Source organism: Falco biarmicus, chromosome W (assembly GCF_023638135.1).
Source record: "Falco biarmicus isolate bFalBia1 chromosome W, bFalBia1.pri, whole genome shotgun sequence".
Taxonomy (NCBI): Eukaryota; Metazoa; Chordata; class Aves; order Falconiformes; family Falconidae; genus Falco; species Falco biarmicus.
In genome coordinates, this window is record NC_079310.1 from 359625 (window position 1) to 428918 (window position 69294).

The 69294-nt window shown below is 51.3% G+C and overlaps 4 protein-coding genes across 11 annotated transcripts in view; 1 reads left to right on the forward strand and 3 right to left on the reverse strand.

Moving 5' to 3' along the window:
• Nucleotides 1–377: 377 nt before the first annotated feature.
• Nucleotides 378–16090, reverse strand: LOC130142035 (DNA-directed RNA polymerase I subunit RPA49-like). The gene is made up of 12 exons (XM_056323434.1): nt 15862–16090; nt 15665–15768; nt 13896–13972; nt 11638–11723; nt 10862–10917; nt 10326–10470; nt 8631–8738; nt 8089–8185; nt 6917–7050; nt 5671–5752; nt 4062–4193; nt 378–771 (listed from the first exon to the last, which is right to left on the reverse strand). Exons 1-12 carry the CDS (start codon nt 15920–15922, stop codon nt 612–614), a joined length of 1242 nt encoding a protein of 413 aa, XP_056179409.1. The 5' UTR covers nt 15923–16090; the 3' UTR covers nt 378–611.
• Nucleotides 16091–16211: 121 nt separating this feature from the next.
• LOC130141890 (zinc finger and BTB domain-containing protein 5) lies at nt 16212–33587 on the forward strand. Of its 5 annotated transcripts, XM_056323183.1 has the most exons (4): nt 16212–16371; nt 25750–26796; nt 27378–29143; nt 29276–33587. In XM_056323183.1, the coding sequence occupies exons 3-4, from the start codon at nt 29133–29135 to the stop codon at nt 31302–31304; spliced, it is 2040 nt and encodes a 679-aa protein (XP_056179158.1). In that variant the 5' UTR covers nt 16212–16371; nt 25750–26796; nt 27378–29132; the 3' UTR covers nt 31305–33587. The 5 variants fall into 5 exon arrangements, with proteins under 5 accessions (XP_056179158.1, XP_056179159.1, XP_056179160.1 ...); XM_056323184.1 differs by having other exon boundaries at nt 25750–28488; XM_056323185.1 differs by having other exon boundaries at nt 25750–27653.
• Nucleotides 33588–41930: 8343 nt separating this feature from the next.
• On the reverse strand, nt 41931–49058 carry LOC130141892 (glyoxylate reductase/hydroxypyruvate reductase-like). The gene is made up of 9 exons (XM_056323189.1): nt 48941–49058; nt 48738–48868; nt 48549–48621; nt 48015–48131; nt 47422–47510; nt 46969–47073; nt 45662–45797; nt 44850–44980; nt 41931–42209 (listed from the first exon to the last, which is right to left on the reverse strand). The coding sequence occupies exons 1-9, from the start codon at nt 49003–49005 to the stop codon at nt 42088–42090; spliced, it is 969 nt and encodes a 322-aa protein (XP_056179164.1). The 5' UTR covers nt 49006–49058; the 3' UTR covers nt 41931–42087.
• Nucleotides 49059–64541: 15483 nt separating this feature from the next.
• Nucleotides 64542–69294, reverse strand: part of LOC130142011 (zinc finger CCHC domain-containing protein 7-like) — a 124607-nt gene continuing 119854 nt past the window's right edge. For all 4 annotated transcript variants that reach the window (XM_056323403.1, XM_056323399.1, XM_056323401.1 and 1 more), the window contains exon 11: nt 64542–69294. This exon is cut by the window's right edge and continues 1854 nt beyond it. The gene's annotated coding sequence lies outside the window, so the exon portion shown is untranslated.

The window sequence follows — 69294 nt, forward strand, 5'->3', positions numbered from 1 at the left end:
GACCCTCAGCTTTTCACCCTTTCTGAAGACGACACCAGCTCTAAGTCAGCACAATTCTCCCTCCTCCCTCCAGGACAGGAAAAGTGGTAGAAATATTTTGTTTGTGTTGCACCCTCATACTTTTTGACCACAGAACTACACTGAACCTCCAGTGAAACAGACACACACAGAGCCAAAAAGTTGTAAGTAACTCTTTGCTCAGTGTCTCTTTCTGTGCTTTCTACCCTGCATGTGTGAAAAAGGGGTAGAACAGGCCACGGGCCACGAGGTCACTGCTAGAACCAGACTGTAGTCGGTGGAGGACCTGCAGTTTCAAACCATGATCCTGCACAGCAGCACATCCTACGTATTTCTCTCCACCTGTAGACAGGAGGAAAAAAAAAAAAAAAAGGTTTTATTGTAGCTTTTTTCACACAAATCAAAAAAAGCAGCAGTTTAATGAGTGAACATCTGTTGTAAGCCAGCCTCAAGACAGGGTTTCAACAGGGTCACGTGCTGATGTTAGACAGCCAAATCCAACAGACAGAGAGAAGCATCCCCGTGCTGGTCTGTGTGCAGAGTGGCAGTTGAGAAAGAAACTCCTTTGCCCCTGCTCAGACCTCTGAGCCATTTTAGTTCATTTTCTTGCGCTTCCGTTGGTTCCCTGATGCCTTCTGCACAGGCAAGGGGAGAGAGAGAGTGCCCAGCTTGTGGTTCTGATCGTTCTCAAGTCCTGGCAGCCCCTTTGCCTTGGAGACCTTCAGCCGCATGGCCTTTGCGATATCCATCATCCTTGAAAACAGCAGAGGAACACTATGTCAGTGGGGAGCACAAGCCTTCTGTACCACGATACTGCACAAAGAGATCAACAGCCTTTTGCCTCAGGGGAGAAGGCAGGAGACACCAGCAAGCAGGATGCGTTCTCTGCATCTCAAGGATACCATGGAGACAGAAGCTGTAAGTCTTCAAAGGCTACAGAACGCTACCGAGCTGTGCACCACCACCTCAGAGAGCGTTATGAACCCTTGTTGCCTTACTCGGCGGCCAGCTGCCTTGAGAAATAATAATGCTGCTCTCCACTTCCCTACAAAGGGCAGAACAAGCATTATTTGTGTTCAGCTGCTGCTGCTGGCAGCACGCAATACCAGTTAGGAAGAACAAAATAACGTATGACTGGAGTCACTCAAGCTCCACCTAAATGTACAAGAAAACAGACTAGCCCTGGACCGAAATAAGTCCAAAGGTGGGGGAGGGGGCGGGAATTGTTGTCTAAACTCCTAAATTACCAAACTCTGATTTAGTGTTGAATTATATATAAATCCGTGCATAAGGTTAGGTCAGGATGACCCACCCCTCCATGAATGAAAGGGCTTCTAATCAATGGAGTCAGCCTTGGGAAGGATGAGAAATAAAGAACAGACAGTGAGAAAGAACACCATTACCTAAGTTACGCAGAAAGAAGCCTTCAAGTGAGGAAAGTTCTGTCTACAAGAGGAGACAGGCTGATAAGGTGTTGCAGTCCACTGACATAAAGAGAAAATTAGTTGAAAACAGGCCAAAGGTAACAGCGGTAGTGGGAGAGCATGACCTCGGACTCAAAACAGCCCCCACGAAAAAGGGCAAAACCCTGCTTGGGGAGCATCCAGAGTCGGTAAAGAACTGCAGCAGCGCTGTCTGAGGACGCGTGCTAATTTGCATTCAAAACGAGAAACTTGTAACCGATCCCGTGTATGATAAATGAATATGCAGTGTACTGCAAAGTATAAAACGTGGACGAACGAGGGGAGAAGTTAGGGATGACTTCATTGTAACCTCTGGGATCAGCTGACAGGCCAAACTGCCTTCTCCCCTGTAGGGACACCTACTGGGTAAAAAACTTTGTCCTATGCTTAACTCATGCTAGCTGTTAATACCTGTATTGTTTTAAGTTTGCTTTGCAGTCAGTGTATTAACACCAGCAATCTTTGAACCTCATTCTGTCACAAACTTGTATTTTATGTAACAAAAATCCTCAGCTGAAGTCCCTTTTGTGTAAGTCTCCAGAGATCTGAGTAGTTGATAAAAGGGATTTGACTCAGTGACTCTGTCAACGGGGGTCCCCGAATAGGTTGGTTGAATTAGCAGCAGGCAGGCTGGCTGGATGCAAGGGTCTCGTCTTTCTCGGGAAACCGACGGGCTGATCAAATATAAATGGTTCAAGGAAACTCCCACTTCTTAACACGACAGTGTCCCAGCCTCAGGTGGGGTCCTGAGAACACACAAATCCCAGAATCCTTCCAGCTGACTTTTATTATCTTTGAAATCTAAAAAGATTCAGTTGGGAAGGGTTCTTCAGTCAAACCTCCCATTCCAGGAAAGAATTATTCCATCAAGTGGCCCAGGGCTATGTGTATCTCCTCAATTTTTCTAACAGGTACCAGCCTCCTCCCCCCTTTTCTCAACAGCATCCTACGGCCCACGTTCCTAGCTCCAGTACAGAAGAACAAAACCTGGGAGCAAAAATCAATGTGGATTCCCTAAAAAGCTTAGTTCCGAAAGAAAAAGGAGGAAAAAAAAACCCAAACCCTAAATAAAAATTGGATAGAAACCAATAGCAAACACTGCTGTTAAACCCACTACTACCCATCAAAGAATAAAGAGCATAACTGTGGGCAAAATCAGAAATAATTGCAGCAAGGCTGATAAGGGAGCTTGCAAAACCAAGAGGTGACTAAGGGCTCTGATAACTTCCAGTTACGACCAGACCTTAACATAAAGCTCTCAGAAAGAAACCCTAGGATAGTCCACAACGTTTTTCTCGGTTGCAGCGAAGGGTTTGTGTCCCTCCACGGCTCCCGCTCAGCCGCGTGACTACTAAATAATCCTGTTAAGAAAGACCAAGGTGACTGAGTTATGAAGCACATGTCCTTGGCATCAGCATCGCTCACAGAACAGGACAGGGCAGGAAAGAGATGTTAATAAGCACGGCTGGACAGTCACGAACGGGGCCACCTGATCCCTTCCCAGCCAGGATTAAGAAGCTGCCTGCTGAGTTGATGTCTGCTTGCTGGGAGACTCCCCAGACAGCACAGTGGGCTGCTCGAGCAGTTCTGATCAATTCCTGATTTATTTTACCGTGGGGGGGGGGAGGGGGGGGAGAGGCAGAGAGACAGTACAGCACAAGCTGCAGTGGAAGAAGTGCCAGAGGAGCTGGCAGCAGGATCTAGCTGACACCTGCTGGGAAAGGCATGCCTTGCAGCTAGCAGCAGGTGCACGATGCTTCTGTACATAGTTTTCCAGGGAAAATTAAGAGTCCAGGGAGCAACCGCCCCCAAAAGCTAACGGAGCAAGGGTCGTTTGCCCTGAAGTTTATTTTGCAATCTGTTTTCAATCTGTTTGCAATCTGGGAATTTGCAACCCATTCACCATCACCAACCCGGATGTGACAAATCCTTATTTCAAATCCTGGGGCCAGCAGTTCTGCCTACAACCTCTCCCCATGAAGCTTTGCTGTTAAGTCCCCAAGTTCATCAGTTTTTCAAAAACAAGAACCAAGAAGCCAAGGGCAGAGTAAATAATTTCAGGGGGCTGGGTTTCTTCCATGTAAACACCACCTATATGCCCACAGTGTGACTGTAAGAACAAACCCCTCTTGTTTCTAGTTTGCCTGTTACAGTCGGCTACAAACCTGCACTTACAGCCAGACTGGTACCTAACAGGTACCTTCCAGCTCTGCAGGAAAAAGGGATACAGGGGACAGGAAGGGGAAAAGTGATGTGACTTGTCAGGCAAGAAACACAGCTGGGCGGCAGTGGATAGACCATCCTGCCATCTGCCCCAGCTGGCCATTCCAGTGCTGCCTGCCTCTGCTTCTTTTCCTGCAGAATAGCTGAAGAGCCTCTTGATGCACCTGAGGGTCTTTTGAGATGTGTAACCACCCCTCCTTTATGAACGCCAAGGCTTCAAACTAAAGCTTCGACACACAAAAGGCAAGAGTCCACTTACAACTAGTAGGTATTACTATGCCACCCAGGGGCCGGAGAAGCTCCCCAGCTCTCTCCTCAGGAGGATCACAGCAAGCACGAACACACGCAGCAACTCACCTGCTTTCTTTGAGCTTCACGTCATTCTGCAGAACAGTGAGGTCCGTTTGGAAGTTGTTGATGTGCAGAGCCAATGCAATGACATACGCTGTGATTTTAGCCTTCATGGACGCAGAGATTAAATTCTGGACACTGGATGGCAAGAGGGAGAACATATGAGATCCGGAGCGTCAATGAACGCAGAACACAACCCGCACAAGGTACAGACAGAACCGGAGCCCCAGTTAGACAGGACTTGACTTTTCCTAGCCACCAAAGAAGAGCTCAGAGCAACACAGACCTCCAAGCACTGGGACCTAACAGGTTCCTCTGCCCTCACATGCCCATATCTGTTCAGAGGTGCAACCACCAACTAACGCCACTTCAGTCTCTTCGGCACGCTGCTCCCTTGCGAGAGGAAACAAAGGGAAGCTGTTCCAAGCGCATTTGGCCTAACTAGTAATGGCACCTCAAATACATAATCCAGACAAAGCAGACAGCTAGCTGGTGATCCTCTGGGAGCATTTCACTGTTCGTCACTGGTTTGAGACTCCAGACAAAAGCTGGCCCGTTTGGACTCAAGTTCTCTGCTCCCACCACATCAACAGTGGCGGTGCAGCTGTGCTAGCGCTAGCGGAGCATCAGCATTATACGCTGCTTCTAGGTGGAGAGGCTGATGGCTCCTGGAGTGTGGGGAAGGCACTCTGGCAAGAGTGAGGATACTCTTCACCCTTGCCTGTAATTTGGTGCTTCCACTCATCGGGATGGCTGAATAATGCGTATTTATTCAGATTTCTAGCCACTTAGATGTATGTGGCATCCATCTGAAGGCTGCAGCCAAGGGCCACCCGGTCAAAGGCACCTCCACCAGCTGCCCAAGGCCCTCACTGCAGTAAGACAGCACTCAGCATCCCACAAGTGGCCCTGACACTGCTGGAAAGGACCTGCAGGAACTTCCCAGCCTCCGCTCCAGTCACGGAATGGCAGTTTCTCCTGGTGTGGGTCTCAGCCCAGGGTAAGTTAACTAGTGCAAATCTTTACACAGTTTTGTCTGTGTAGGTTTCACCAGAGAATTCAAATTAAGTCATGCCTAAAAGTTGATGTAAAAGCACCCCTGCTCGGCTAATAAAACTACGCAAGTGTGAAAAAAAGCGCCACTATTCAGCCACTGCACCACCTCCATCCTGACGCATTCTGGGACGGTGAAGAGACGACGCATCCGTGAGCTGCCTCGGTTCACAGTGAAAATATACACGTGGACATTTGCCTGTTCAGCTGCACCATCAAGACCCAGCTGCAAAGCCAGCACCCATTCTGCCATCCTCCATCCAGAAACCATCAGGCAGATGGCTGGGCACCCCATTTCGTCAAGCCAGCTTATATCCATAGGTGCAGGCTTGCATTTGCACACATGATCCTGTCTCTCCAAGTGACATTTTAGACTTGCACTGTCTAAAATGGACCATCACCAGCCACAACTCAGTGTTCTAAAGGGCTGGGGGTGTGAAGCGAGGAAGCTACCTTCCATTCTAGTAGGAAGTTTCCCGATAGATAATGTGTTCACGGCCCTTCAGGCTGAATCGGGCATCTCTCTGCCTCAAGGACATTCAAAACACACATAGTTCCTTACCTGCCATTGTTGTAGGTCAGTGAAGTGAAATTCTTCATGAGTTTCCTGCTAATAATGTGTGGGCATTCAGGACCCATCGGATCTAGGACAGAAAGGGGTTTTGCAGTGGAATGAGAAACACATACTCTTTCTCGTACTGCCCACCTCCAGCCGTCACAATAGCACATCTGCTACCAGGACATTTAGTGCCTCTTTCCAGGAATACTGAGAACCTAGAAGGAGCCTGGGCACTTCATTTCTAGGTCTCATAATTTTTCAGGTCAGAGAGGCTCCTAACAGCTTTTATTTTCTTTACAAATGGGATCTCTCACTTCAACACAACACAACTGGCAACGCATGTGTGTGTCTATGCCTGTTTCTCCTAATAGATACCTGCCTTTCAACCGATGGTCCTGTCACAAAGTAGCATTAGAACCGAAACCACACTAACAAATTCATGCTAGCACCAAGACTGGTCATTTCCACATCCTCCTTGACCAAATCCTGCAGGGCGACTCCTGTGTCTCCAGCAACGCAGGACAATATTTACAGCCAGGCTTGCCATCTCCTCCATCACCCCCCCCCCAGTCACTGAAAATGCTAACAACAACATTTTCATCACTGACAAGACTCAAGGTATGCAAGTTCTATGGGAGACAGCAAATCCTGAAATTCTTCAGGAAAATCTTTTGTGCAGTGCTTTCGAGAACAGCAGTTCCTGCCATTCTAAAAGCAAGATCCTGAACACAGGATTATTGCGATTCACACATTGAGCTAATAAGCAAACGAGGATGAAAACATTCTCAAAAGCACAAAAAGAGACACAAAGGATGTATCACACACTGTATGCCTCTTGCACCTGGAATATGGAGGCTGGATAGAGAGCGCTGACAGTTTCCAGCCTCTTGGCTTAGGCCTAAAGTGAAAATATAAACCATGTTTGTAAGCACAGTACTATCAATAAACTAGAAAGAACCTCAACATTTTCAATCTAAGCTACCTTATCTTCTATCAAGAGGATGTCACTGTGCCATCCTGATGCACAGCAGTTACAAAGAGACTGAAAAGGATGAGGCATACATCTTCCAGCAGACACAGAGCTAACAACCCTCAGCAACGCGGAGATCCTCAACTTCAGCATGGTACAGGCTGAAAGCAACTGCTGCAGCTAGCTGCCTGACCACACAGCTCATTCCGGGCAGCTTTACTCTTTTCCACTGTAGGAATTACAAACCAAGTCTCAGCAGGTAGCTTAAAACTCTCTTACGCTTCTTCTTGATCATTTTCAGGTAGCTGAACTTAATAAGGGTGTCCAGGAACCAGAGGCAGCGGGCTTTGTGATCTCTACTCTTCTCATCAGCAGGCAGGAACTTCAGCTCCTCTAAAACAAAGGAGCAATGGCTAAAAGAAAGGAGACGGAGGGAGAGGATGAGGCTCAAAGAACTAGGAACTAGTTTACATCTTCAGAAGACACACCTTTAACCTCAGTGCTCAGCTGTTTGAGGAGAGTCCCCTGGACACCTAGGAAAGGATAGCCCAGGAGGCTGCTTCGCGAGCACACTTTTCCTGTCAACGTCCCTCACGTTCAGCCAGCCCCGTTTCAGTGTGCGGCTAAGAAGGTCCCCACACCGCAGGCTCTCAACGCGGCACTCAGACACACTTCTGCTTCAGCACAGGCAGCCACGAAGTACGGGGAGTGAGGCACGGTGCTTTTCCTGCTCACTTCAGCCCCCCCAGCACAAAGGCTTGACAGCTCTAAGTGTATGTCCCTGCCAGCTTGCCAGGCTAGAGCAACCTCTGCAGCGAGTCAGTACTTGGCTGGGACATTTAAGGTAGATTTAGATTAGATATTAGGAAGAAATTCTTTACTGTGCAGGTGGTAAAGCCACTGGCCCAGGCTGCCCAGAGCAGCTGTGGGTGCCCCATCCCTGGCAGTGTTCCAGGCCGGGCTGGACAGGGCTTTAAGCAACCTGGGCTGGTGGAAGGTGTCCCTGCTCATGGCCAGGGGGATTGGAACTAGATGGTCTTTAAGGTCCCTTCAAACCCAAACCGTTCTGTCATACGATTCTGTAACACGATTCTGTGACAGTCCCCAGCCATGGGCACACTGTGCTCAGCACAGTTCTGTGGTTTACCTTCTAGGCACGTGACTTCAGAGCCCACTCTGGATTTCTCCACGCTCTTCCTCTGCCAATTGGCTCCCCAAAGGGCAGCCGTGCTGCTGTGCATGCAGCTTCCTCACCTGTACACAACTAAACCCCGTGGTCCACAAGGTAGGTGCGGCTCAGCCACGCTTGGATCAAATAACCTTCCTCTGTACTGAAAAAATCAGCCTGGGTACAGCGGAGCTGGCAGCAGTAGCCAACCTGCCCCACAGAATAAACTACAGTTTCACAGGGCCCACCTTCACTATTACAAGGCTGTTTGCAGCAGCATTACCTTTTGTCTTCCGTTTTCTTGGCGATTTCTTCCGCAGTGATGTTAACAAAGACCGCTGCTGGAACCCGCAACGCTTCATACTCTGCTGGGGACAGAACTGGAAGGATTTTCAAGAAAAGAACAAGTGTGCCTTTGCTCACCCTTCCGGACTGAAGGGCCCACAGTGAGATAAGCCCCATCCACTCTCACTTTAGGAAGCGTGGGGTAGGGAAGTAGGTACGGAAAGAAACTCGAAATAGGTAGGACCTAACACCACAACCTGGAAGCCAGTCAGTAACAAAGGACTGTGGTTTGACCCCAAGTCACTTCTCCCGCATGGCTCTGACCTCATTACTATTACCAGTCAAACTGCAGGCAAAAAAAAACCCCAAAACCACCAAAAAACCACCTCAACAAAGCATCTCCCTGCTCTCAGTTTTTGGCTTGTGAGGGGATGAGGTTCAGCTCATTCACACACCTGCCAGCACTCACTCCCATGTGCCAGACCACTGACACCAAAGGCTTAGAGGTGTGGGAAACCACTCCACCACAGAAAAAGATACTGTCCTCAAACTTGTAAACATCTTCTGGTTTGTCAGCATGTTCATTACACGGTGGGAGGAAGATGGAGATGTTCTGTACATCATCTTGGGCCATATCCTGGATCAAAGCTTTGGAAGGAAGCAAAAAAGACGACAGTATTTGGACCACGCAAACAAAAACACAGAGAACATGACCCCAACCCAAATCCTTCCTTTAAACGCAAGTCTACTTAATGGTGGTTCTTTTGTCAACACCAGTTCAGTCACAGTTGGGAGTTTTAAAGTTTTAGAACTCCAGTTTGTCCCACTTGGGCCAGTAGTAAGGAAAAGGCTACCGCTCTCCCCTGTTTTGTTTATTACTGCCACACGTAGGTGCTGACTACATCGAAAACATTCCAGTATGCACAGAAAGGCCGGGAGCTTCTGATACGCCTGCTACGTACTCAGCGTGCTGGGTTTTAACCTGGTGCCATCAGTTCTACCAAAAACTTTGTGTTCCTTAAGATTTAGAAAAGTCACTCCAGACTAAAGAAAAATCGAGGAAAGAAGCGCACCAAGACAAACTGGTTGCTGCTGCTGCTGCTGCACCTACCTGTTGCTTGCAGGACGGGCAGAAGATGGCTTTGGCAGCCTATGGTACAAAGCAGCTCTGAGAGCAATATCCAACCCGGAAGAGAATGCATGAAAGCCTGATAACAGATACCTCCTCCATTCATAGCCAACAAAGCTCAGAATCCCAGAAATACAGGTGAAAAGAAACTCTGGAGGTCTACTGTCCAACCTCCTGCCCAGAGTAGGACTGTCTCCAGCACCAGATCAGGGCAACCCTGGCTTTGTCCTCCAAAGCTTGGAAACCCCCCAAGAACGGTGACCCTACACCTCTGTGAGCCGTCCCAGGGCCGCACCACCCTCTGAGGCAAGAAGGTTCCCCCAGCCTCCGCCTCCCAAGGCGGGGTGACCACTGCCACTTGTGCTGTTGACCCCTTGCTGGCACTGCTGAGGCGGCTTTGGCTCCGACTGCCCTTTCAGGTAGCGGTGGGGCTGCTGTTAGATCCTCCTCGGCCTCCTCTGTCATTTTTTTACCTCCTTCTTGATCAGGGCAAGGGTGCAGGGGGGGCGGCAGAGGCATGACAACACAGTACAGATGCAGCCTCAAGGGCACTCAGTAGTGGGGTCGCCAACTGTCCTTGAAACATCACTTCACTGTGATGCCTCTGAGAGTGAACGTTCCCTGTAGCCTAAGTCCATCAGCCTGGTTCACAACAGCACCGGGGATGGCACCTGATGGGGCTGTGACCTGGTTTAGGGCACAGACCATTTTCCACAGCCATGCCACTGTGAAGCCAGGGTACAAGTTCACCTTAATGAACATTCAGCATCTCGGTTCAGACCAGGTGAATGTATCACCTTCATCCCAATAAAGTGGTATCTAGAGACCCCCAGAGGAGCTCCTAACAATGGGCAGGGAAGGACAGTGGTGCCACAGGGACCTTCCCTAATTCAGGCAACTCTGACACTAAGTCTAGCAGGATCAGAAGGAAGCAGTTCCCCTTCCACCAGAAAGATCTGCGAGTTCCTCCACCTGCGCCCTTCTCAGCTGTTAGACCAGCTGCTTCCTTGAAGAAAAGCCCTTTCTTCTTCCTACCATACTCGGCAAGTAACAGACAGAAAAAGGTACTTCTGATGACATTAATTAAACTCTGAGACAATACTTACCTGTTACTCCCTTTGCATCTATTATGTTTGCTGCTGCTTCTGTCACAGCTGTATTCAGAATATCATTGCCCACTGCATTCATTCGCCGAGAGTTCAGAGCTCGTTTCTGCTTGCTGGTACCAAAGGTCTCAATGCACAAATCCATCTGTGCAAGGTAGACAGAGATTAAAACACACTGAAGACACTTTGCATCCAAGAGGAAAACTCAGCTGCTAAGCACCACCTGTTCCACATTCACACTCCCTAAGAAAACTTTAAACTTTTCCCTGGGCCCAAGTCAACCACACAACAAGAACTGATCTGCGCAAAGGGGCAGGAGGTAACTGGGATTGTAATCAAGCCTAAAATAATTGTGAAAGTAATGCCAAGTCAGGCACTGAAAATGCACTGTCTCATGGACCTCCAAAGCACAGAGACAGCGCTGAACCTGCACGTACACCCTGCAGTAAACCAACCCTCACAGTCTCAAACAAGTATCATCTGCCACTGTTAGCTGTATAATCACAGAAGAACACGATATGGGCTTTCAACTTTACCTTCTCCCTGTAGGATTTTTTCTGATAATCCTTTGTGTCATCAGGTATTAAGTTATCTATAAAAGAACAAAAGTTAGCACGCTTGGCTTGCAGCAGCCAGGACAGCACACATACTCCGTATTCCTGAAGCTCTAATGCATCACTGAAAGACTTGGCACATCACTTGAGATCTCCTCCACAGGAGCTGGTCGATTAAACAAAACACTGAATACACAAGAGTATGTACCGTAAACAAAAAAGGAACGGCAGGCCAGTTTTTGCTATAAAGCGAACAAGTGTTAATGCGTGGATTGCAGCAATACCTGGCTCCTGCTGCACAGGTTAAAAATAAACTCCCCAAAGACTTCGGATTATCCTCCTGAGGTCAGTAACAAAAAGCAGTTCTGCTGAAGAAAAATGGTTTTGTTTTTCAGTGATCCAGTCCCTCGACCTGACAATTTCCAGGCTTCCCTCAAGTCGAGAGCACCTAGACAAGGCTGCGCTTATTCTGAACAGTGACAGCTTTGTTACTGACTCCAGCACTTCCAGCCTCCCATCCATAACACTCTCTGCTTATCCTCCACCCTAAATTTCACCTTGCTTCCTTCTCCATTTTTCGCATCATGTAGTGCCTTGGAAGATGATGCTGAGGGAATAAAGCAAAAACGAGGAGTAAAGCAGCCAGGGAGACAACAGAGACCACTGCTGTCAGCAACCAAGCAGTCCATAGCTCAACGAGTACGTAGGTCTAGCACACTGTGACTCTGGTGCTGGAGTTACACACAGTATCTTCCTACCTGACAGTAAGGGCTGCAGGCTGAATATTTCAGCATTATAGACTTGCATTTGCCCAGAGTCCTTGTCTAACACGCCGACAAAATACCTGGGAAGAACAGGAGCAAGTGGTTAGTGAGAGACAGATCAGTGGAAGTGATGTTTTAAAATATATGGTGCAGAGCCATGTGTACTCCCCACTCCCTGCCAACCCTCTGCCTTGCGAATACAAGTCTTCCAAGCGCTTTCAGGACGTCAAAATAAAACAAGCTACCTTCAGGGCACGCACACATAGTTCACACACACAAGTGTGTGTATATATATATATATATATTTATCTCTCTAAAGACTTGTTGCTCTAAGTAAACGTAGAAGCCTTAAGACAACCAAATTAACTCCCAAACGCACAGTTGAAGCCTAGGTGCTGGAGTGCTAGCTGCTACTCTGTCTTTTTTGATGCACCAAGACCCTTGGTTTCTCAGTGCTTCTATGCAGTTTCCTGTGTTTTTAAATCTTGGGTTCCCTGCAGCCAGTTCTCTGCTCAGTACAAGTCACCAAGTTCTCAGAGCTTCTCAGAAACATGACTTTGCTGTCTCTAGAACACGGTAATTTCTCTCAGGTAAATTCCTTTTCAGCCCACATTTCAGTGGGGCAAGCCCAAATGGTTTGTACTGCTCCTCACTGTGCCTCATGACCCACCAGAAACAGGAACAGAACACCCTTGTCTGAAGTTGATCAGGGGTATCAACAGCACCAGTTTTTTATCTGGCCAGAAGAGTTCATTCCACATCAACCCTTCTGACTAGCGCCCGAACTTGCTCTCCTCCACAACACATCTTCCTAAAACTCAGGACACGCTCCCTGAAGACAAAATCCACCAGCACAACAGGATGCCTGCTGCAGTGGGAGCAACACACCACGCAACTACTGCCCAAGTACAGTGCAAATGACCATACTTCGCTGGTCAGGAAAGGATCTCTTGGCAGTTCCTGCTGTTCCAGAAAGCCCAGAGGTTTGCTGAACTCATCGACTCAGAAAAAAACTGGACTGTTTGTTCAGAGGTGGCTTCTGCTCCGTGTTATACCAACAATAGCCGTTACGAGTGCACAGTTTTAGGCTGACAGCTGCCACGAGCAACGGGAATGGATCCACTGTAGGAAATCCTCACACATGTAGCTGAAGCACACGTAGGAAGAAAGGGACAGAAGGAAAGGATAGGAAAACTTGAAAGAAAAGCAAGAAATTAATTTATTAATTCTTGCCTGCATCTCTGGAGATCCTGAGGCATATGCACACCTAATGCAAAACTAGTATTTGAAGCTGAATGTATATCAGCTGTTAGCTTGCCCTCTTAGTTACCACAGCTCAGAATCTCCAGAGGTGCAGGCAAGAACCACTTAAGCCGCTAAAATCATCTCTTATTTAATGTTCAGAGATAAGAGCACTAAATCGCCCTAGAAATAACACTGCAATACCTGTATCACACATTCATTAAACTAAATTTATCTCTCCGAAGTAAGGAAGAAAAAGCCCCTTTGTTCATTTTTTTTCCGCTACAGCATCTTAAAACTGAAGGCTGTTATATCTGACGGTCCAGTGCTCCTGGTTTCACCTCTCGGAAAGAACAAAGATTATTAGTATTAGCATGTTTTGATAGACTATTTGCAAATTTCACATTAGCTCTCCACCCATTTGGCGGTTCTTGTATTCCAGAATGAGACAGATCTCGCATATAAAACACTCCTTAGGAGGACCGTGGGATCTGCGCCAGTGCCACAAAGGTCACATTCTTAAACCAGGACATGTAAAGGCTGGTGATTTCACCGACACTTCCTTTTATAGTGCATGGCACAGACGCCTTATCAGTTCACATAGCAGCATCATGCTGTGGCCCTGAAGTTAAGGGATGATTAATGACCCAGGGGTTTCCTGGGCAGCAGCAGATGATCTTGAAAATTCTTTATCTTTTAGTTTCTTAATAACAAAGCTGTTATTCCTAGGTTTCAGCTACATCAAATCACTTTCTCACCCTTCCCTTCACAAGATCTTTACAAATACACTCTATCTGTATGTAACATCACAACTTCCAAAGGGACGCAACACACAAACAACGCAGCTGCTAGGTGCTAGAGCCTCCTGTCAAAATCTTCTTGATTAAAATCACAGCCTCTGTGGGGACTTCTGAGCCAGCTTTAAGAAAGTCTACCAGGAACTTTGTATCTGAGTAATTCCTCTGCATCCACCTCCATGTTCCTGCCCCCACTTTGCCTGCAACCCATACCTGCATAGGGAGTTACATTTCCTAACTTCGCTGCTGAAGTTATTCCCCACATATGAAAGCCTTTCAGTTTCTGAGACCTGAAAAACAAAGAAAAATTACCTGAGTACAGGGCTGTAAATAACCTTCTCTGCATCTGCTTTATTATCCCTGATGCCACAAAGCTCTACATTCCCAGGCATCAGACACGAGTCGTGTACGCAAACTTCACTGCCCAACTTGGGTACGTGTTGCAGCAAGTCAAAATCTTTAAAAGACAGCACTTCTTGAAGCTTAAACTACCCATGATTCTACTTCAGCTTTCACTGGGCCAGAAGATGAGGAACCATTGCAAAGAAATTATGAGCATCATAATTTGAATTTAGATTTTATCACTGTAGCAGTTGGGTGCCACTACACTTAAAACATCATGCAGTCTTTACTGCTGTACTTTAATCCAGAAGCAACTTTGTGAAAGTAATAGGTTTATTCACAAAGTTGCCAGTGAATAGAGATCAGGCCTCTCTGCCAGAGAATTTAAGATACTATTCCCAATGCTTTAGGGTCCTTAACACAGCCGCTCAAAGCTTCTCTAAGCTTCCAACGAGGACAAACCTTACAGATTTCAGCCTGGGCCAGAGGCAAACACTGATCAGAGTCACTACTACAGACAAGGGGAACTGTTTAAGATATAATGTCTAATGATCCGCTCAAAGCTCCAAGTGACCGCAATTCACTGGAAAAAAAAAAATATCCCACCAAAACCAAACCAACAAACCCAAAGAGCTAGCACTATCAGGAATGGCTCAATCACCTAGATGTACTTCAAAACTTTGTGTTTCTACTGTACTTCAGACAAAATCCTCAGGGAAAGTGTACTGAAGTAATTTATTCCTTAAGTAAATCATGCATGCAAGCAGCTGTAAGACTTAACAATACCAGCAGAAAGCATCTCCTGACTTTAATCGTGGTTCCCTCTTCACTGAAAGAAGCAGAAATCTCCTTGTAATGTAATGTAATGTAACAAAAATCTGGGTGAAGAATTCACTGTGTTCACTATGTAAACATAACACAACAGATTTTGTGATCATGAAGACCTGACTAGTTGTTAAGTAACGTCACTTTCAAACATTATTTCCCTTTAGGTTATTAAAATAAATCAACAACACACAGAACTTCAGTAAATGAATGAACCTTCATCTGAGAATACATAACCATGTATCAATCGAAATGTTTCACAGAGGCTGGGGTTAAACTCTAGTTATTTATATACACATTTGCTACAAAGAAAAACTCCATGCAGATTTTCCGAGCTTTGTTCATTGTACAGTAAGGAGGGCAGCTGGAGCAGGGCAGCTGTTTGAGGGCAGCAGCAGTCTCCCTGAAACGGGACCACAGGGCCTGCATGTCTGACCCAGGTTCCCAATCCCTACTTGCAGGAGCGGCCACGGCCACAGACATAAAAGGCGGGAGCGAGATCAGAAGAAGCGCAAACCCTTCGTCACTAGCTGAGGTGGGTAGCGTTGCCGGTATGCCTCGGGGTGCTGGTCTCACGCCGGTCTCTGGCAGGCCCCGCAGCCTCCCAGGCGCCGCTCCCTCCGTGCTGCAGCGGGGTGCTCCTCGCACACGGAGAGCGGGCACGTGTCGGAGCCGCACCGATGCCACGGCCCGGTTTGGGGCAGGCGCAGCGCCGGGCTCCCCGCGGCCGCCCTTAGCGGAGGCGCCGACGCTGCCAACACGAAGCACCGGCTGCAGGCGGCCGCCGGGAGCCTGCTTCCCTGGCGGGCCCTTACCAGGATCCTCCGGTGTTTCTTCCCGGGATGGGCCGTGTCCTTGTTTCGGTAGACGGTGAACCGTATGGAGTCGGCCTGCCGCACCCTGCCGTTGGAGAACTGCACTGCAAGGCGGAGGGGAGAGGCCGTAAGTCCCGCTCCAGTCCGTGCTCCCGCCCGGCCCGGCCCAGCCCAGCCCAGCCCAGCGCCCGCCTCACCCAGCACCGCCGGCTGCTCCGGCTCGGGGTCCCCGTGGTAGCACCAGGTGGCGGCGGCCATAGCGGAGGGAGCTCTCTCGCGGCCCGGGCCGCCCTGCCTCCCCGAGCGGCTCTATACGTGAGGCCCGGCGCCCACAGCAGGCCGCGGCCTACTCCCCGCCGCCACCGGGCCCGCTCCGCTCCAGCGGCCGCAGTGCTGCCCAATCACGGCTATAGTTATTGCCGAGTCGTGAAGGGAAGAGTGTGGGAGGGCGGTGCCGTCGCTTATCAGTAATGAGACCGCTGATTGGTTGGCGGTCGGGTGGGCGGGGTCGCGGCGCCGGTGGGCTGCTGCGCGATGGCGTCACTTCCGGCCGCCGGCGCGGCCGCCGCAGCAGCGCAGGGCCCGTGGGGGCGGAGCCTCGGGAGCGGGGGACGGGGCCGCAGGGCCGAGGACGACGGCTGCGCCCGGCCCTGCCCGGCCCTTCCCGCCCAGAGAGAAGAGGCAGCGGGGAGGGGCGGGCACCTCAGGTGAGTGGGGCCGCTGCCGGGCCTGGCAGGCGACGGCGCAAGACACCGGGGGGGCGGTCGGGGGGCGCGGCGGGTGACGTGGGCGGCCGGGCCGGGCGGAGCGGGGAGCCCTCGCTGCCCCTTGCCGGCTTCCGCCGCGCCGCCCCGAGCCACCTGGGAGCCCCGCGGGAGGGTGGAGGCGGGCTGCCCGCCGCCCGGGTGCGTGCAGGAGATCGGCCCGGGGGCGGGGAGCGCGGCTGTGCTGTGTTGGGGGGGAGGCCGGCGGACAGCATGCGAACCGGTGGCGGCGGCGCTTCTCCCGGGCCCCCGGTTCCCTTCGCGGGGTTTCCGCCTGCCGGGCACTGGAGGTTTCAGTGGGGCTTGTTCAGGCGTGGGCTTGCGGCGGGCAGGGCCGGGCCGTCCCGTGAAGAGCCCGGCGGTGGTCGCTCGGGCCTTCCACCAGGAGCCGGTGGAACGGAGCTGGAGCCTGGCCTCTGCCTCGGGACTCGTTGGCCCCGGCCTGGTCACGGCACGCCAAACCGCGTGGCGGAGTGCGAGATGCTGCGTTCGGCAGGGAATCCCTGGAGGGCCACCTTGTGTTCACGGCGATGCCCGTGTAAGATAAGAAATGAAATACGTGAAATGTGGTTTTAACAGCTGGGGATGCAAGGATGGGGCGCAGATGCTGTCGCCAGTCTTGAGAGGGGCGTAGTGTTGGAGATCCCAGGTGATAATATAAAAAAAAAAAAAAAAGGCATAACTCAGTTTCTCAGAGCAGTGCATCCCATGCATTCAGGATTCTATGCAGGAACAACAGCATTTCTTATCTGTCTGTTAACTTCATGTTCTGGAATTTTCAGAGAAGCGTGTTCAGATGACATGTTATAAATTGGGGTTTACTTTCTTGCGCTTGGTGTAATTACTGACTCGTAGCTCATCTTGTGGAGGACAGCATACAGATGGAGTGGCGTTACACGTACTGTTGGTGTACAAAAGTTCCGCGTGCACCGGTTGCTGCCCTGCAATGGATGTCTTATCTCTGTGGTGTTGACTTCACTAGCTTCCAGTTTTTCTCATGGTTGTGCTAGTGAAGGCAAACTCCGCGGGGGTCAGTGGTCAGACTGGAGCTTGTGTTGCACTGTGCTGTAAACCCATATGTTATAAAGAAATGGTAGACCTGAAGTGGCGTCTGTGTGGAATTGGAGAAGGAAATCACCACCTCGGAACTTGACAAAAAGCAGCTTCATTTTTTCCTTCATCTTTCAAAAATTACTCGGCAGTAATTTAGTTAATTTAGCGTGATATGTTCAAATCACAGAAATTGTTATCCTTTAGCGTGACTTTTAAGCAGTGATTAAGGTGATGTTTTTTGAAATTCATTCGTCTATGCTTGTATTGGGTTTGCATGGCGTGGTTTTGGTAGCAGGGGAGCTACAGGAATGGCTTCTGTGAGAAGCACTTAGAAGCTTTCCCCATGGCTTTTACGATGGAGCCAGCGCCAGTTGGCTCCAAGGCTGATCCACTGCTGGCCAAGGCCAACCCAAAGCCCACCAGCAACAGTGGTAGTGCCTCTGGGATAACGTATTTAAGGAGGGGGGTGGGGGGGTGGAACCTGTGCAACAAATTGCAGCCGGACAGATGAGTGAGAATATGCGAGGAGAACAACTCTGCAGACACTCAGGTCTGCGCAGGAGGCCATGAGGTGCTCCAGGCACTGGAGCAGAGATTTTCCAGCAGCCTGTGGTGAAGCCCACGGTGTGAGGTAGGCTGTCCACCCTCAGGCCGTGGAGGCCCACAGTGGAGCAGATCCCCACCTGCAGCCGGAGAGGGCCCCCCACCAGAGCAGAGGGATGCTCGAAGGAGGCTGTGACCCATGGGCAGCCCACGCTGGAGTGGGCTCCTGGCAGGACCTGTGGTCCCGTGGAGAGAGGAACCCGGGCTGGAGCAGGTTTGCTGGCAGGACTTGTGAAACCGTGGGGACCCACACTGGAGCAGGCTGTGCCTGAGGGGCTGCACCCCACGGAAAGGACCCACGCTGGAGCAGTTGGTGAAGAACTGCAGCCTGTGGGAAGGACTCACACTGGAGAGGGTTGTGAAGGACACTTTCCCATGGGAAGGCCCCCATGCCGGAGCAGGGGAAGACTGTGAGGAGGATGGAGCGACAGAGATCAAGTGTTACAAACTGACCGCAATCCCCATTGTGGTGCTCAAGGGGGAGGAGATAAAAAGAGCTGGGAGTGAAGCTGAGCTCAGAAAGAAGGGTGGAGGGAGAAGGTGCGTTTAGTTTTGTTGTTCTTTCTATCCTACTCTGGTATTTATCAGCAATAAATAAAATTAATCTTTCCCAAGTAGAGTGTTTCGGATGGTAATTGGTGAGTGCTCTCCCTGTCCTTATCTCAGCCTGCAAGATTTTCATCTTACTTTCTCCACTGTCTTGCTGGGGAAAGGGAGCGAGAGAGTGACTGGGTGGGTGTCTGATCAGCCCTCCGCAATGTCAAAACAGAACTGTGCGGTGCCTCCGTGTAGATATTTTCCCTTCCGAGGGTAAAAGGATGATGTTAGAAAATGAGGTTTTTAAATGAGTTTGGGAAGATCAGAAGCGGATAATTCAACAGGTCTCATTTGAAATGCAGTAGTCACCTACTGAATCAGTTGTGTGGATAGAGTTATTTGCTTAGGCTGAAGATGTGTAATACTAATGAATCCATTGTGGTCATGGCAAACTAATATTTGTTACTTCAATCTAAAACATTTCCTGGCAAAAATAGATTATTCATTGCGCAGTTAACCCTGGCTTCCTTGGGGTTAAAATCTTAGGCAAAGGAGTCACCAAGGAGCATGGCTGGATCGGGTTGTTTAAAATTCTTGAATCTCTGGTACATGGTGAAGTTGAAGAGCTAGATTTAGAAATCATCGCTGTATTGAGCAAGAAGACGGCATGCTGGCACTGAGCTGTCTGTGGCTGCCCTTTCTTGTGGCATCCTTGCCTGCACACATTTGGTTCTGCGTGGTGTTTGTGGTTTGATTCTTGAATGGGGGGTGATGGCAGGCAGAAGAAGCTGGCAGATGTCTTTCCTTTGCAGTGCTGGCCATTCTTGCGAAAGGACGATGACAGTTACAGAGACTGACGTGGTGTCATGAACCTCAGGAGAGGTCTTCTGAACTGATAACGTAACTGTGAGTTTAGATCAGTCCTTGGTGGTGGTAGTTCACCTTCCCGTACCCTTAAATGGCTTTACTGCCAGTTCTGTGAAGCAGCATTCTCTGCTTTTCCCTTTGTAAATAAATCAAATAGGGATATTGCCCAAACAGCTTTCTTCAGGTGTTTCAGTGTGCAATGCCTAAAACCCTGTGTTGCTCTTGGGAATTGTCTCATATTAGACGCAGGTTTTTAACTTCCTAAGATCAAGGACAGAATCCATGAACTGTTTCTTAATGATACCTAGAAAACACTGTGCTTTTTTTATAAGTTGACCAGAAAAGCATGTCGGCCCTTTTTAAGAGAGACCAATGCCTGTGAAAGCTATGGTACTGACCCTGAAGTCCAATTGGTGAAGGGAATTCGCCAGGAATTAAAAGGGAACAAGTGTTCAGTCTGTTCTGAATATACAGCATTACAGGTGTGTTAAATAGTGGAACTACAACAGAGAAACAGCCCCCCTGGTGACAAGCTGAGATGGCACATCAAAATGCAGGAGTGGGGTTTTTTGCTCTCCTCCTGTGTGTCTTCTCCGAAGTATCACACTGCGCTGTGGGATCTGGATGCACAGAGATGCGTCACAGGGCTGGGAGGAGGTGAGTGGAAATGTCAGGAAGCAGGAGGATGCCCTGTCGCAGGTGGTGTCCCTTTCTTCAGATAACTAGGTGTCCAAGAAAACTCGTCTTTTTTTTTTAGGAAGCTTTTTGTTGCTCCTTTCAAAGATGCTCTTTGCAACTGGCAAGCTGTGCTGTTACTCTTTGTTAATGAGTTAGTGTTGCCATGAGTTTGACTGTCTATTTACAGTACCATTCGGATGATGAGAAAATACTAAGCCATGTGCTAATCTCTTACTGTTCTCTGGAGGGCTGATGCAACTTGCAGCGGCATTTGCAGTGCAGTTTATCCTTTCTGATTCTTACATGAGTTGTAACTCGTTGTCCCTGACAATAAATAGAGAGATAAACTGTGTGAGTTAAACTATATATAAAACCTGGCTAAGGAAATGCCTAAAATGAGATACTGTAAGCTCAGTGTCAGTCATGAAAGTCACTAGTTGCAGATGTGTCTCGTCAGACGCACACAAAAAATGCCTTTCATGGCTGGCACTCAACATTGTCACATGCATGAAAGCAGTGTAACACTGAAGCCTACTTCAGTTGTATGGGGCAAATCCAGAAATCGTTTTGACTGTTAACTAAAATTCCACCATATGTTTGGCTTGAAAACACTCTTAGAGCAGAGAATGCACACACTGCGTGTTTCAAAGTGACAAAACTTGCTGGAGGTGTCAAAGAAAGTGAAGATTTACATTTCTTCCTTCCTCTACTCTCCCACTGTCCCGCTGACTTGTTAAAAAAACGGATAGAACCGATAGAAAGTTTTCTAAAGGAACGTTTGTATCGCTGACTCCTATCTAGATTTATGTTTGTTATTTCAGTCTTCAGCGGAGCTTTTTTTAAGATTTTTTTTATTCCAAGCACAATGGTTAAACACAGTACAAGTATATTGTAACATTTTGTAAAATGTAATTTAAGCGAAGAGGCAAGCAGTTACTAATATTATATTGGCGTACTCTCAGGTTTTGACTATATGCCAAGGATTCTTGCAGGCTTAGTACCTACAATATCGAATGCGTTTAAATACAGGTTGTTGGAAATGAGGTTTGAGGTGCAAGTAATAAATTGCCCTTCATTTATCTGATAAGGAAAACCCAAATGCCTAGTCCAAAGTCTGCAGTACTGTGTTTGAATGTAAGATTTCTTCTGATGCCATTCTGCTGAATGGTATATCTGAGGCAGCTTTTATTGTTGGGTTTAATCACACAAAATGAATTCCTCCACAGACTTTTAAAAGCTTCTTTAGGGAGCAACTTGAGGTTCTCTTTGAATATTTTGTTTGTTTGACTTCTTGACAGTGTCTCAGGATTGCAGTGTAATCTAAACTGTGCCCTTTAGTATGGGACATAGTAAAAAACACTTAAATAGATCATTGTACAGAGTTGCTGTTTTTCACACCGTTTTATAGTGAGTTTAACTTTTTTTAAAGAAATGAGAGAAAAAGTTTTTGATTCTGCAGTAGTTTCAGTGCAAGTGTACTTAAATACTTGCCGTGTCTCCTCTTGCTGCAGCTTAAGTATTAGAGCAGGGGGATTTGCTGGGAAAAGGGACTGTAAGTCTGCATAGTACTGTCAGTGCTCATCATTCAAGAAATAAAAAGAAATCATAGGAAGAAACAATTACTATTAAAAGTAGTAGAAATATGTGCTAATAAAACCTGGAATTCTGCTGGAGAAATCGATAGTGTCCCTTCTCTCCTGCCACGTGGTTTTGTTACCAGCTGTCCCTTGTGTCTCCTACCTGCCTGCCTGGGCTGTGTGTGCAAACTGGCCAGCTGGCTGAATTTGCTTTTGGGTGTTTTGTGTTGTTTAAGAGAATAAGGGAATTAAGCATGACTTGGTGAAAAGCGGTCCTTATAATTTGGCTGCTTCTGTAACCAGACACCAACTTCCGCAAAAAAAAGAAGGGGATTCAGCACCTAGTCTCCACTTTGTAAAATTGGTTGGAGTAGACAGACAGACCCAGAGGTTAATATCTAATGGAAAATTAATGAACCGGCTGTGTGATTGTAAAGCGTAGGTCTTTTTTTTTTCCTAGAATTTGAGAACGCTTGGCCATCATCTTCCCCATTAGGTATTTTTAATCCTGATGCTTTCTTAACATGGAAAGCTTAGTTTAAGAAATCTAAGCCCTATCTCCATCTGTATACATGAGGAATGTGCCACCAGGAATGTTTGGTTACGGGGCTCTAGCTCCTCTGCACAGCCCCAAAGGAGCTTGAAAACACAAGGACAGGAGTGGGAGCCCCGTGGGGCTGCTTGTAAGCCCATTCCTGGAGCTAGCCCGTCACAGGCCCATCTCTGCTAGCCCAGAGGAGCACAGGCACAGGTGGGAACCCCCCTGAGAAAGGGAGAAAAGGAGCACGTTGTTCAAGCCCCTGCCAGGGCAGTCCCAGCCCAGCCTCTGCCCAGTGTCCTGTTGTGCTAAGGGAGATGCTGCCTGCTGTCGGGACAGATGGGCTGCAGGGAGCGCCAGGTTGGGATCCCGCAGGATGGTTAGGGGTGAAACCAAAAGTGAGGGAAAAGAGGAGTTAAGGGATTTGGGGATGAACAGGTGTGGAAATAGAGAGGGGTAAAGGAATAAAAAGGGCCGGTCGCGTTGCGTGTAGTCAGTGCACTTGCCTGGCCATGTCCTGCACCTGGTCAGTGCTGTCTGTCCTGCTCCTTATCAAATTCCTTCCTGGTTGTGTCCTGGGTGAGGTCTCTCTGCCTGATACGAGCACAGCCACAAGGCAGAGGGTCCCTTTGTCCGTGGGGCATTGACTGGAGCAAGTGCAGCTGTGCGGGTGTCTGATGGCCGGTGAAGCTCAACCTGGATGAGCCGGTGAAGTGGCCTGGGAGCAAAGGCGGGGGTGTCCATGGATCCCTAAGGGCAGCACTGGGTGTGAGAGTGCCTGTGTCTACAGGGACAGCACCATGGTGGGGTCAGCTGTGGGACCAGAGGAGTCTTGGCTGGCTCTGTGGACTTGTGACAGTCCGTACCAGCAACTGGAGCCAGGTTGTTGCCTGCCTGCAGGCTAGGGGTGGGGAGACTGGGGACCAGCAGGCAGCTACTGGGAGGGCCAACTGCCGGAGGGGGTCTACCTCGTATGCCTGTATGGATGTTCGCACTGGTGGACTTCCACCCTGCCCAGGCAGAGAGGGAAGCTGAACGAGGCCTCTGGTTCTGCCCATGTGTGAGTGCTGAGTGTCTCTTGTAGTGTGTACATGTGCTCTGTGCATTTGTGCCTGCTGGGGATGCGTCTTCTCCTGCTCTCCTGCTGTCTTCTCCTGCTGGGACCTGGGGATATTTAGCAGCAGCAGCAGCCTCGCCTCTCATGGGCTGTTTGATTTGCTGTGATATGATTTCCACTAGCGGTTTCAGTATCTATTGAGCACGCTTTTTATCAAAGTTTAATTACCTTTTTAAGGATGTAATCCAAATGCTAGGGAGAAAACGCTGCTTTACTTGTTTTCTAGCCAATTAATGTTACATTAAAAAAAATCTGTCGTTCCTTTGTCAAACTCTACTGAAATTACCAAAGCAAACTGTCAAATAGAAAGCCAGAGAGGTAAACCTCGTGTATGTAAAACCATGCCTCCGGTGACTTGTGGTTTAGTGCCTTCCCAGGTAGAGGTGGTGTCTGAATATTTAATAGCTCTCAATTAATTTTTCTTCAGTGACTCTTATGTATTCACGTGTACTTGCCCATGGCGAAGAGTTTTGTCGCTTTACTGTGTTACGTGGAGGAGTGTTTCTTTGGTTCTGACCTTGCTGGTTTCATTTCTTAAGCCTTAGTCCAAGAAGAGGCAGAACAGTTGTTTTCCAGTCAGTATTTCGTAGATGGTTTTTCATTGCTTGGCCTTAAAATTTTCCTGGCTCATGACTAGTTGTATTTGTAGGAAAACTACTTGCCACTAAACAATTTGGTATAGTTTCTTTTCGTTTGTGGTAATTTGATTATAAAACTAAGCTGTTCCCTCTCCCGCTGCTCTCCAAAAGGCTGCTGGGACTCGGTGTCTGCCGTTTGTACCACTGATGCCTCCCCTGAGTCGCACTGACTGGGTCTGATTCAGCAGGAGGTTTCATCTAACATTCCCTGGGTCCCCAGGATGTGAACTGGAGCTGGTTGTGAGCCTCACGAAAGCTGCACGCTGGCCGCTGAAACCACTCACTGCTCAGCTGGGAGCATCTCTTGTCTTTCATCTGAATGGGCTTTCACACAGCCGTGAGATGGGATGTCACCCATCGTGTGCTGGAGGTGTTGGGTTGTTTGAAAGGGGACTGATGGGGATGTGCAGCCCACAGGTGGTTCAGCGGAGTCTTTATGGCCAGCTCTTGCTGAAAGACGGGCTATCACTGAAGCAGGAGGGAAAGACAGACTGAATCTGCATCTCCAGAAATACGCCACCCCTTTATTTTGATACTGACTTAGGTGCGTTGCGTGTATTTAGTAACCTGAAGCAGCTGATATCTCACCGAATGTGGTCTGTGGATATAATGTAGTATATACCGCTCAGCCTAGTTTTATAACTTTTAATTGATCTTGTGCAAGATCTCAGCTCCACTCTGCGGTCCGTTTGTTGATTCTGGTTCAAGGACTTCAGCCTTTATAGTGTAGTAAAAGTTAAATACCAAGCCAAATTAATGTTATTTGAAGCAAAAGTGGGGTTTGTCTTGTTTCAGGTGCATGAAGGATGCACTCGCTTTTGGTGACTGTAAGCCAGTACTCTTTGGGTTCTAAAGTCCCTATTCATTGCTCAAAAGAATGAGTTTTGGCTGTTTTCTCGGGTTCGGGTACACGTTGCTGCCTGGGCAAGAAGACATCGGACCATCCCTGTAACCTAGCTTCCTTTCTGGAGTCTGGCTCAATCTTCTTGCTGATGTGAGATCCTGTCCTCATGTTCAGCATTTTCCACCTCCAGTCTTCTCTGGGCATTGGTTCAAAGGCTTTATTACAAAGCATTTTGTAATACCTTTGTATTACCACCTCCTGGGATTGGCTCGATAGGGGCAAGGCATGAGCGAACTCTCGAGTATTTGATAATCCTTTACGGTGCATTTCCTAGAATGACCTAAAGCAGTGCACAGACTGGGAACTGCTGGGGTGCTCGTGAACAGCTTGCTTCTTGACAACCCTTGAAGCTGGAGCGGTCTCTGCTGGGCCCTGTGCTTTTTTCCGCAGGATGGAGATTTACTGACCTGCCTTTTAGCTGGTGGTGCTAATGGTTCATCACTGACACGTTTTGGAAAGCAGTACCACGGCGTCTGCCAGTTGTGCTCCTTAGGGAAAGGAGATCCCTTGCCTCTCCTGGTGTGGTGGGTGCCTGGCATTTTCTGGGGAGTCTGCCAGCGGGCTGTAGCATTGTATGCTGTGCAGATCTGCTCTACGCGTAGTCGTGCAAGTGTGAAATGGTTCTTTGGAGCTGTTGATATTGACTTGAGAATGAAGTGAAAAGAAAGTTGACCAGCATCCAGGCCCCACAAGAGCGCACTGATGCTATAGTGATGGTACTGTGAATGGAGCAAGAGTTTCTTGTTGCTCTGGCAACTGTTGCCCCTACCCCCCATCTCCTCCTCCTCCTGTCTCCACATTCCCCCTAGGTGCTGCGGTTTAGTCCCTTTCCTGTGAAGCCAAGGACAAAGTGTTATCACTCACATAACACCTGGCCCATCTCAGAGGTGAGCGAAAGAATTGTTCGGCAGTCTCCTCTCAACTTTCCAGAAACGGCCGGCTGAGGGGAAGCTTTCCTCACAGAGGAGGTCATGCCTGCACGGTGCTTGCTGGAACGAAGGAGGCCAGGAGTATTTTTAACCAGGTGTGCCGGAGCTCAGAAGTCAGACAGCGATGTGGCAGCACTGTTCACAAAACAGCCCTGGCCTCTGCCACATTCCAGATGCTTCCTGCCGGGACTTGTGGCTGTTGTCACAGGTTCCCCGTCTTCCTTTTGTCTGCCTGCCTGCCTGAGGTCACAGAGTTTCAGTTTGCGCCTCCCTTCTCCTACGACACCAAGAAGCATTTCCTCACTTTCCCTCTTGTTGCGTTTCTCTTGGAGAAAATGCGTAGAAATAATAACTCCGCAGTTCCAAGGTTTTGTCTCGCTTAACATACTTTTGTTTGAAAATGTCATCTTATTTTTCATGTCAAATACACATTGGTATTGAAAGATAAATAAAATCACCTGTTACCTGTATTGCTATTTCTTCTTTTAAAAAAAAAGTGGCAAGCTCAAATTCTTCTGTTTTATTACATAACTATATAGAGATAAGGAAGATGTATTTAATCTATTTATGGTGCTTATTTCAGGCATCATAGCCTTAGTGCTGCCAAATTACAGGATTTTTGATGCTGCTGGTAAGCCGGAACCCTCACCATTGCTGGAAGGCATAAACTGTAATTTATTTATTTATTTCATCTTTTTAAAATACACAGGCACTAATTACAGATTTTTGCCAGCAGAATTTTTTGCCTTTTCAGCGTTTAGGTAAAACTCTGGTTCTTCACGAGCCTGTATCCTTTGGAGAGGGGGCAGGGGTCTTTGTGCAGTGGACTAGGTGGTTAAATCTTTTTCTGGCAAAGAGCTGCAAAGTACGTGTTGATGACAAGAAGTGTTGCTCTGGCCACCCCTTCCATAGCTATTGGAGGCACTGGTAAGTTTTGAGTGAGGAGGTTAAGTATTTTAAGTCCAGCACTGGTTATACCTGTGGGCCTGCTAGAAAAGGGGGGAGCCTGGCTTTGTAACCTTACTGTTACTTTTTTTTTGCTTTTTGCTGCTCTGATAGTTACCCAGCATGTGTTCAGCTCGTGCTTGTCCCACTCTCTGCCAGTGGATGGTGTGACTGGGAAACGTCACTCCACCCCAGGCCCAGCCTGAGCTTCTTCTGGGGTCTGGGGGGGATTCGGTCTGACAGGCCGTGGAGAGGGAGCAAGTGGGGTTGGCGTGCAGTGTCGTGGTTTAACCCCAGCCAGCAGCCACGCAGCCACTTGCTCTCTCTCCCCCTCACCCAGAGGGATGGGGAAGAGAATGGGAAAGGAATGTAAAACTCAAGGGTTGAGATAAGAACAATTTAATAGGTAAAGCGAAAGCAAGCAAGCAGGGAATTCCTTCCCCACTCCCCACGGGCAGGCAGGCTCAGCCATCCCAGGGCAGCCGGGCTCCATCACGTAACGGGTACTCAGGAAGACAAACGCCATAATGCCAAATGTCCCCCCTTCCTCCTCCTTCCCCCAGGGTATATACTCAGCATGACGTCCCACGGTATGGAATCCCTCTCTGGCTGGCTTGGGTCACCTGTCCTGGCTGTGTCCCCTCCCCATGTCCCGTGCCCCCCCAGCCCTCTGGCTGGCAGGGCCCAAGGAACTGAGAAGTCCTTGATTTAGTAGAAACATCACCCAGCAACAACTAAAACCGTCACTGTCCTGTCAACGCTGTTCTCACATCAGAGCCAAAACAGCACTGTACTAAGAAGAAAATTAACTCCATCCCAGCTGAAACCAGGACACACAGGTAGTGAGGGCACACACCGCATGGGTTTACTTCATTTCCAAATGCAAAAACCTAACCTCGTGCTGCTTGCAGAATAACTCCTGAACGAGTTCCAAAGAAGTGTCTTCTTCATAACAGAGGATCAAGAACTGTCCTGCTTTCCTAGCACTTGACGTGCTAGTGGTGATAATGCGAGGCGGGGGAAGATTGCAGAGTTACTTCCCTCCTTTGAGCGGAGTTGCTGCCAGAAGCCAAGGGATCTCTCTAATTCTGCAGCTGCCAGCTTGCATATGCAGAAATGTGTAAATCCGTTGTGATCTTGTGTGTATTGCTTGGCTTTTTGGCCCTTACCAGCACGTGTCCGGCCTGCCTTGCCTCCCTCCCTGCCTTTTTTTGCCTTGCAGCGCAGCAGAGTACAGAGCCTTGAGTTCCTGCAGGCTGAGGGAGCCTTAGTGGCAACGTGCTGCTGCTGCTGCTGCTCCTCCATCCCTGCCATCTCGATAGCTGAGGTTTTGCTTTTTCTGCTGATCCTTCCAAGTAAATAGTTAATAGACAGCCCTCCAGGTGAACAAAATTCCAAAGTAATGAACAACCTACATCAACAGCTGTACCTGCTTTCCTCTGAATGAATGTGCGTACTTGGCAGCCACTGTCTCTGGCCTGAGCATACCTTCTGAGCAAAGCTGGTGTGTAAAGCGAAACACCTGGGAAGAGTTTGAAAGAAAATGTTATTTCTGAGCGAACCATTCTTTCCTGGTCCAGCATGACTATGGGAAACCTTGTATGCAGATTATTCACATAGCTTGTGACTTTGCACAGACCAAGAAGGTTTGTAAGAAACTTCTTCAAAATAAAGGTATGGAGACGGCTTTTAACGTTGACAGACTTTTCTGTCTCACTACAAAATAAAATAAGAAATGGGGTTTATTTTGTGGGAAAACCTGAGGACTTTTAGTGTATCCTAGCTGATAAACCACAGTCAATAAGAAAATTGTATTGCACTTTTGATAGCTAGTGGCAGTTTGCGTTAAGAGCTGACCGTTCGTTCCAGTGCAGAAGTGTCTCCCTTCTTTTCCATTAACTCTTCTTTTCTGGGTGTCTGTGTTGAAAGCAGGTACTTGAATGACAGTTCTGCACAGTAGCTGAGAAAGTGTGCAGAAAGTCATTTGCAGAAGGTGAAATTGGATTACGTGAGATGAGAATCAAAGTTCAGACTTTTCAGTGGGGGGGTTATCTAATAACGTGAGCCATTTATCAAAGGTTGCAGTAAATTATTCACAATTTTTTTAAAAAAAAAACCACCCACAGGATTAAATGTTTTACTAAAGAGTGTGGTTTAGTTTGGACAGGTGAAATGACCTGCGTTATTCAGTTTACAGCAGAGCTCCCTGTGACACATCTGATGCTGATGTGACTGTTGCACTAGGTCAGCTCCATGGCAGAACCTGTATTTTCTTCCTTGTCCTCCTCCACAAGATTGTCAGCTTTGATACAGTACCAATGTGGCAGCAGTAAATTAAGATCAGTTATTGTTTTATCTGTCTTTCAGCTGTCATCTTTCATTTTTAAACCTGGTTTTCTTGTGGTCTGAATGGTGCTTCAGCTGTTTTTAGTATTATAGTTTCTTCTCTTTTGTTTTATAGGATCATGGATTTTCCAGGACATTTTGAGCAAATCTTTCAGCAGCTCAACTACCAGAGGCTTCATGGCCAGCTTTGCGACTGTGTCATTGTGGTGGGCAACAGGCATTTCAAAGCCCATCGCTCTGTTTTGGCAGCATGTAGCACGCATTTCCGAGCTCTGTTTACTGTAGCAGAGGGAGATCAGACTATGAACATGATTCAGCTGGACAGCGAAGTGGTGACAGCAGAAGCTTTTGCTGCTCTGATAGACATGATGTATACTTCCACACTAATGCTTGGGGAGAGCAACGTTATGGACGTCTTGCTGGCTGCTTCTCACTTACATTTGAACTCTGTTGTGAAAGCATGCAAACACTACCTTACTACCAGGACGCTGCCAATGTCTCCACCGAGTGATCGAGTTCAAGAGCAAAATGCACGCATGCAGAGGTCTTTCATGCTCCAGCAGCTTGGACTGAGCATTGTGAGCTCTGCTTTAAATTCCACTCAGAGTGCAGAGGAGCAGCCAAATACTATGAGCTCCTCGATGAGAAGTAACATTGAGCAGCGCACTACTTTTCCTATCCGTCGTCTCCACAAACGTAAACAGTCTTCTGAAGATCGGGCCAGACAGCGCATCAGGCCTGCCATGGACGAGTCTGTTTCTGACGTGACTGCAGAGAGTGGGCAGTCAGTAGTTCATTCACGGGAAGATTTCTTCTCACCAGATTCACTGAAGATTGTGGACAACTCTAAGGCCGATGCTGTTGCTGATAACCAGGAGGATAATACTATTATGTTTGATCAGTCTTTCAGTGCTCAGGAAGATGCTCAAGTGCCCAGCCAGTCTGACAACAGCGGAGGCAACATTGCACAGATGTCCATGGCATCCCAGGCAACACAGGTAGAAACCAGCTTTGACCAGGAGGCTGCTTCTGAGAAGAACAACTTCCCATGTGAGAACCCAGAGGTCAGTCTGAATGAAAAAGAGCACATGAGGGTGGTGGTGAAGTCTGAACCTTTGAGTTCCCCAGAGCCTCAAGACGAGGTGAGCGATGTCACTTCCCAAGCAGAGGGCAGCGAGTCTGTTGAAGTGGAGGGAGGAGTAGTGAGTGCAGAGAAGATAGAACTGAGTCCCGAGAGCAGCGATCGTAGCTTTTCTGACCCGCAATCCAGTACTGATAGGGTGGGAGACATCCATATTATGGAGGTGTCAAATAACCTGGAACACAAGTCTACTTTCAGTATCTCTAATTTTCTAAATAAAAGCAGAGGTGGTGGCTTCAGCGCTAGTCAAAACAGTGATGATAACATTCCAAATACCACCAGTGACTGCAGAATGGACAGTGATGCCTCTTATCTGATGAGTCCAGAGTCGGGGCCCGCTGGCGGCCATTCGTCTGCCACGGTCTCCCATGTTGAGAACCCATTTAGTGAACCTGCAGACTCTCATTTTGTTAGACCAATGCAGGATGTGATGGGGCTCCCCTGTGTACAAACATCTGGGTACCGAGCAGCAGAACAGTTCGGCATGGATTTTCCGCGGTCAGGCTTGGGCTTGCACTCCTTGTCAAGGGCAATGATGGGCTCAGTCAGAGGTGGAGCTAGCAGCTTTCCTGGGTACCGCCGCATAGCCCCCAAAATGCCTGTGGTCACTTCAGTCAGGAGCTCCCAGCTGCAAGATAACTCATCCAGTTCCCAGCTGATTATGAATGGGACCACTTCTTTTGAAAACGGGCATCCATCACAACCTGGTCCGCCACAGCTGACAAGGGCGTCCGCAGATGTCCTTTCAAAATGCAAGAAGGCCTTATCTGAGCATAATGTCTTGGTTGTAGAAGGTGCACGCAAGTATGCGTGCAAGATCTGCTGCAAGACGTTTTTGACCTTGACGGACTGCAAGAAACACATCCGTGTGCACACGGGAGAGAAGCCTTACGCCTGCCTGAAGTGTGGCAAGCGGTTCAGCCAGTCCAGCCACCTCTACAAACACTCCAAGACAACCTGCCTGAGGTGGCAGAGCAGCAACCTGCCTAGCACTTTGCTTTAATCTTCTCCACCGCAGGCCCAAAGGAAAATGCCAGTCTAGCTCCCTGAAGCACCACAGGAGTGTGAACACTATTTTCTTCGAGGCTGCAGGCTCGGAGGCTGCTCTTGTCGGTCGGTGAACGCTTCCCGTGTGATTGTGCCACACACACAGAAGTCTTGGGTCTGTCAGTTGGGGATATTACTTTACCTACCTCACAGGGGTGTTGTGAGGCTTAAGCAGCTGTAAGCAAAGAACCTGGAGATCTTCAGAAGTCGCACTGTAGGTGGGTGAAGTGTTGGCTACAACGTACGTTCAGGCCTTGGGCTGCCGGGGATACAATCCCTAAAGCTAAGCAGTTCCTTTGCAGGGCAGAGGGGTGAGAACGTAGTAGTTATCTCATGAAGTAGCACGTTTTCAACAACGAGAAACTGAAGTGCAAATTTCCTCTTTTTTTTTTTTTTCTCCCCCCCCCCCCCAAAGTATTTTGTAAAAGTGAAAGCATTTTAAAAAATGACCTGTAAAACAAGTTGCTGCATTATGTATGGACAGTAGTGGCAGAGCTGTTAACTGGAACTAACGCAGAGTGCATATCTTTAAAAGAGAAGAACAACTTTGGATGCACCCGTCTTGACATAATGCTTTAAAATATGCTAATTATAAAGATAGTTCTAGGGTTATGAATGTATGTTAGGCTGTTTTGTAGTAAAGGACACTGTGTAAGGAAGGTGCTTAAATTAAATCCCAGACAAGTAACTTTTGGACTGCCAAATGTATATAGATACTTCGAATACAGCAAGATCTGGATGTTTGATTTTATTTTTTTTTTTCTGTAGAAACTTGTATTAAGTGGTAAGTGAAGTACTGTTTCTTGTTTGTGCTATTCTTAGCAGTATTTTAACCGATTTGTATCTCCTATGTTAAAATTATCTATCCACAGAAGTCTGAAAAAGAGCTTGTCTTTGTCTGCTTTGTTATTTTGAAGGAGAGAGAGAATTTGTGATGGCTTTTTTTACTGTGTAAGATAGTCTCTTGCTGTTTCCAGATGCTGATAGTCAATCTGATCCCCGATATTGCATAAGTATATTGTCCTTTTCGGACACGCTTACCTTCTGGCTTTAATTTCCTCCTCTGTACACTTACTTAATTTCCTTCACAACTATAGATTGTTCCTCGTATCAAACCAGTCAGGAATGATCCTCATTTGCCATATTTATTTATGCCGCTATAAAATGTAGTTGTTAAACACACTCTTTCCACTTAGTGTCACAAATGTACTTTTTCACATAAATTAAAAAAAAAAGCGCATAAATTTAATTTTAAAAAATAGCACTTTGTATGGCAAAAAATCAGTGATTGTTATTCTTGAAGTGAATTGTGTAAACCTTATTTTAATTTCCTCTTCTTTGATACCGTTGTAACTAGTACTGTCTGCAGTCTTTTTTTAAGATGCAAATGAATTAACTACTGGTGTTCAGCATGTTGGGTTTCTGAATAAAATTTTGGAGCACTTGTGCTGATAAATGTTGCTGTACCATATAGGAGTTGGGTCAAGGCTGCAGCATGTCTGCTGCTTAGGAGAGACAGAGGATTTGCATTTCCTGGTATCTTAAGTCACAGAACAACAGCTTTCCGTTAATACAAAAAAAAAAAAAAAATTGCAAACCTTCCCCTCTTTTATTTTATTCTGTATAGCAAATGCATTTTGTGTGATGACATTCAGCAGTTTTATGGAGTTTGTGCTACCTAATAGTTTGCCTTCTTAAACGTCTTGGATTTATATTTGGATAAACTGAAAATAAAATCCTTATCCATAGTTCTGTAGGTCATTTAGCGGGATGAACTATCAAAACTGTGGAAGCATAGAAACCAAACAGTCATTGTCAGACCAAAGGAAATACGGAAATTTTTCTGTACTTGGCTTTATGTGAAACAGTAATCCACTAATGAAGAAATGTGTCTTCATCTCTAATTACAGTGCTTCACATGAAAAAAAAAAAAAAAAAGCCAAATGTCTGTCAATGTGTTACTTGCGCCTCGAGCGTACAAAGTAAACAGGAACATGGAAACATAGTGAATGGATTAATTCCTTTAAAATGTTAAGATTTTGTTACAGGATTTATTTAATGGTCATATTTCTAGCTCTTGATTTTATAGGCATTAAGGAAATGTGCTGCATTTTTTTAAAGCATTAGGATATGCCACAATTTGTTTTATAATGATTTTGATATCAGGGGACTAACAGCATTGAGCTATACTAAACAATCTCACTGAAATGTCAATAAAATGCAGTATTTTGTACTTTAATATTTTCTTGTGTTGCCTTATTAGTGACATTCTGATGGTTTCATCTTCCTTGCATTTCTAGCATGTAGTTTTAAAAATAGGGTGTTTTTTTACATTTTCTGTTTCCTATAGCACATCTGAATTCTTTGAATTCTTACAACACATAGGGATAAAACATCTATGCAAATGAGGAGATTAGAGTAACTGAGAACGAATACGAGCAGATGAACATAGTTAACTGTACCTTTTGAATGAAATTAAAATTGTAATGTTATTAGGAAATATCAGACCTTGTGCAGGAGGACTCATGTCTTTAAGAAAAAAAAATCAACTGGGAGCATTTTTGGAAGTAGCAACTTTCAATTCCATTATTCATTGCCATCTAGTGCAGCTGGAGGAGCACACTACAAACCTAGGAGCCTGTGGCTGGCTTGTCGCTTTCCTGGTCTTCCAATATGAAGCAATATCTCAAGAGTGGCATCTCCACTTAGCTATCCCCTGTTGTAAACTGAGAGTATCTCATCTCAAAGCCTGGTAACGCTGTCAAAGAGCTTATCGCTCTTGAGTTTTGTTCAGAATTTAACTTTCCAAATGCTACAGTGAGAGCTCATGTGAAGCAGTCAGTTATGTTAGTATTACGAAACGTGAAAAATAAACCCTACGTTTTTGTGCTGCTGTGTCTGACTTGATTTACTTGTTTATGTTATCCTGGTGTGTTTGCCAAAACCGTACAATGGATTGACTATAAACAAGTAATGCTTGTGTGTTAGCTGATTTGGCTCTTGGTGAGATCTTACTAGATCACTTGGCAGTGCAAAATGATCCTCTGTTGGTATCTAGGCACGCACGTAGGCATTTTTGTCCGACGAGGCCAAGCACACGCTGCTGCCCACGGCTGCCCGCCTGCTTTGTGCTGTGGCTGTGCCAGTTCTGAGAGGACACGTCGAATCACAGAATCACTGAGGTTGCAAAAGACCTTTAAGATCAAAAGATCTGACCGTTAGCCCAGGACTACCAAGCCCACACCAAACCATGTCCCCAGGCGCCGCATCTGCGTGGTTTTTTTAAACTCCCCCAGGGACGGTGACTCCACCACCTCCCTGGGCAGCCTGTGGCAATGCTTGACCACCCTTTCCGTGAAGAAATGAAGAAAAAAAAAAAAAAAAATCCTAGTATCCACCCTCCTGCAGCGGGGGGCCCAGCCCTGAGGGGCTGGTGTGACCCACGTGCAGGACCAGGCAGTGAGCCTTGTTCAACCGTGTACAATCGGCCTTGGCCCATCAGCCCAGCCTGCCCCGTTCCCTCGGCAGAGCCTCCTGCCCTGTAGCACGTCAACAGTCTTCCCTCACCCCCAGCTTGGTGTCATCTGCAAACTGAGGGCGCACTCTTATCTCCTTGTCCAGATCGTTGATAACGTTACCCAGGGCTGGCCCCAGCACGGAGAGCCCAGAGGACACCACGTGTGAGTGGCCACCACAGGATGTAGCTCCGTTCACCACCGCTCCTCAAGCCATCCAGGCAGCTTTTAACCCAGCGCAGAGCACACCCGTCCCAGCCATGAGCAGGCAGTTTCCCCAGGAGAATGCTGTAGGAGACTGTGTCCAAGGCTGTACTAAGGTCCAGGTAGGCACCACTCACTGCCTTTCCATCATCCACTAGGCAGGTCATCGTCTCATAGAAGGACATCATGATGTCATAGCTAATCAACGTGAAGTGGGTCCACATTTGAGCCAGTATGAGGTCTTGAAGGACCGTGTTGGCCCATCGATGCTTTGTGAGCTAGTCCAAACCAGGAGAGTGTGGCTGGACTTCACCGTGGTGGCTTTGGTTTCGTGTCTCATGGAACCACCGCCCCGGTGCGGTGGGCTGTCTTCTGGCTAGTTCTCTGCTCTGAAGGCGGCATTAAAAATGTTTCATGTGCACCATTTGAGACGTCCAATGGCTGGCTGACCTCCCTGAAGGGATTCTTGCTCCTGCCGCAGCCTTGATGGGAAGGGGCACGTTGCCTGCCTCTCCCTCATCAGATGAAGGCTGGATAGCCTTGGGATCCTGGGAGCATCCCCACTTGTGCATGGAAATTACAGACATTATTTTCCTAGCAGTATCAGTTCCCTGATAAGGTCATTTTGTGACTGTGCAGGTGCTCGTGCTGGCAAGGTAGCAAGGCTAAGGGGCTAGGTAATGGGGCGATTATTTTTTGGTGACAACATCTAAATTCTCATTGGTGACCTTCCAGATCTGCCGCATAAGGCAACTAACAAAGGCTGGTTTGGTGACTTGCTTAACACAATGTACTAGTGCCGCCGGGACCAAATTGCATGACATGATGGCATCATTCACGTCATTCAGGGCAGTTAAACAGATTTTGAAAAGGCATAAAAGTAGCAGTCTGCAATTTAAATGCTATACTGCACTCCCTTAATTTTTTCTTAATATTACGTGAAAATACTCAGCCTGGAGCTTCCTATGAAAAGGAATGATCGAACTAATGGAAGACGTCAGTCGGTAGAAGCCACACATCAACATCGCATCTGCGTAACTGTAGGAGCGCACGCTTAGCTGAAGCCTTGTGTTTGCTTGCGCTGTGGAACCACTTTTGAAGGTTTGCTGTTCCTGCCAGAGAAAATAAGTCTTGGGAAGACTGTGGCAAAATTTCCTGTTGGAAAACTTCCACAGAGGCTAGGTTGTTTGCTCTGGCCTCTGCCAGCTGCGTCTGCGGGCAGCCAGCGCTGTTCACTCGCGTCGGCGACTTCCACCAGGACGCTGCAATCTCACTAGGTCGGTCCACAAGCATCCCTTTGCTCATAATTCAGCCTTGTAAAATGCTACCAAACCCCAGCAAGAATATTTCTGTTCAGGAAGTCCCCTGGCAATGGTTGTTCAAAACATCATTATGTACTTCAAGTGCCGAACTGCTGCAGCAAATCCTCTTGCTTCTGTGGCAGTTTTACCACCTTTTACTGCTTCTGGGTTACATGCTGGGGGCTGACCCTTGCCAGCAGCTCAAAAGAGCAAGCATGACCACCGGCCACCTGTCCAGAGGGACTGCGTTCCTGCGCCTCTTCCCTAGGCTCTTCCTTCTGCTGTGAGCGTGTGGTGAAAGCAGCAGCTGCCCTGCTGGTGTGAAAAGCTCCTTCCCCCATGGCAGGGTGAGCGTGAATCTCATCAGCACCATCAGCCAAATAACCACCAGAACAGGCTGCTTGAAAGGCACGGTCAAAATGATAATTACTGTTCATGTCAACCTGTAAAGAAATACTTGTTCTAGCAAAAGCTAGTTGTAAAAGCCTGTACATCACTCAGTAAGAATTTTGCCCTAGTAGAATATGCTTTTTGTAAAAGCTGAAATAGCATTAGTATCTACGCAGCATCTGTAAAATCCATAATCTGTTGTCATTGTTGCTCTCTGAATTCCTTGTGGGAAGATGTTGATGCTGCTCTGCCCTGGGAGCTGCTGCAGCTCGCCACACTGGCTAGCTATTTAGCTGCTGGTGGCCCAAAGTTTTGACTAGTGACTGCTGGTATGGAGTATTTCCAGAACTTACTGAGCAAGAAATCTTGTCAAGAGGTGTTTCCTCTTGGACGGACAAGACTTACTCATACTTTGCTGTCAGTACATTCAGCTCTGACCAGCCACACTCGGACTTGCCTAAAAAACTACAGGTTCCTTTAAGCAGGAGCAGAGTGATAAGGTTAACATTTTATTACCTACAGGGTTTTAAGTATTTCTAGAAAACAAAATCTTTTCAGAAAGGGCTTATCGATGATTTCTCGTAGAATCACAGAACACCTTGGACTTGAAGGGACTTCAAAGACTGTCTTAATTCCAACCCCCTGCCATGGGCATGGACACCCCCCCCCCCAGCCCAGGCTGCTCCCAGCCCCGTCCAGCCTGGCCTTGAGCCCCCCCAGGGATGGGGCACCCACAGCTGCTCCGGGCAGCCTGGGCCAGGGTCTTACCACCCTCACAGGGAAGAATTTCTTCCTGATATCCTAATATCTAATTTCTGTGCCTGGCAAAATGATAGACAGCTGCAGAAGGTACTCTTTTAAGATGTGACACCTGAGATGTGCTCCAGTCATTCTGGCAGCCTTAGTTACAATCTTGTATCTTATTTCTTAACGTAATCGGGGGATCTAATACAAGTGCTCAGATACCGTTTCATTTGCGCTTAACTATTTCTCACATTGTTAGGGGTCACGATAACCTGCTGAATATTTAGTCAATATCCTTCAGCGTTACAGTAACTTCGCTAATACCAGAATCTTTAGTATCAAAACTGAAAAAGCATACAGACCAACAAACTCACCTGACGGGCTTGCGCCCATGTAATACAGCCAAGACTTTCACATCGAAGTAAATCCTTCTGATTTCTGTTACATCAATTGGAAAATTTCCAGCCAGTTGAGATGCTTGGGAGCCCAGTCATTCCTCCCTACCACCACGGCCACAAGCCTTTCCTTGGTCAGCAGAGTTCTCATTAAAAACTTCCCAGACACTTTCTGTTTCTGATGTGTGGGCATACAGTGATCAGCAAGGCTTGTAATCAAAACACGTTGATGAACATGTCAGAGACTCTCTGAGGCATGAAGCAAAAGTCTTCCTTTAACTAGCCAGCACCGGCAACTAATTAATGAACATATTTCAATAGCTACCATTCCTATCGTAGTAATCAAGAGGAAATCAAGCTGGGAATTTAGCAAGAACACTTGCCATGGGACAGAAAGAGGAGCAGATGAACTTTAATTCCCAAGCACAGGCTTTTCTCTGTGTGTTTCAGCTCCCTCCCTGCACCAGGCTTAGGACACTGCCAGCTGCTGCCCTCCCCTCTCAACCCCTCAGAAGTATTTTGGACTATTCCGCAGCACCCTGCTCAGCTTTTATATGGGCTGAGAGCTGGAAAGCACAGTGCAGACTGGGCTGGCTGGCTGGGATGGCTGCGGGGAAGCTGTGCTGGGCACTGGGCACCTGCCAGCAGAGGTCTGGCCGGGCGGCAGCCTCCCTGTGTGGGGAACCACGAGGCTCTTCCTCCTGGCTCCTGGAGCTCAGTGGAGAGGGGCTGTCAGCATTGCTGCTGGGAGCATCACCAGCAAGCTCCTGAGCTGGGAAGGAGACGCTTCCCCTCCTGCCTGTGCAGCCCCCTCCCCTTGCACCAGCATTTCAGTGCTGGTTTTGCATCAGTCAAGCAGCTGAGGCTTTGTGTCTCTCTTTTTCAGGGTGATTTCTACAGGCATGAGCAAAGCAGCTCTCAGCAAGACCTCAAGTGTGGTGGGGGCCTTCAGACCATAGGAGGAAGGGTCTTTCCTCCCTGGGCGTGTGGCATGGCCAGGCAGAGCCACAGCAGGTAGGCACCATGGTCTGTACCAGCTGAAGATCCCATCTGGCATCTTCAGTGGCTATAAAAAAGGAGGCAGCTGGCTGGTGGGGAGGAGTGGGCTGTCTCTGGTGCTCAGACCTTCGCTCTGCTGGACACGGAGAGGTGGCTGGGTCGGTGAGACCGATGCTATGCCGTCAGGGCAGCTGCTCCCAGGGCAGACACAGCGGGGATGGCTGGTGGGGAGGCTGGGTCATGGTCCGGTGGCTGAGCTTCACCCCGGTTTACTGCTGAAGGCTGACGTTTGCCGAGACTTGGTAAACCTCAGCCGGGACATATGTTTAGCCCAGAGGCATTTGCCTGGCTGCAGAATCACTTGGTTCTGGGAATGGGGGGGCACGAGTGGGGACGACACCGAGCCCGCACCTCCCCTTCCACGGTGCAAAGGCACGTTGGCAAACGCCTGCAAAGGTGAAGGCGCAGAGGAGAGGGCACGGGTGGCCACAGCTGAGCAGCCCTTGCTGTACAAACACACCTCTCAGCTGGGTGGATCAGCCGCTTGTGCCACCATTCACCCTGGCCACCACAGAAGGAGCCCGGGTGTCCTCCTGCATGAGCCTGGCCACCACAGGGAGGTTCACCTGGCTCAGCCCAGCACAAGCACTAAACAGCAAGAAGAGAGCAACAGCCTTGAGCTGGCTCCAGGCCAACGTGCTTGCCCAGCACGGTGACAGTGGAGCATCCAGAGACTGGGGATGGTCATCACTTTGCTGCTGCGATCCCACCGTGTATTGGAATCGCGGTACTGTGTTTGCCCTGCCGTTGCGGTGCGTGGCTGTTATCACTCTGCTAAACCGAAATCCAATGCAACAGGCCAAGCCAATGCCTACAGAGAAGCAGAGCTGGGGGGATGAGAGAGGGGGCTGGTCTGGAGATCGCGCTGGAGCCCACATGGCTTGGAAGCGGGGTGCCCATGCTAATCCATCCCATGCTCATCCATCCCACGCACCAAGCAGAAATCCCAGTTCTTTGCCCGGGGATGAGGGACAGCTTTTCAACCTTGCTTCAAGGCACCGTCTCTAGTCATGTTTAATCCTGACTGAAGGCGGCTCCTCCAAAGCCACGAGCTCCTGGGTTACGCTTACATGTTGCGCTGTGGAGCGCACGGTGGGTTCCCGTGCCCGTGAGGCCAACCGAACTGGTCCAGTCTTGCCTTTGGAGGAAACATAGGGTGGAGATGACCTGGTAGCAGCTGGGTGGCTGGTGCAGGTGCTCTGCTGCCGGCAGAGCTCATCGCTGCTCCGCACCTTCAGCACCTGCCCTGGCTGAACACACCGGGCACGCCTTGTGTTCTGTGTCTGGGGGATGGAATTCCCCTGGGATCAAGTGAACTGAAATGTTCACTCACCTCCTCCTCCTCCTCCTCCTCCTCCTCTCCACGCCTCTTGCAGCCTCAGAAACAAGACTGTCCCGGTTTCATACGCTGCTCTGAATGTTGAAACCTGAGCAGAGGAAGAGCAATGAGGCTGGGAGAGGAGGGGGCCTGACCGAGAGTACAGCTCAAAGGGGACTCGAGTCAAGGTCCGCTTTTCACCTTGTTCCCCAGCATGACTGGGAGCACACGGAGCTGGGAGGAGACTGGTCTGAAACGGGTGAGAGCCATCTCCACACCATGCAGTGAGGGCACCCACGGAGCTGGCCGGAGCGGCCGTGACCGTGATCGGCAGGGCTGTCCCCTCTGCCCTGTGGCCGTAGGTGCCAGGAGGGTGCAAAGGGATGGGACCACGGTGAGGTCGACATTTGCCTCCAAGCAGCTTCATCACCGCCAGGCAGGGATGGACCAGACCCAGGTCTCGTCCCCCCGCACCAGCCCGAGCAGACTGCCCTTGCCAAGGCTCCCCGACCACCCTACAGAGGTAGAACGTGAGAAGTTCAATTTAACAGACTCCCTCATCACACACGGGAACACAAGTTCACAATTTGCAGCTGTGTCCAGCTGTGGCAGCGCTGTCACTGCAAGACTGGGCGCACGACAAGCCTCTGGTAGAACTCCAGCAAAGTAACGTGACTGCTTGTTTAACGCACTTCGGTGTTGATTTCAAAATGCAACAATCCTATACGTCAAATCCTTGCCTTTTATTCTGCGCAGGATCCTGCGGCAGACAGCTTATGGGCACGCCCCGTACAAAACTGGAAAACTTCCTTGAGCCTTTCCACCCTTGCAGTGGGAAGATGCTGGGGGATCACCCTCAACACACACGCGTTGAAAGCAGGATTTCTGACCAGATTTCAATGTGTTAACATTTCTCCTGCTGCTGCAATGCAATGTCACAGCCATCTATCTTTTCCTTAAGGAAATGTCATCGGAGCACGCATCCCTCAAACAGGACATGGTAAAGAGCGTGCAGGTGCAATCCAAGGGGCACGCCTCACCAGTTGTTTCACCAGCTGGAGCAGAAGCTTGCTGGGGAGGACTACCAGCGAGAGATGGGTTCCAACCCCCATTTACAGAAGCGGCACAATTGTTGCAGGAGGGACAAAACCCTCAAAAGCCCCTGAAATGGGCTCAGATGTGCTCAGCCAGGCCTCTCCTGGCAGCTAGAGGCTTGGCACCCCGCTCAGCTTTTCCTTTGCACTAACACGTGTCTGGGAAAAAAAAATGAACTGGGGAGGGGGGGAACCAGTGTGGGGCTGCAGAACCTCCCAGCATGAATTGCAGTTTGCAATTCCCTTCAGAGCCATGCCCAGAATTAGTTAAGAGATACAAAAGACAGAGCTGGTGATGCTGGGGGGGGGGGCACGCAAGCTTTTTTGCTTTTCTTTAGACACCTGCGGAACAGAAGCATCACACCTTGGCACCAATTCAGCAAGACATCCTCGGCCGTGGGCTGTGCCGAGACCTGCCTCTCTGCCCTTCCTGGAGCTGGAGAGCGTTTTTCTGAGCTGGGGCCAAACCCCATCCATCGCCTTGATGGATGGACCCGCAGACCCCGCAGCGCTGTGTGCTCTGCCCCGCGCCCTGTTATCAAATGAAATGAGCACAACATGGTCACTGCTTCTCTTTAATGGCTACAGCGCAGTTCCCTCACCACAGGCACCACTGGCATGCTGCTGCAGAGGCGAGGAGGCACAGGACTGGTCCACGAGGCTTCTCCAGGGAAGGGAACGCCAAGTCCTGCTGCTCTGAGGGAGCGGGGCTCTGGCCGTCACAGCAGCAGCTCGTGGGGCATGGGCTCCCCTCGCAGCCCGGCCAGCAGGTTGTTGGCTGCCAGCACTGCCATGGTGCTTCTTGTGGCATACGTGGCACTCCCGATGTGCGGCAGAATCACTGCAGGGGACAGGGAGTTCCTTGCTCATTTCTTACCTTTGCTGACCTCTTACAGGGGCCTTCCCATGGGGGGCAACCTGCATCCTGCGCCCCCCACAGCTACACTGGGATTACATCAGCCATAGAGCCTGAAAGAAAATCATCAGCCACTGAGGACTGGAAAAGACATCTGATAAACGGCTGACTAAGCTATTTTTTAAGTCCTTCAGGCAAAAAGACAGTCAGCCAAGAGTGGGTCCTCCTTTCTGCGTTCAGGCTTGGTACTTACCTTCCCGCACAGACTGAGAGTTGGCAGTAGATGTCAGATACCATCCCTGCAACAAACACGCACTGAAAATTGCACGCTGCCGCTCCCACACAGCTTTAGGAGGTTTTGCTCATGGACAAGCACGAACCAGCACCTCTACGGGCAAGGACCTGAATACTGTCGTGAAACATTGTTTTACAGACCCCTGGGTGCACGGGAGAGGCACGTGTGGAGGCAAACTGCCCCTGCTGAACAGAGCTGCCATGCTGTGGCACGGTCAGGGCAGTAGAAAGGACCAAGCCAAAGCTGCTTTAGTCGTAAATTATTATAACATTAGTAGCGGGTGGTACTTGCCCAAGGTACTTGCACTGCAGTCCCTGGTTGTTTTCTAACAGAGAACATTTACCAACAATGCAGAAACCTGACAGGCTGCTGTCCCGGGGAGAGAAGGCCTTCCCAAGAAGGACTGTGGGGCCACCAGCCTAGGTTCCGTGCTCCTCCAGCTGCTGAAACTATCTGGCAGGTTTGGGTGAAAGCTGCGAATAGTTTCAGAATTATCAAAGCCTCATTTCCGTGAATACGTATGTATTTGCTTTTCTCTTGCTTGGTGATATTCCTAAGATCTCAGAAGCCCTGTAAGTATTTCCAGAAAGTCTCTGCTTTTATAGTTTCTCACACTGTCTACTATGGGGACCAAAGCAAACAAATCAAAAATATTCTTTAGCAAAAAGATAATCAGAGCAACAGCTATGAACCTGTTTTTCAGAAACGAACGCTTGGTCACAGGCCATCCCCAATCGTCATGCGTGCCTCTATGGTTTGGGGTTTTTTTTGGGTTTTTTTTGGAAACAGCCTTTTCCTACTCCAAAACCCTCCTTCCTGGAAAGAGAACATCCTGCACAGCCACTCCAGTACTTTGCCCATGCAAGTGAAGATGCACACGCTGGCTCGCACGCTTTGGGGGCAGCTTGAGCAGCCAAGGCACTCGATCGTGCAAGAGGGAGCTGCTCTGGCCCACCTGGTGCCATCAGCTCTCAGCAGGGCTGGCCACCCCAGCACAGCCCAGCACCCAGGTAGGAACAGGCACCCTGCCCCTGCACCAGTGACGGGGTAGCAGACAATCACAAGATGGTTACTTTCTAACTAGAAAGCACTGCCTGCTCGGTGTTGCATTTCTGTCTTTTTTTTTTTTTCTGCCTCAAGGGATACCTGCGAGCCTGTGGAGGAGGAAAGCTCCTGCTCCAGCTTTACAGGGGACAGGCCAAGATACTCACTGAAGGCCACGCCAGGGAAGGCAGTGAACACACCAGGAGCTATCCCTAACTTGTCCCAGGCTGCTGGCCAGCCTGTGATGCCTGTGAGGATGGAACTGTGCTGGTACGTGGCAAGGCCATAAGAAGCAGCCCCTAGCACAGCCCCTTCACCCTTCACCAACGAGGATCCCAGGAACTAAGACTGAGGGTTTTGCCAACGTCCTGCGCTAAAATATCATCCTGCCCCAAAATATCATCCTGCCCCACACAGCAGCTCTCAGCAAGGTCTCGGGAAAGCACTGGTGAATCAAGCGGCGATCAGCTACTGGCCCCTGGCTGAAGGTGCTCCTGCCTCCAGCGGTTTGGCGATGCTGAAGCACAAGAGCAGCTGAGCAAGCCCCTTCCTAACCAGCCTTTCTCCTCCGACCTAACCTCCTCTGGAGAAGACACGCACTAGTCCTGGGACCAGCACCTTCCCAGCGGCCTGATGCCTTGTTGTGAAAGTTGCCTTGGGCTGTCCAGGGGATGCAGCTAGCCCACCTGCAAAGAAACCCTTGCTCATCCCACACCAGGCTCACAGCGGGTGGGCTAACGGTCGAGCCCCGCAGTGGCTGCAGCGCTCCGAAGGCCAAGGTTCCTCTAGGTAGATCCAGCACCCAGCTGTTTAGCTGCATGGGAAGCTTTTCTAACTGAGTATATGCCCAGGAGTTTACAGAATAACAGAACTTGGCAGGCCACCAGCAGGCATTTGCTTTCCCATTCAGGCACCTGCTGGTATCAGACCCCTTCAGGAATTTCACCCCATGCCTCAGCCCCCTGAATGGAGATCCATCAGGAAGGTGCTAAAAAATGAGCTGATCTCAACTGCTTTCTGGAGAATTATAATACTTCCCGTACTAGTTTGACATCACATTGGTGAGATCTTCCCCTCTGGCAGCTCCCTGCATCGTACAGTGGGCACAGTCTGCTCAAATACACTTGACCTTTCTGTCCTTCCGCATTTTAGTGTATGCTTGCACTGGCAGGCTAACGGGGACAGAGAATCTCGTCACACCAGCTAGCGGGTCCCCAGCTGTGGGCACCCAAGGCACCCCAAGCACAGGCTGCTGGAGCACACTGGGGGCCTTGCTGCCCACTTACCACAGTTCTTGAGGGAGAGCAGGGGGTGGTCAGTGGGCAGTGGCTCCGGTGTCGTGACATCCAGGCCTGCTGCTGCAATCTGCCCATGGGCCAGCGCATCATACAGGTCATCCTGGTTCACCACGGCCCCCCTGGAAAACAGAGAGAGAGGCCCAAGCTGCTGCTGAGGGGTCCCGTGGGCTCCCAGGAGTGCGTGGCCAGGGCTTGGGTCATGTAGGACAGCCTGGGCACCGGCCCCCAGGTCCCCAGGGCTGCCTGAGCAGAGGTCAGACCCTCTCTGGGATGCACCTGAACCTCCCACTGCAATGAGCTGCTCCTGCTCCAGGCTGCCCACCAGCAGGGAGAAGAGCTGGGTGCTGGAGAACAGGATGACCCCAGGGCAGCCACGGTGGGAGGCAACGGGAACGGGAGGCTACTGCCAGACCCCACCAAGGAGTCCTGTTGCAGCTGCCTCCACCTCAAATGCAAGGCTTCTGGCAGTTGCATCTGTCTCTTGCACAAGCCCTCAGCCCCACACCACCCAACTGTCACCGCCCGTCCACCTCACCGGGGTGGGACACGGGGCCCTGGGGAGGAGACAGAGGCTGCAGCCCCCTGAATAACTTCCCATGCCTTTGCCTTGATCCCAAGAGACCTTGGGCTGGATGGACAACGTGCTGGACAAACGGTTCCGGCAGCTGCAGCCATGAACATGTACAGGCTGTCTGGAGTCCCAGCGGGAGCGCACCTCAGAGCCTACCAGTTCTCCCCTGCAACCACAGCTGTCGGCAGCGTGGCAGTCACCCCCCGTGCAGCAGCTAGGTTGCAATTACCTGCTCGTGTTGATGAACACAGAGGTCTTCTTCATTCTGCCAAAAAAGTCCTTGTTGCACATTCCCTGGGTGGCCGGAGTCAAAGCACAAGTCACCACAACGAAGTCCGACTCTTCGGCCAGCCTCGTGAGTGGGACTGAGTGGAGAAACAAGAGGTCACAGCTCTGCTCGGGTATGTCACCAACCCACTTCAGCAACCCTCTTATCCATAAGGTTCACCAGAAAGCACGTGCTGCTCTGAAGAGACCTGGCTGACCATCCTCCACAGACTGGGAGACACAAAGACCAGAAAACATGAGAAACCATGCACATTCCTGCAGATAGCACTGCAGTGTTTTGTTTCACTTTTGATTTAAAATTGAGCCAAAGGGGAAACGAGTGATGCTTCAGCCGTCTGGCCCGAAGGAGGCTCTGGTATGTATTTCATGTTTAGACAGCAAAATATGGCAGCAGCAGTTTGCACCAGCATTAAATCTCTCTTTCACTCCTGGAGGCAAGAGGAAAAGTGCAAGGAGACGGACAAGTTCTGCCGATAATTTCATGCAAAAAAGTACCAACTGGAAATGCACTGGCTTTGGAGTGAAAATTAGCACTTGATGCAAGTCTTGGGACTTTTTAACAGGGCCACGGAAAAGTCCCATTCCGCAGCTAAGAGACATTCCCAGGCTTGGCCGGACATTAATTTAACATGAATGTTAAAGCAGGAGGTTAGAGTTGACGTTTGTTTCCAGCAGCCAGCATCTCAGCAAAGATCTGTGGTCAGCCTCAGCCTGTCCCCTCCTCCGTGCAGGACAGATGCCTCGGTACCCATCTCGCGGGGGGGGGGGGGGGAGGTCCACAAGACCCTTCCCTTCCTCCCAGGGGCAGCTGCCACTGTCCCCTCCCTGTCTGTTCCATTCCACTTCCTTGCGGGGATAAAACTGGGGGTCACACACAGATGGACACAAGGGAAAGATGAAATGCAAAAGCAGCAGGAACGGCCACAACCCACAATTCCGGTGGGCAGCCAGTTCGCGGCCAGGTGTGTCCAGCTTTCCGGCTGGAATTGCCCGGCTCAAGGCAGCAGGTGCCCCTCCCCGCCGCTGCGCAGGGAACGTTTGCGATTTGCCATCCCCTCCCCTGTTGCCACCACGGTGGTTCACACCAGCTACACCAGGGAGCCCCCCAGAACCTCCTGCTCGCCCCTCCCTGTGGGAGGCCAGCCCTGGTGGGGTGACACTTCCCCCGGAGCCAACCCAGCCACAGTGCTGCGCGCTGCCCTGCCGCCGCTGCCCGACAGCCGCCCCCGCTTCTGCCGCCCTCCTTACCAAACTCAGCTGCAAACTCCGCAGCGCACTCTGATTTCGGACAAGTGCCAGCGTACAAAAACTTCTTGACCCCAAACGGCTTTAGGCGGTGGGCAACTGCCTGTCCTAGGAGCAAGAAAGAAGGAAAGACACAAGCCATCGGCTGACAAAGTTCACAACGGAACGGATGACAGGCACGTCACCTTGGACTTCGTACAGGGCATTCGTTTAACTAAAAATCGAGAGGACAATGTCCAGTTTGCTGTAGCGTTCAGGTAGCAGGCATGTCTGAACGCTTTAAACTTCTAAGGTTTGGGCCTGGTGAGTCAAGATCGCTGTTCAGAGGAGGCCCTACACATCTCCCCTTGTTCTCCTGGATTTTAGAGGCGAGTGCCAGGGACACCGCCTCAGCGGAATCTCCCACCCCCCCGCCACCACAGCAACACACGAACCTTGAGCCCAACCTGCACTTACCTATTCTCCCCAGACCTATGATGCCCACCGTACTACCAGACAGACCATAGCCGCACATCCATAAGGGCTTCCACGTTGTCCAGCCACCACTGGCAGAGAGCGTGAGATGGAAACAAATGTCAGACAGCAGCAGGGGAGAGCCTGCTCATAGCCTTGTCCAGCCACATTCTCTCAGGTTCCCGTTTTGTGACCTCGGTGGTCTCCTGCAGGAACCTGCTTGGACCCTGGGCGCACAGCAGCCACCTTGGGGCCAACTTTAGGCACCACTAACCACAGCCCTAGAAGCTATGGCCAGACCTTCCACGTGTGTCCTCCTTGAGGGATCTGTGGTGGCTTTGGGTGCTGTCTGCCACAGGTCCGCTAACCTAGCATAGAGAGGGGGAGTTCTGCACCTCTCACAGCCCCCACGGAGCGCATCTCCAAAGTGTCACAGAACTGCAGGGGACTCGGCCTGGGCCTGCAAGATGTTTTGGTGCAAGCCGGGTGAAACTCTGGCCTTCACCTGTCTGGTGTGGCATGCTTTCTCCTGCAGCTCTCAACTGGGAGGCTCAGAAGCCAGGCCCTTGCTCCAGCTGGCAGCTGCTGATACTCACTTCTTTACCTGCTCCGCTGCCTCCGGCAGCCGGCGGCACGCAGCCAGCAGCAAAGCCACGGAGAGTTCTGCAGTGGCATCGGTCAGGACGTCGGGGGTGTACCCCACCCGGATCCCTCTGCAAGGCAAGGAAGGTCTCGGGGGCAACGCCGCCAGCCTCGTGGTGCTACCTACAGGTTTCTGGGCAGGTTGCTGAAGCTATTACCTCCTTCTAGGTACCTGCAGCACCACGAGCAAGAGGGCCCCCGTTTTGGCCCCTGAGCCCTTCCTCCTCCTCAAGACTCTTCTCAATTGCCGTTGGGTCAGCCTAGCCCTTCCCTAGCATCCAAAGGCTCCCGCGACCCCAGCCGGGTCAGGGGTGACCTCAGGCGGGTCGGGGGTGACCTCAGGCGGGTCGGGGGTGACCTCAGGCGGGTCGGGGGTGACCCCAACCCCAACCTAGCAAGAGGGAGGTGCAGGCCCAGGCCGTGCCAATGGCTTCGCCTCCCTCCCCGCTGCCCCCCCACGCCCCCACCCCCCCCGGAGGGTTAGTTACCGCTTCTTGATTTCGTCCAGGGAGAGGTGGTCAAAGCCCACGGACATGGTGCTGATGACTTTCAGGCCAGGTCCTGCAAGATACCACCAGCACGCGGCTGCCCAGCGTCGCCCCGGGACGGCGGGACCGCGGACGGGGGGGGGAACGGGGTGGTGTTGGGGGGGGTTCGGGGCCGCAGCCCGCACCCACCGGCGGCCTCCAGCACCTCGCGGTCGATGCGGTCGGAGAGGAGGCAGAGCAGCCCGCGCTTCCCCGCCACGCCGGCCAGCAGCTCTGCCCGCGGCACCGGCTCCTCCGAGTCCCACTGCTGGACGCGGCACCTGCGGCGGGAGCGCGGCCCGTCACCCCGCCGCCTGTCCCGCACCCGGCCCCGCACCCGGCCCCGCGCTCACCCGCCGGCCTGCGACAGGACCCGCAGCCCCTCGGCCGGGATCCGCCGCGTCACGAACACCGCCATGGCCGCGCCGCGCGCCCGCCCGCCGCCGCCGCCGCCGCAGCGACCCCGGGCGGCCGCCGCGCCACGCCCCGCCCCGCGCCCCGCCCCGCGCCCCGCCCCCCGCCCCGCGCCCCGCCCCCCGCCCCGCCCCCCGCCCCGCCCCGCCGGGAACAGGCGCGCTCGGGGAGGCTCGGCTGGGAGCGTCTGTGCGTTCATACCCATACCCATATATGTGTATATATGTTTGCATCCATTGATTTGGGTTCCTTTTGACTTTTTTTTTTTTTTCAAATTCCTTGCAACATCAAGGTACTATCTTGTCTTCTGGTGACATGTCTTCTTGTCTTCTGGTGTCTTCTCCAGAGCTGGCAGAGAGGCCATACCAAATATCGCAAACTGTGACACCGAACTGGGTCCATCAGCATGGTGACACCTTCATGCCTTTGTAGGAGAAGTACTGCTGTAATGCTATAAGGTGTAACGCTGTCTAATATCATCACCGATCAGTAAGTAAGGCGGGGTGGGAACTACTACGTCAACCAGCTTTTAGCCACGGCTTTGTGCCAAGGTCATTAAAGAGGTTGGTGATGACCTATACCACTTTTGCTTGGAGGTGCTGGGTTTCCAGACCACGTACAGGGTGATGGGTCCTCCCAGGTTCTGTTTTGCTGTGGTCACCCAACCTCATCCCTCATCAGGAATTTTATTTTTTTTTTTAGCTCTGATCTCTTTCACTTCTATCTCCTGAGGCATCACTGAAGTACTTCTCTGTCCGCTGGCCCAGGAGGCACAGAGGAGCCATGATACACCCTGCTGGGACCCAACCTGCATCTCTTAAGCAGCGCATACCTACTCTGAAGTGAGAGTGAGAACGTGCCGGCTGAGAGGAACCATCCACGCAGCTTGCTGCTCCAGATACAGCATTCATCTCCCAGAGATCCCTTTGTCCAGCTGCTTGAAGAAGCCATACAGAGCACCCCACCAGTAAGGATCTAGGCTGAGCTGGTTGCCTAAGCTTCACTGATGAAGAGGGATTGCCACCCCTAGCTGACAATTGACACTACAGGCATTGGGTACTGTTGTAGGATGATCATTTCCACCTCAGAGTCTGCCGTGACTACTTTGTGAAGTTTCCAAAGGCCAGAGAGAGGCGGAGTAAAGCCTCTCCCAGCGCTAAACAGACTTTGCTTGTTAATAGCCAGATTGAAATTTGCTGGGAGCCTGACCCGCATCTGCTTTATGGTCACAAAATGAACACAGCTGGCTATAGGAGTGGGTGGGTGGAGAAGCCAAAAAAAGACATGAGCTCATATAGGAAGGCGGGCTAGAACAGGCGTGTTGTCCCTGGGAGTAAGTACAGTCACACCTCTAAAGAGAACACATGCATGGAAGTTTAACATCCCAGAATATCTACCTGGGATTCCTTCTGCGGTTCCACAGCAGGTGCTTCACAAGCTTGCGCCACGCAAGAGGTGGGGATGGCTTGCAGCACACCTGGCGGCAGGTTTTTGTGTGAGGAGGAGGATCTGCAGGCCCTGTGCCCCGGCTGGCAGCTGCGACGTGCCCGCAGGCAGAGCCTGGCTGGCTCGCGTGGCTCCCTGCGCCCGCGGTTCACTGCGCCCGGTGCTGCTGGGAAAACAAAAGGTCTGTCTGCTACAGGGCCTCCTCCTCCTCCTCATTGCCCGGGGAAATAAGAGTCTTCATTGTCTGCTGGAAGCTTTAGCAAGAAGGCTGGAGAGAGCTGGAGTGCACAACTGTCTGATCTTAACGGGAATTTTATAGCAAACTCCGAGGCCAGCAACTTACAGTGCTTTTCTCTGGCACGAATCATCAGTGCTATATGAGGTATCAGCTTATCTAATGAAACTGTACTCTGCTAGTAGGATTTTCCTTTATCGTGATGCATGTCTGCTCCCACCGCCAGTATGTTGTCAGATTATGCCAGCAGAATCCGTTTTATTTTTTAGTAATTGCTTGAAAGTTTATTTGATTTTATTGATCTGGGTTATCATTAGAGCTGACATCTTATCTCCCTCCCTGATCACGTAAGGATTTGTGTCAGGAGTATACGCTCTCCAGCATGACATCTCCACACGAATCTTGCAGCGCAGTGGCTGCAAGGGTTTTCCTTTTCCTTTTCCTTTTCCTTTTCCTTTTCCTTTTCCTTTTCCTTTTCCTTTTCCTTTTCCTTTTCCTTTTCCCTTTTCCCTTTTCCCTTTTCCCTTTTCGCTTTTCCCTTTTTCCTTTTCCTGCTGATCATCCGGTGGAGGCGGTGGAGTCGCTCCTCCAGGAGAATGTGCCAAGTCTGCTGGTGCCTCTTGTTGCTGGAGCCAGCGTGCCATGCACAGCAATGATGTCTGAACACCTGGCCAGTTCCTCCAGCAGCACCAGTACAAGGCACACAGTGGTCTCAGGATCTGCTCAGCGTGGTGTGCGTGTGCATGGCCTCAGAAAACCACTGCTCGGTGGCAAAAGTTTGTGACAGCATGACCCGGGCGAGGACAAGGGAATGTCTGCTTCCCTGCATGCAGCTGGCAGTCAGCTCCAGTGGGACAAATCCAGCCTCTCACGTGGGACCTGAGGATATTTTGCTTGCAGGCTCAGCCCCGCTCCTTTGGATCCCATCACTCGCACAGTTTGGTGACAAAATCCTTTTGCACCATACAAGCTGGCAGCAGCCCAGCTCTACGTGCCTGTTCCCGTCGCCGGTCACTCACCCAGCATGGTGAGAAACTTGCTGCCTCTTGGAAAGGTGGTAGCTCCTCAGTCCCTCTGGAGGCCAGGTCGCTGCCAGTGCCATGCTCTTGCACTGCATCTTACGGGTGTCCTCTGCAGCAGGGTGCAGCTCAGAGCCACAGGGTCCCTGAGGCTGGAGGCATCTCCAGAGGCTGCCTGGCCCAAGCCCTGCTCAAAGCAAGGTCGCCTATAGCCAGTTGCCTGGGACTGTGTCCGGCTGGGACTGGGGTATCTCCACAGATGGAAGCTCCATGGCCTCTTTGGGCAACCAGTTCCAACATTCAGCCATCCTCAAGAGTGAAGAAGCAGTTTTCTTCTGTTGCCGTGGAACTTTCTGTGTCTGGGTGCGGGCACTGCTGAGAAGAGCCTGGCTCCTGCAACTTTGTTCCCCTGCTGGGTGTTTTTTATACATGGAGATATGACACCCACCCCCGACCCCCACCCCCAGCCTTTTCTTTCCTCAACTCCTGTGCTGGTCAAAAACTGTGTCGTCAGGCCGGGCACAAAAGGGATTGCACTTGAAGCCTGCTCCTAATGCCCACAGCTTCCTCCCCTGGATCACCCCATCTCAAGCGTAACTTGGAGCCCCGGGTCCTGGCATCGTGGGCTTGTGCGCTTGATTTTAAAAAGGCATTCCATGAGCACGGGAAGAAATGAAGCTTGATTCCCCGTGAGTTTCTTCCTTGTGGATGACCGCCTTCAGTGTTGAAGGAGGTGGACGCCTCACTGAAGTGTTCCCCGGGGATGAGGACAGAGGGGGTGAAGGCACTGACCATAAGACTCGAGATTGCAATGCAGCCCTCCCCTCCACGCGTCATTGGCAAGGTCCTGGCCCTCTACACATCCACCTTTTGCCCCAACGGCTGTAGAAATGCGGCTCACATCTCCAGACACAGAGGGCAAATCAGAGTGGTCCAACTTTTTTCCAAGCCCTCGTGGTTTTTGAGCCAGCGAGTTGGGAGTGGGAGGAGGACAGCGTGCCTGATGCCGTCTCTTTGACTAGAGGGGGGTGCAGTCTTGGTACCTCACCTTCCATTGCGGGGGGTGTCAGGAGTGCCTGCTGACACACCCTCCCTGCAGGGATGAAGGTTTGTGACGTCTGCCCACCTCTGCTGACCCTTCCCTAACGTGCATGGGACTTCCATCCACTTTTCATCCCAGCCTGGCCAGCAGTCCTGCTTGCTCAAGCTGGGCACAAGGTGGGGGAGCAGGGCCAGTGCCCTTGCAAGGGATGGAGCGATGCCTCCTCTGTGGTTGCTGCTGGTCCTGCTGGAGAGGCACCCAGGCACCTGGAGCACCAGCCAGCTCCTGCTCAGCCAGCGCTTGTGGAGGTAGGAGGAGACTGGAAGTGCTGCGGGAGAGCTGGAGGGACTGGGGCAGGACCGTGAAGCCGGGTCTGGGGGAAAGGGGTGGCATGGGGGCAGCTGCAGGGAGGTGTGAAGGGCTGTAGGAAGTCGGGCAGTAGATTGTACAGCACATCTCAAGGGGTGTGCAGCTGCCCCACCACTGCAGGGACCAAAGCAGTTTGAAGCCATGCCTGAGCATCCCTTGAGGGCAGAGAGCAGCAGCTTGGTGCTCCCATCCCCCTGCCCACTCCCCAGGCTGGCCGGTCCCAGCTGCTTTGGACCTTTCAGAGCAGGGGTACCAGTGAGCCACCCCAAGAAATAACCCCTATTAATTAGCGCTTCACCTGGACCCAGAAGTTGTGCCCTCGGGCAAAACACGTGGGCAGTGACTATTTCTGAGCCTGAACAGGCTCAGATGAGCAGATGAGTGTTCAGTCTGTTTGAGACCCCTCTGTCACCTGGCTCGAGGGCACACCACAGCCCTACGAAGAGAAGGAGCTATTTCCTTCCCTCTTTTTTACACTGAATGTCATTCAACCTGCCGTTCTCTTCTTCCTCTTGTCCCATGGGACAAACTGGATAGCAATTCCCAGTTTCCCATTTTGGTGTTTTGTAAATAGTACACGCATGTATATGCGTATAAAAACCCACACAGGCAGAGATATATGCATCATTTACATGTCGTATTTTCTGTATTTCCTCTAATTCCCTTCTTTTGGTGAAATGCCAGCCTGCGCTGCCTCTCCGCGGTACCCCCCTGGCCAGCTTCTCCGCTCCTCTGTGCACACCATGACAATGAATACGTCAGGCGTAGCCCCCACAGCATCTTTAGCCGTCACAGTATTCCCATCCCACCTTTTCCTTCGGAATCATTTTCCTGCTGTGTATGAGCCGTCATCGCCTCAGCCGGGGCAGGCCACTGACGTGGGTGGCTGTGGGGAGTCCAGCCCGGCCTCCCCGCTGCCTCTGCCTGCTCCTCATGGCTCTGCACCCGCCACTGCTCCACCGACACCTCTGCCATTGACCCGCCTTTGCTGGCTCCTTCTGAAATGCTGCACAGTGTCCATCAGCGCGCCTGACCTGGGGATGCCTTGTAGCCTTTCCTTGTCCTACCCTGCTTTGCTTCACCCCGGAGTTTCAGCATCATCAAAGCAGTTAGTTAATTGGTCTCTCATGTGTGACCTGGCATCTTTCCTGTTATCTGGACACCCTGGTGAAAACTGAGCGGTAAATAAATTCTGGTTTTACCATCTGCTTTGTTTCAGACAGTCCTGCAGACCATTTCACCCCTGGGAAACTCTGCAGAGCTCTGCAAAGCCTGTCTGAAAGCTGAAATGAGAGAGAGGAACAGATGCCGTGTCTTTCTCCACTTGTTGGCAGACGGCTGGGCTGCTGCTGGAGGAGCAAGGACACTGGGTATGTCCCAGCCAGGTCCAGGTCCAGCTTTTCTTTCCCCCTGTGCAAACTTGCAAGGGTTTGTCTTCGCAGCTAGCACATCAATGCTGTCACAACTGGAAAAGCCTTATTGTGGGAATAGCCTCCCTGAATGCTGTTTTCACGTTTCCCCTGTATGAGGCTGTTCTGAAGGCTTCGCTTATATTTTTTCCTGCCACTGGGCTTGGTGCAAAGAGAGCCAGCTCACCGTCTGGGTCAGAAGGCAGCTGTAGGAGACGTGTCTGAGCTTTGCCCAGCCTCTGCGAGCCACGGGCTGCTTGCCAGCAAGGCCAGGGAGCTGCCATAAGTTGAGCAACAGCTTCTGCCAGTGACTTGGGGGGGGTGTACTCCACCAGAGGAGGTGGAAAAATCACCTCTTGGGTACAGCAGGACCTTGATGGCATTTTAGAGTGCATGTCAGGGCAGGAGAAAGACAAGCACTGGCTTTCACTACATGAAGGTGATGCCTTTCAAAATACAAGAACCCCCTGGCAAAGTTTGCAGCCTTCCAGAGGATACAGGAGTGTGGAGGTGTGGCAGTTCCTTGCAAAAAGCCAGCACAACAGCTGGGTCTCCATCTGTCCAGCTATCCCACCCCACCCCCATCCCATCCCATCCCATCCCATCCCATCCCATCGCTTCCCATCTCATCCCATCCCATCCCACCCCATTCCCAGCATGCCGTCCTATGCTCCATCAGTAATTTTTCTTGTCATCGCCAGTACGTGGTGATGGGAAGGTTTGGGTCCATGTAAGGGCTTCATGTGTGCTCCCACAGGCCCTCATCTCTCCTTCCCCCCATCACCTGAAGGCTCCAAGCTCTACTCCGTATGGTGTCTCAGCACCTACACGCATGGAGGTGGGACTGCCCCGACCCACGGAGAGCCACGGCCCTTTGGGGTTGCTTCTCCTAATGCATTCACTTCCCATGCTCCTTCTCACCACCCTTGGATCTCCAGGACTTCTCCTTGGACAGAGGGACCTGTGGGAGCATACTGCCCACCCAGCTGGGGCCGAGGGCAGCAGGAGCCTGGCTTTTCCCATCCTGTGCCAGTCTGAGCTTCCCTCCATGGCTACTCCTGCTTGCCTCGCTGTGCCCGCAGCAGAGGTGGCTCCTCTCCACGGTGCAGGTTGCACAGCCGGGGGTTTCGCATGCGGCACACGAGGCGCAGGGCACTGCCATTTCAGGCTCTGTGATGTTCAGAAGTCGATTAGCCCGAGGAGAGTCTGACTTTACTGGAGGGCGAATGTGTACTTGGGCTGTTAGGCTATTATCACAAGATTATTTTTAAAATTTTTTCAAAAGTTTCCTGTAGGGACAAAAAAACATACCGTCTCCATTAGGGATTTCAACCACACTGGTTTCTTTAATCCTTCTTAAGGGATAGCTAAGATTTTTTATTTAGGAGCAACCGAAACCTTTGGGCAATGCTGTTCTAAGGAGCAATATTTGAATTTTCCTTTCTTAAAAGAGACAACTGCCACCTTTAAAAGAAGGCTCAAAGCTCTACCTGGGGAGAATTCACAGCGGAAGACCAAGCTCAGCACCAGTTGCCTTCGTGCAGTGTCCTGGCTGGGCCTGGGCCACCGCGCTGGGTCTCTGCTGGCCAGGGGATGCAGCTCCTGGGGTCTTCCCCGTGCTGACTCCTGCCCTCCCCTTCCCCTTTCCCAGTGGCTCGATGGACAAAGCCAAACCACTGCTGGTTGCCTCCTGGCTGGGCTGGCCCGGAGAGGCGGCAGAAGTGGGGCTGCTGGATTTTCACAGCAGGCATCTGCTCCGTATGGTGTCTCAGGGTGTTTTCGGGGGCACCAGGGAGGACCCCGCCGGGGGGGTGGGGGGAACAACCAGCACACACAGCGGGGCCCAGAGAGCTGCGAGAGAGGAGCGAGCTCTGGTTCTTGTCATTAGGCTGCCCGAGCAGCCGTCCCCAGACGCGCTGGGGGGGGGGGGGGGGGGGCACAGTCCTGCGAGGGCAGGAGGTGGTGACCCTTGCCAGCCTGGCGAGAGGGATGGGTGTCCCGGCCAGCAGCGCTGGCTCTGCCTGGCACGGCCCCCCCATGCCGCCCTGCGCCTGCCCAGGATGGCACCAGGCTGCCCTGACACGCGTCCTGCAGCCGCGGCTCAGCTGTCCCTGTGTGTCCCCACAGGTCGCGTCTGCTTCCCCCGTGTCCCCCTTCCCCAGCTGAAAGCGGCTGGACGAAGCTGGGTTGGTTAAGCTGGGGCTGCAGCTCCCGAGGCGATGGAGGGTTTGTTAATCGCCACGCTCCTCCTGGGCAGGCTGCAGGCGTGCTGACGGCAGTGGGACCATTTTCGGGCAGATCTCGTCCTGTCCCAGGATGACCCGCTGTCCCCCAGTCTTACCAGAGGAGCTCCTATGCTGGGTTTGCATTGCTGCCATCGCTTGCCAGGGATGCTGGAGGACGCTTGTCTGGGGGATGCTCGACACCTGTGTTTTAGCATTGCCGTTATAGGCCGGCCCACAAGTTGGTCTTTGACTGCGTGACGTGGATACCACACATGGAGAAATGGTCAGCCTGCTCTGCTGCCCACACCTGTGGCTCTCCCAGCGCTTCACATTGTGCTAGGTGAAGGGCCAAGGGCAAGTGCATCCCAGTCCCGTGCTCTCCATCCTGCTGAAACTGCCGGGAAGCGACCTCCAGCCCATGGTCCTCTGCAAACCGCCTTGGTGGGGAGAGCTTGGAAAGGCAACGAGGCACACGTGGGAGCAAATCTTCTAAACGGGAGCAAAACGACGGCTCCTGGCTGTATCGTGATGAGGCATTGTTTGCCGTGCATCAGTGCCGATTACCAAAACAAGCCTTCCTCCTTTTAATGCTCTTTCAATAAAAATATAACAGCGTGCTCATGGTAACTACCTGCAGCAGGGTGAGGGGAAGAGGGACTGAACGCAGCAAAAGCAAGCAGGCTACGGTTAACAAAGAAGCATTTAGAATAAAAATAAAAAAGGCAGGCAGATGGCATGAATATTAGTGCATGAAAATGACTAACACTCTGAGAATTTCCCAGTGTACTTCTGACTGGTTTGGGCTTGCTTTTATAATTAATTTATGGAAAGCACCTAAATTGGGAATAAACACAATCTCGCAAATCCCTTCTAATCTCTGCCTGTATTTTTGAAATGATACCCTGAAGGTATAGTTAGTTACAATGATTAAACTGTTTTCCTTTTAAGAATTAAAAGGGACTTTTTTCATGCGATTGTGCAGAACATTAATGGTCAGGACCAAACTCAGAACAGTTTTAGATGTGATCTATTGTTGGAAATGCCCGGATGGGGGCATTTCCCCATTGGACCACTGGATGCTAAATCTGCCAATGTTTTCATTTTGTATTCATGTATTTTAATGCAAAATATGACCTGGTATGTTGTCAGTCACCTAATGACTCGAAGCATTCTGACTCTAGCATCAATTTGGAACCCCCCTTTAAAAGGAAAAAAAAAAAAAAAAAATTTTCATGAAGTTGCTGCTTCTCTGTGACAATAAAACCAGAACTCCCTCCCCCGGGGAAGGATGTGCAGAAAGTGCTCGGGGAGGTGGCGCAGCGCGAACAATGGGGGACCTGGAGTGCGCTGCTGGTTCTTGGTCTCTGGGTGCACGCGGGAACAAGCTGTTCCTTTGCAGCCCTGCACACGAGGAGAAGCCTGTGGAGATACGGGCTTTGCTCCACAGTCACCGCTGCCTCACAGGGGGGGGTTCTGCTGGCTGCTGCTGCTGGCTGCAGAGGAGAGAAGCAGCAAGAGGCAGACAGGCAGAGCCGTGCCCTCTCCTGCCATCCCTTTGTGCCCGTGCACCGGCAAGCGGCAGGAGGAGAATAATGTGTGCAGTGGAGACCCTGGCCAGGCAGACCAGGGGGATGAGGGTGGGGGCCGCCTGGTGCAGTGGTGGCTGCTGATGGCGCAGCTCACCGACTCATGCTGATCTGCAGGCTGGTCCCCAGGCCTCGTTTTTCCTCTGCACCGCTGTGCATTGAGGCTTTGCTGCACCTCGCTATGACCCCAGTGGTGTGGCACTGGGCCCGTTTGGGATCCGCTGCTGTGGGCATATAGTGACAGCGCTGGCCTGAGGAGGGAGAGCGTGCCACTGAAATTTCAGCATTGTTGGTGGCCATGGGGCTGGGCTCCAGGAGGGGTCCAGCAGAGAGAACATGAGGGTGCGGGAAGGAAGCGAGGTTTTTATTACATGGCTTATCGTGTTTCAACATGGAAATCAAGGTAAGAATTACCCAGGGCACAACCGGTCCCTTTGATTTGGCCTTTGCAGCTCAGTCATGCATAGGAGAAACCTTTCCCTTGTTCCCTGCAGCAGCATCTCCTTGTAATGGCTAATGGGAAAATATCGTGGCAGTGAAAAACTCTCTCACCCTCATAAACACAATGACAAGGCTAAGTGATCCGTCTGCAGTGCAAGCAGGGTGTTTGGGCTGCATGTCTCAGATGAATGCTTCCCATTTTGCAGGCTGTTTGCATGTGCTTTATGAGCTCCAGTAGTAATTCAGGCAACTGCCAGACAGATGACAAGAGAGGAGACTGGCAGAGGATGCCATGGCTCTGGCTGCCGTGGGTGCCACCAAAGGGGGCATGCCTCGGACCTCTCATTCCCCAGGGGTGGCCAGAAGCCACCCGGCTGGGAGGGTGAGCTTTGGCAGCAGCCCCTGAGGCTGCCTGTGCTGCAGCATCTCCATGCCCTTGTGCCAGTGCTGGGCACAGCCCTTGTGGCGCTGCTCCCTGCAGCGCTGCCTGTGTCCCCCCCGGGGGCTGCAGCTTTGTCCTGCGCTGCAGCTGCACCTTGCTGGAGTGGAGGCCAGAAGCTGGGCTGGTTTGTACGTCTCCACCAGGGTATTTACTTCTCTCCCGTCGCAGCTCTTTGTTCGATCGCAACCTTCCCGGGGGTCCGCATATTTGGTTTTGCTGAACAGTTCTCTCCTACGTGTAGGATCGGTGGGGTTTAACATAGTTTTTCTGTTCCTTGGGGAAAAAGAAAGGAGAGTGAGGAAGATTGAATGTGATCTTTGCTTTCCGAATATTGCTGCAGTAATTAAAATGCTTTGGAGAAGGTGTTCTGTTCCCTGAAGTAATAAATAGTTTTGACTGTTTTGCCCCATTAATTGCATATTAGTTAAATACGTGTATTTTATAACATGCGTATTCACTCACCTGCTTACTCTGACAGCTAAATGCATATTTAAATATGCATTATACCCTTTAATGCATAGTAATTATTTGGTAGAGAGCGAAGACTCTTTCTGAGCAGTCCCTTTCAAGGGAGCGGCTGTTTGCGTGCGCAGTCTCGTGCTGACTCTGGAAGGCAAACTGTGACAGGTCTGCTGAGGTCACGGAGCATGGCTGGGCTGCGTGCGCTGCTTCAGCTCACGGCACCCCGCTGCAGCCCCGGGGCACGCATGCTGTGCCCGCAAGGCGCTTGGGGACTTGTGCCCGCTGCCCCGCAGCCTTCCCCCTTGCGCACCGCTCGCAGCGGCCACCTTGTCTTCTCCACGCCTAGGGCAGGCGCTTGCAGAGCAAGCACGCGGCTTTGACAAAGGGTCAGCCTTTTCGGGGTGAAAGGAAGAACTGGTGATGGTGCCCTGGGCTGGCCTCAGCCCACGGCTCTGCTGGGGGACGCCGGCGGGTGACAGACACCTTGCCAGTGCAGCAGCATCGGGTGGTGGCACAGGGTCCATGTGCGCGTTGTGTGAAAGAAAGCGTTGGCTGGGAAGGGGCTGGAGGGCTTGCTTGGATTCCTTTTTCTGCTCCACATCTCAGCAAAAGAGGCCCTTGTTTCAGATGCCCGAGGTCAGCGCAGGCTCTTGAGCTGGCCACCAGCTTGCTAAAGCGACAGCTCCTGCTAACCGTAGCTGGGCACTTCGCGTTCTCAGATTTTGTAGTAAACGCCACTTGCATGCTTTCGGTGGCCACAGTCAGCTGGCATGCCAAGCCAGGAGACGCCTTGAGGGGAGCAGAACCAGCAGTGTCTGGGACAGGACAAGCCATTTCCATGGCTGCTGTCCCCTCCCAGGATTACATGGGTTTTCTTTTGGACTGTAGTGCATGACAGCAAGAGCTCAGCAGAATCATCATCACTTAGGGAGGGTGGAGATGCCTTTCATTAGGTCACTTGGCAACTGAGGGGGTCTCTGCGTGTCTGAAAGCCCACCCGCCTTTCTCAAGTACACTCAGATGTTGCCTCCTGCAACAGGACCCTGATCTCCTACCGCTGCACTGGGGAAGAACAGCCAGCAGCTACTGGCGGCCGAACCAGCACTCTGTTCAAGACAAAGTAATGAGCTGGTGCAAGCGACGTCTTTGCTGGGGGCGGGTGAGTGAGCAGTTGCACCACCTCCCTGCCTCCAGCTGCTGCTTCCAGCTGCAGCCTGAGCAGTCCGCACATTGAGGAGTGGAGGTGGTGGTGGTGGTGGGGCGATACGCATGCTCCCATCCCTCAGAGCACTGCCTCTGTGATTGCCTCCTCCTTGGCAGTGCCTCCCTCCCTCCTTGCACAGCCCAGCAGCCCCTGCTTTGCAGCCGTGGTGCTGCTTTCCAGCCCTTGCACCCTCCCAGATGCAGCATTTGGCTTTTGAGCCAGCAAGGCTGCAAGGAAGGGGGTCCACAGCCTTTACGTGGCGTGGTACTGGGCCAGCTTTCCCATCCCTGAAAGGGAGGGGGTCCCAGCCCTGTGCTTGGGGTCCTTCCAGCGGGATGTTTGCTTGTGCTGGCTATGTCCTCACCACAGCCATCGGCCTCGGGCGAGATTGCTCCTTGAGCTGGAGTCAATGGTGCAGTGTGGCACCAGTCCTGTTCCCCGGGTGGATGCCCCTTGGCAGTGCCACGGCTGCGCCCTGCCTCCCCGGGCGCTGCGGCCAGCCCTGGCGGCACCACTGCTCCGACGTGGCGGCGTTTCCAGTGAGGGGTCCGGCTGCAGACTTCTTAAGAACAATGGAGTCCTACTGTATGGTACCAGATTGTACATCAAAACTATTATTTCCAACATCTCTGGCTTAATTGTAAAACTATAATACAAATGACATTGGGGGTTTGCTGGAGTTAAATTTTAATAGCAAGCCAGTGCCCTTTTAATGACATTTTATACATTTAAATTGGGCATGATCCCTTTGGGAACAGTAATTTTATTCATGGAGATTATGTCTAATTTGAATATAAAAACACCACTAAAAAGATATTGGATTTGCTATTTTTCACTTGCAGGAGCTCCGGAGTCCAATCTTCCCAACCGACTGGGCTTTGGTGGATTAATAAAAAAAAAACAACCCCCACCCCCCACCCCAACTTCCACCCAGCCAAGTGTTGTACAGAGATCTACGTGCATGCGACCGTCACCACCCCAGCTTGGCGGCCTGGCTGGCTGATGCCCGCCCTTGCCAGGCATGGAGCGATGAGGGGAAGAAGCCACCCAGGATGGACCACTTCTGAGGCCGGTGCAGCTGTGCTGTGCACCTGCACGAGCTCTTGGGGACGGCGACGGCCTCTGGCACCGCTAGTCTTTCCCCCTCCCCGGGCCGGCCACAGCCTCTACATGTCAGCACTCAATCCCTGTGACTTCTGTCAAAGCGGCAGATCGCTTGGTCGTGGTGGGTCCTTGCCCCACCGAGGGCAGTACGGGCCCAGCCGCCTCTCTGCTTCGGGGGCGGCAGTCCTGCTTGTCTTTATTGCAACAGCCAAGTTCAAGAGGAACGGCCTACAGGCAGAGCACCTCGGGGGCACGTCACCAGCCCGCACTCACTGCCCGCTGTGCGTGAGGGACCCTCAGTGGCTCAGGGCGCTCTTGAGAGCAAATACGGTCTTGATGAGCTGAACACTCTTCCAACCGAAGTGATTCTATGAGAGGATGCTTGCACACAACCAGTGCTGAGTGGCCGGTCACCAGGGCACCTAGGGTGGCTGCTGCTGGCTCTTGCAGAGGCCAGCTGGCTTTAGTGGGGAGGATGCTGAGCAGGAAGGCACCAACTTTGTACGACACACGTTTGAGCCCTCTCCATCGGTGAGGCCGGCCCTGGTGGGGATCGGGGCTGTTTCGGTGCTCACCACTCTTCTGGCAGTACCTCGCTGTGCAGAGCATGTGTTCGCTCCGCATGGTGCTGCAGGAGGCAGACAGCTGGTGGGCAGGTGAGATCTGCAGATGCAAAATAGCTCTGCCGCTGCCTGGGGACCAGAATAAAACTTCCAGGGTTGCAAAATCCCTTAGCTTGATGGGGAGCGGGAAGGGAGACTTGGCTTGCACAGGAGAAGCAGGTGCTGGTGAGGACCTGGAGGCTGCCGCGGTGGCCAGCCGGGCTGCTTTAAGCGTGTTGCGTTAGTCAGCACACGGGGCTGCGTGCAACCCTCCCTGGCTACGAGCTGTATCCTTCAGCACAGCAGAGCCGATAACGGTGCCGACGCTGCTGCGCGTCTGCACAAAGCTGCAGCCTCGTCTCTGAGCCAGGATAAACTGTTTGGCCTTCGGACAAGATTATTTCTGTTCAGAGCAGGATGGTTATCACTTAATTGAAAATAATTATCCAATGCAAATTGGCTTCAAGTTGGCAGGCCGAGTTGAGAAGATGGCGCATTTCCAAGCTGTCCCGAGGAGGGCTGAGGATGGTGGCATGGGACTGGCCGCGGGGCTGGAGGAGGATGCTGCGGGGGGCAGAGCTTCCCTTTGCAACACCCACATAAGGAAACGAGGAAAACGGTGGGGTTCATCCTGCCTGCCTGGTGATTTCATGCACTGGGGTCCTCCAGTTTGCTTTTCCAAAGCTCGGACAAGCTTTGAATCTCCCCCCCGAGAGCGGGAAGCACCAGTCCGTCTTGGGGAAGCGGGCAGCCAGCTGCCAGCATGGGCAGAAAGGAGACGAGATGGCAGCTTTGGCCCCGGGTTGGCTCAGTTATCACCCCACTGGGAGCTGCAGGGGTCGGGCATATCATTTGGTAAAAGAGTGCGTGGTTGTGAGAAGGTGCCAACACCAATAACTCATCCTGGCGATGTGCACCTGGGATTTCTTCACACAGAGGATCCAGCTCTCCTGCTGCTGTCGGTCAGGATTGCTGCGGTTGTGTCCAAGGGATGGAGACAGCTGGCACTGTAGAGGGGCCGGGCCATGTCCAGGATGCGGAAACCTTTGGAGAACCAGGCAGAAACAGACCCTCTGGTGCCTTGGCTGGGCTTGTGCTGTTTTTACTATGGACAAGCACCCGTCATTCAGTATGTCACCTGCATCCGCATGCTGTCGCCAGCAACATCTTCTAAGGAGAACCAGAGATCCCCACATCTCTCTGTGAGGTTTCCCCCACCCCAACCCCCCCAACACCCGCTGAACCTTCCACTTGTGGAGTTCCTGTGGCCACCCTTGCCTGCAGGCTCCACGGGCCACAGTCAGCCTGAGGAAGGGCATCTGCCAGGGAAGACCCTACCCTGTGGACATCTCCTGGGGACTCATCCTGCCCTGAGTCAATGTGGGCACGTGTCTGGTGAGGAGCCTTCGGGCTTTTGTTCTGATGCGGCGGTGCTCTGCTGTCTGTCTGCCATGGGGAAAGCCAGCGGGGCCAGCCAGAGCCCTCGGAAAGGCACAGGCATCCCGCTTGTCCGAGGCCATCTGCACCAGCAGGGACAAGCCCTCCACGGTGAACAGACCCCGGGGCAGAGCCTGGTTCTTTGGCTTCCCCTTTGAAGGGAAATGCAGGAGTGCTCACCCCATCAGCTCCCACTCCTCTTCCCCGTCCTGCTTCTTGCGTACAGGCGTGTAAGCCGGCACAGCCACACATGCAGGGAGGGCTGGCAGAGGAAAGCAGCGACAGGTGATGGATCAGACACGGCACTGGCCGAATCCAGGTGGCGTCTGCATGTCCATGCTGCCGTCCCACCAGCAAGGACCCCCACCTGAGGTCCAGGGGCTCTCTGCAGCCATGCTGCCTTTGGTGTTTTCTCCTCTCCCTTTTTTTTTTTCCTGCCTGAACGGGTTTGGATTACACAAGAGCCTCCTGAATGTACACAACGCCTCTGGCAGTGCACAAACACACAAGAGGATACTGAGGTTTCACAACAGTTTTTATATGATTTGACCAGACTGGTACAAGGTTAATTAAAAACCCCAATGTTTAAATGCAGTTTCATCACAAGAAGTGTAAAATGCTTCTGCAAGAATCTCTGTCAGGCCTTTTCAAAGATTATGTACTTTACCCGGCAAAGCATAATTAGACACAGTCAAATATTGTCCCGGTTAAAGACTATTAATTTTCCTTACATTTGTCATGAATTAATTTTTTCTGGCTGTATCAACAGTGTTTCCTTTATAAATACAACTGGCTCCTTTACATTGAAAAATTAAATTTGCTTTGATAATGAACTGAGGTGCTAATAATCATTTTGCAATGCAAAAAACAGTGCAGTTACTGGCTGCCGTGCCAGGTAGTGCCACAGGCACTTGTAACTGGTGGACACATGAAGACAGTGAAGAGCTGCTCGGGGTCGCAGGGATAAAAGCGGCCCTGGCTGGAGAGCGGAGCAGTGCTGCGGGGCCGTGAGTGCTCGGTCGGTCCCCTCCGTCTCCGCCAGGACCACCGGGCAGGGGCTGGCGGGGCTGTGCCAGGCATCCTGTGGGCTGGACCCTGCTTTGCTGCACTCATCCACCCAGGTGGCTGCAGGGCTCTTTTGTGCCATGAGCTGCAGCCTTACCTTGATTTCCATTTTGCAGCAGCGCTCCTGCCTGCTGACAGGGTGCCAGTGCCTTGTCCCTGCCCAGATGCCACTGTCCTGCCACCACCACCATCGCACAGCTGCCCTGTTCCCCTTCTGCAGTTCCCGGCTCTCCCAGCATTGCCTGCACATCTGCTGTGAATGCCTGATGCCCACAAGGCTTGGAAAAACTATGCCAGGGCAACTGGGGCTTTCTTTCCCTCTCTAGGACACCCTCATCCATGCCAGCAGCAAGGAGCAGAAGGGACACACAGCTGCCAGCTTAAGACAGCTGGCGGAAGCAAAATGACAGGAGATAAAGACAGCTAATTTTGTCCCGCTCTCTGCAGGCAGCGCGGCTGCAGCTACATTCGGTGCTTGCTGGCTCAACAGCTCATCTGGGGGATACTGACTCGCCTCTGCCCTCGTGGGACAAACCCACCACGGCAAATCCACATCTCGCCCCATAGCGAGGAAACGGTCCCAAAACAGGGTGGCTTCCACCCTGTCTGCCTTGCTTTGGCAGGAAGCATCCACAGCTGCCTCCCTGCATGGATGTGGCCTCCAGCTGCTCCTGTGGCACAGAGCAGCATCCCCTAACTGGCTCCCAGGTGGATGCCATGGCTGGGCGCACGCCCTCCTGCAGCCCAGCTCACCAGCACAATGCCGCCCCACCAGTCCTGCCCATCTGCCTGCCACTGCTCCACTCCGTTCACCTCTGCCAGCAGAGACAACATCTACGTGTGGCGCTGGGGCCCTGAGTTAAGGAAGAGGGCCAAAGCCAGCAAGCTCCATCGCAAAGCACAACAAATTAAATCCCAGTCATGATCACGCTCTGCAAATGACTCACAGCAAGAGATTACTTCTTGGCAAAGAGAAAGGGCTGAAAGCTCCACGTGCTCTGGCAAGCCTGCCAAGACAGCGGTGTAGCTGCAGCTCCTTGCCTGAGAGGGAAGGAGAATGGTTTTAGGGGTGATGGGGCCATGCCTGTGCTCAGCTCCTGTTTGTGTGGGAGGTCTTAGGTATAGGTGTCCGGCCTTTGCCCTCCCACCAACAAAACGGGGGGATAACAGCTCCCTCCATAGCCCCCCAGCCTGTGCGCCCCCAGCTCCAGGACACCCCACTCCACCTGCTCCCACTGCAGCCTCTGCCTGGGCAGGACTGGGACACGGCTCTGTACTGTGGTGCCCCGATGCCACGGCGAGCTCTGGAACCAACGTTTTGCTGCAGGACGCCTGGGACCAACATTTTCACCAGTTTGCTGACAAACTGGGTGCCAGCCTGGAGAGCTGTCGTGTCCAAGACAGACTAACCAGCACTGCTGCTGGAGGAACAGCGCCAGCCCCAAGGAGGTAGCACACGCTCCAGTCAGACCAGCACGGGATCCCGCACCTCACCGGCGGCGTTGTCTGACGGGGGAACTCTGAATTTTGTCCCTGCTATCAGCAGCATGCTGCTCACGCGTGGTGCTTCCCTGATCTGGCACTGGCGACACGGGAGCAGGTTACGGTTCTGCTGTGGGTTCCAGACCTCTTTGCTGGGGGTGTGCAGGAGGGCTCCAGGCCAGGATGCAGCTGCGGTGCCCCAGCATCACCGGCTGCACGGTGCACAACTGAAATGTTGGTCACTGCTCCCCACGGTGCAGCACAGGGTGGCTGCGTAGCTCGGACACGCTTGGTTAAATGACTTTCCCAGCAGAATCTACAAGAGCTGGTGCCTTGAGAGACAGAGATGCCGACATTTTTAGGCAGACGTTAGTGAAACGAAAGCTTCAAGGAGGAGCCAGCGTGTTACAAAGACAAGTTTAATTCTTTGCCAACGCACGCTGGTACACTGCTGGGATGTACACCTCAAACACTATTCCTTTCTTCCTCAACCTTGCTGTGTAGCGGCCGCAACAAATGATAGACCAAATACTCTCTTCTCCCCTCTTCACTCCTGGGACAAGTGCCCCCATTATCAAACAAGACTCTGACCTTTCGATCCATCCATCTTGTCTCCTCCACAGAGTCTGGGCTGAGCTACGCCCCTTTATTTATTCACGCAATGTAGGTTTCCTCATGCTGCTTCACCAGTGCACATCAACTGTGACCTCGAGACACTGTCCTCTCCTGGGATAAGCATGTTTTTCAGTCCCAGGCATCTCTGGAGTAAAGGCTGACAGTTCTTTAGAGGAAGGGGGAAAAAGCAGGTGGGAGGAATGACAAGCTGAAGCACTTTTTGGTTTAATAGGATAAAATGGAGCTTGATGAAAGTAATTCAGCCTGCAAGTCACCTGGTCCCGAACAGGATTTTAATGCAGAGCTTTCCTTTCCGTAGTTGCTAATGTGCTATTTTTGCTTGTGGAAAATGCGTTAACTCCTTTTTGCCATTTTCCTCATCCTGTCCTTCTCATCTAATGCAAAAACATCTTCAACTGTATTATTTTTGCACTAAGCTCTGTAAAATACATCAATCTGCTAGACAGAAGCCTTACTGGCAGTGCTGGGAGGCACAAGTTACCAGTGACAGGCTTCTGGTGCTGGCAGCAACCCCTTTTAGTTAAAGCGTCCCAAGAGAGATGATCTGGGAGTGTCGTCCACTGCACAGGCACACAGACCAGGCGCTTGGTCTCCTGCAGGTAAGTGGAGATGATTTCCTGACTCCTCCACGTAGAGTTTAACGGTCGGGGGGGAGAAGGTTCACTCACTGGGTGTACGCTGCGGGGGGTCCATCTCCACGGCTGGAAACATGCTGCCGAAGAAGGTCCTGGCTGGCAAGAGACAAATCCTTGTCCTGCTGCACCTTGTTGCTCCCACGTGCAAGAAGGCTCAGCACCCAGCCTGAGGGGTGCTTTTGAAACTGGAGTATGCTGGTTGTGAGAGGTGGGGCACTGGGTTTCAAGGACCCGAGCGCTGCCTTGGGCTGGGGAGCGATGGCTGAAGACAGCGCAGCCCTACACAACCGGTGGGATGCGAAGAGTCTCGGTTCTCCTGCTCTCTATTCCAGCAGTGCCTGGCCAAGGGCGTGCTGAGCTCCTTCTGCCCAACAGCAGCACGGGCACGTTGCTTACACGGGGGCAAGGCCAGGACCGGGCTGCTGAGAAACCACTGAAGGGACCTCAGCAGAGCGCTCACTCATCAGCTCGCTCCAACCACCTCTTGTCATCTCTGGCAGATGTTTGTTCTACGCTTCCTTGAAACCCTCCAGGGAGAGTGCACGCCCGCCTCGGACAACCTGCTGCTCTCCCATCACCTTTACTGGTTTAAGCTCTGTTTTCTTTGTGCCTCATCTACACGTGTCTGTTCTTCGCTGTCCCACTTATTAAGACCAGCCATTTTCCTTTGCACCTTATTTACCCAGCTGCTTTTCTCTAGAAAAATACAGATGTTTATACATGAAAAATACATTCATGTTTAGTATTTCCATGCTAGCTGCATTATCCAGACCTTCTGATTCTTCTCCAGATTCTCCGGTTGGCCCTCCATAGCAGATTTGCTCCGTTTTGCTGTGCAAAGCCTGATATAAGTCAGTATTTGGGCCGATGTCTTAACATGCCATGACCCAAGTGGACGGTGCAGTTAATACTCCAGTTTGTATACGTTGCACCAGTATCTCGCTTCTCTTACTACAGCTTTGCTGCCTCGTGTTGGGCTGGGGAGTCACATCCTGGCCTTCACCTGCAAGGCTGCTTGAGGAAGCCAGACACGACGCACCGCAGGAGTCAGAGCTGACCTCAATGCTCAATCTAAACCAACCCTCCTCCCCTACCTGCCAGTCTACGTGCTGGTTCAGCTAAAGGCTACCAGAGGCTTTCGTTCAAATACAACCAGGTATCGATAAACAAAAAGCATACAGGAAAAGACGAGTTTCAGTGTTAGGGGCAAGTCTTTTCAGGAGTGGAATTAATTTATTGTTTTTATTTTTTTAAAAATCAGGGGTAAAAGCGATTTACTTTTTCAATATCGTCAGGAACTTTACAACCATGTAATCAATGAAGTTAAGCAAAATTAAATTTCAGTTGCCAGCAAGGACACACTTCAGCAAAACCGGGCATTAGGTTCCCAAGTATTAGGCTGGCATAGTTCTACCCCTAGCACCTCGGAGATGAGGTGATATGGTCACTGAA

Bases quoted from the DNA above. Each gene is read 5' to 3' on its own strand.
- LOC130141892 (XM_056323189.1), bottom strand. From the start codon at position 49,005: ATGGCGGTGTTCGTGACGCGGCGGATCCCGGCCGAGGGGCTGCGGGTC. The intron at 48,869-48,940 runs GTGAGCGCGGGG...CTCCCGCCGCAG, and splicing joins GTCCTGTCGCAGGCCGGCGG to GTGCCGCGTCCAGCAGTGGG. The intron at 48,132-48,548 runs GTAACTAACCCT...CTTGCCTTGCAG, and splicing joins CTGGACGAAATCAAGAAGCG to AGGGATCCGGGTGGGGTACA.
- LOC130142035 (XM_056323434.1), bottom strand. From the start codon at position 15,922: ATGGCCGCCGCCACCTGGTGCTACCACGGGGACCCCGAGCCGGAGCAG. The intron at 15,769-15,861 runs GTGAGGCGGGCG...TCCGCCTTGCAG, and splicing joins GGAGCAGCCGGCGGTGCTGG to TGCAGTTCTCCAACGGCAGG. The intron at 10,471-10,861 runs GTAAAGTTGAAA...TACCTTGCACAG, and splicing joins AAAAATCCTACAGGGAGAAG to ATGGATTTGTGCATTGAGAC.